The sequence below is a fragment of the Salmo salar genome, chromosome ssa16 (assembly GCF_905237065.1).
Source record: "Salmo salar chromosome ssa16, Ssal_v3.1, whole genome shotgun sequence".
Lineage (NCBI taxonomy): Eukaryota > Metazoa > Chordata > Actinopteri > Salmoniformes > Salmonidae > Salmo > Salmo salar.
This window is the reverse complement of record NC_059457.1, coordinates 44,857,824-44,929,912: the sequence shown is the minus strand read 5'-3', so window position 1 is coordinate 44,929,912 and position 72,089 is coordinate 44,857,824. Positions and strand designations below refer to the sequence as shown.

The 72,089-nt window shown below is 42.2% G+C and overlaps 1 protein-coding gene and 1 long non-coding RNA gene across 2 annotated transcripts; one reads left to right on the top strand and one right to left on the bottom strand.

Annotated features, from left to right (window-relative positions):
- The first annotated feature begins 16,874 nt into the window (after window positions 1-16,874).
- Window positions 16,875-29,061, top strand: LOC123727840 (uncharacterized). The gene is made up of 2 exons (XR_006759770.1): window positions 16,875-17,843; window positions 27,634-29,061. It is a non-coding gene; the product is annotated as an uncharacterized lncRNA (long non-coding RNA).
- Window positions 28,805-68,642, bottom strand: LOC100195443 (zinc transporter 7). Its single transcript, XM_014149426.2, has 11 exons — window positions 68,343-68,642; window positions 67,687-67,788; window positions 67,134-67,247; window positions 63,695-63,782; window positions 63,359-63,491; window positions 58,875-59,072; window positions 57,637-57,684; window positions 55,761-55,896; window positions 30,721-30,811; window positions 30,472-30,621; window positions 28,805-29,851 (listed from the first exon to the last, which is right to left on the bottom strand). Exons 1-11 carry the CDS (start codon window positions 68,420-68,422, stop codon window positions 29,804-29,806), a joined length of 1,188 nt encoding a protein of 395 aa, XP_014004901.1. The 5' UTR covers window positions 68,423-68,642; the 3' UTR covers window positions 28,805-29,803.
- Between the last annotated feature and the right edge of the window lie 3,447 nt (window positions 68,643-72,089).

Sequence of the window (72,089 nt, the reverse complement as noted above, 5' to 3'; positions counted from 1 at the left end):
TGGAGTAGTTTATCTGCAGTACAGCCTGAGAGATGTGGAGTAGTTTATCTGCAGTACAGCCTGAGAGATGTGGAGTAGTTTTTCTGCAGTACAGCCTGAGAGATGTGGAGTAGTTTATCAGCAGTACAGCCTGAGAGATGTGGAGTAGTTTATCAGCAGTACAGCCTGAGAGATGTGGAGTAGTTTATCAGCGGTACAGCCTGAGAGATGTGGAGTAGTTTTTCTGCGGTACAGCCTGAGAGATGTGGAGTAGTTTATCTGCGGTACAGCCTGAGAGATGTGGAGTAGTTTATCTGCAGTACAGCCTGAGAGATGTGGAGTAGTTTATCAGCAGTACAGCCTGAGAGATGTGGAGTAGTTTATCAGCAGTACAGCCTGAGAGATGTGGAGTAGTTTATCAGCAGTACAGCCTGAGAGATGTGGAGTAGTTTAACTGCAGTACAGCCTGAGAGATGTGGAGTAGTTTAACTGCAGTACAGCCTGAGAGATGTGGAGTAGTTTAACTGCAGTACAGCCTGAGAGATGTGGAGTAGTTTAACTGCAGTACAGCCTGAGAGATGTGGAGTAGTTTAACTGCAGTACAGCCTGAGAGATGTGGAGTAGTTTATCTGCAGTTCGAACAGCTGGCCTTGGCTTTCCTGGGAAGCATTGCCCGGTGAGACTAACCTTTCAGACTGAGTCAGATGTCAACGTTGGGAGCCCCTGTGTATATTGTGTACGGGGGTGATTGACGGTAGGGTAATAATAACAGTATGTAACAGCATTTTGCCACCTTTTTGAATTTGTGTATTTTTTTATGCTGGGTTCCATTGTGTGGCATTGTATTTCTTTCCACACGGACTCAAATGTCACATTCTAAGCCAGGGAGATGTTTAAGGTCTTGGAGTTATTTTCCCAGCCTGGGTTAGAACAATGCAATAGCTGTCGACCAGCCGAGGTGACTTCAGGAGGAGAGCAAAAAACAAACCTATTGAACAATAACAATTGCCTTTTCACATGGTGTGTCCACTTTGAGTGGCACAAAGCTCTTGCTGGTTGTAGCATTTCAACTCTTGTTCAGTAGAAACTTGTACGATGACTGGTTTTACAGCTGGCACTTGTGTTTTGTGTGAGAATGAGAAGAGAACGAGAAGAGAACGTCTGTTTCTCAAACTAGACACTCTAATGTACTTGTCCTCTTGTTCAGTTGTGCACCGGGCCTCCCACTCCTCTTTCTATTCTGTTTAGAGCCAGTTTGCGCTGTTCTGTGAAGGGAGTAGTACACAGCGCTGTAAGAGATCTTCAGTTTCTTGGCAATTTCTCACATGGAATAGCCTTCATTTCTCCGAATTTTTATTTTTTATTTAACTAGGCAAGTCAGTTAAGAACAAATTCTTATTTACAATGACGGCCTAGGAACAGTGGGTTAACTGCCTTGTTCAGGGGCAGAACAACAGATCGGGGATTCAATCTAGCAACCTTTTAGTTACTGGCCCAACGCTCTAACCACTAGGCTACCTGCCGCCCCTAGAATAGGCTGACGAGTTTCAGAAGAAAGTTCTTTGTTTCTGGCCATTTTGAGCCTGTAATCGAACCCACAAATTCTGATGCTCCAGATACTCAACTAGTCTAAAGAAGGCCGGATTTATTGCGTCTTTAATCAGCACAACAGTTTTCAGCTGTGCTAACAATTGCAAAAGGTTTTTCTAATGATCAATTAGCCTTTTAAAATGATCAACTTGGATTAGCTAACACAACGTGCCATTGGAACACAGGAGTGATGGTTGCTGATAATGGGCCTCTGTACGCCTATGTAGATATTCCATTCAAAATCAGCCGTTTCCAGCTACAATAGTCATTTACAACATTAACAATTTCTACACTGTATTTCTGATCAAGTTGATGTTATTTTAATAGACAAAAAAGTAGCTTTTCTTTCAAAAACAAGGACATTTCTAAGTGACCCCAATCTTTTGAACGGTAGTGTATATAACATTCTATTGGTTGCAATAATTTTAATTGAAAAACTTGAAGTTTTGAATCCAGCGTTGTTTTGTGTATCAGTTCATAAACCATGTGCCATGGAATCGGTACATCAAAAATCTCTTCCGAACTATTTTGTAATCTATATGACACAGCTGTCGATGAAACTGGTATACTTTTTTATTTATCACAATTTATTTAGACAATTTTGGTCTTTAATGCAGGGCCGACAGACAAGTTCCTTACTTTCTCCCCCTTCCATTTGCCTCTTCCATTTTTGCAGTAATGCTGCAATTAGTTGGTTGTAATTTTGAGTAGAGCAGACATTTACAAAGATTTAAGCCTTTTATTTTATATCCAAAAATATTGGATTTTTAATAATTAGTATGTTTGAGTTTAACCATAATATTTGTTGTAATATTTATTCTGTCTTTTCTGGTGGATTAAACTGAAATCGCAAACAACTTTCTATGGCTTGTTTAAAATATTGATTTTTTGGGGAGATTTTCAAATAACCGAAAGTGAGAGGTTGTAATCTGAATAAAGGGAAAGGGCCATTCTTGAACATGCGGTAAGACATTCTTACTAATCTGCTAGAGAACCAGTTCGGATTTAAATATTACTTTTTGAGTGACTGAAGCATTTAGTGAGAGGTCTATCTTGCATCTTGTTTAACCCAAATATCTAGAATTGCTGAACAGGAAACTGAGTTACTACCTTACTTTAGTTATGACACTGTCTTTTCCATCTACTTTTATGTGTTGATCTCCCATAATCTTCTACTTGTAAAGTGGATTCTGGATTTTCAAGTTCAACCTTCCGGCTCAGACAGGACATGGAAACGATTCCAGCTGAGACAACTATAATTCCTTGCTTCCAGATCCTGTTTGCATAGTGTATGAAGGTGGGAAAAGCACGTGACCAGAAATTGGACAGGAACTTATGGATTCTCTTGATGTTTATTCAGCTGTAGCAGAAGTAGGCTATATACATAGTGCATTCAGAAAGTATTCAGACCCCTTGACTTTTTCCACATTTTCCAGCCTTATTCTAAAATGTATTAAATATATTTTTTTCCTCATCAATCTACACACAATACCCCATAATGACAAAGCAAAAACAGGTTTTCATAAATTTTTGCAAATTTATTAGAAATAGAAAACTTTATCACATTTAGATAAATATTCAGACCCTTTACTCTTTACTTTGTTGAAGCACCTTTGGCAGCTATAACAGCCTCGAGTCTTCTTGGGTATGACGCTACAAGCTTGGCACACCTGTATTTGGGGAGTTTCTCCCATTCTTCAATGCAGGTCCTCTCAAGCTCTGTCAGGTTGGATGGGGAGTGTCGCTGCACAGCTATTTTCAGGTCTCTTCAGAGATGTTCGATCGGGTTCAAGTCCGAGCTCTGGCTGGGCCACTCATGGACATTCAGAGACTTGTCCCAAATTCACTCCTGCGTTGTCTTGGCTGTGTGCTTAGGGTTGTTGTCCTGTTGGAAGGTGAACCGTCGCCCCAGTCTGAGGTCCTGAGTGTTCTGGAGCAGGTTTACATCAATGATGTCTTTGTACTTTGCTACGTTCATCTTTCCCTCGATCCTGACTAGTCTCCCAGTCCCTGCCTCTGAAAAACATCCCCACAGCATGATGCTGCCGCCACCACCATGCTTCATCGTAGGGATGGTGCCAGGTTTTCTCCAGACATGACGCTTGGCATTCAGGCCAATGAGTTCAATCTAGGTTTCATCAGACTAGATAATCTTGTTTCTCATGGTCTGAGTCCTCTAGGTGCCTTTTGGCAAAGTCCAAGTGGGCTGTCATGTGCCTTTTACTGAGGAGTGGCTTTTGTTTGGCCACTCTACCCTAAAGGCCTGATTGGTGGAGTGCTGCAGAGATGGTTGTCCTTCTGGAAGGTTCTCCCATCTCCACGGAGGACCTCTGGAGGTCTGTCAGTGACCATAGTGTTTTTGGTCACCTCCCTGACCAATGCCCTTCTCCCCCGATTGCTCAGTTTGGCTGGACTGCCAGCTCCCGGAAGATTCTTTGTGGTTCCAAATTTCTTCCATTAATGGAGGCCACTATGTTCTTGGGGACCTTCAATGCTGCATACATTTTTTGGTAACCTTCCCCAGATCTGTGCCTCGACCCAATCCTGTCTTGGAGCTCTACGGACAATTCCTTAAACCTCATGGCTTGGTTTCTGCTCTGACATGCACTGTTAACTGTGGGACCTGATATAGACAGGTGTGTGCCTTTCCAAATCATGTCCAATCAATTGAATTTACCACAGGACTCCAACGAAGTTGTAGAAACATTTCAAGGATGATCAATGGAAACAGGATGCACCTGAACTCAATTCAATTTCGAGTCTCATAGCAAAGGGTTTACAAATACTTACGTAAATAAGATATTTCATTTCTTAAAATTTTTAATACATTTGCTTTGTCATTATGGGGTATTGTGTGTAGATTGATGAGTAAAATGTTGTATTTAATCCATTTTAGAATAATGCTGTAACGTAACAAAATGTGGAAAAAGTCAAGGGGTCTGAATAATTTTGAATGCATTGTACCTGCAGTATTTAGCAGCTAGAGAAATAGGTTCACAAGTGCTCAAAGGAAACAATGTCAAGGACTTTGAAAAAAGCATTTTCCCAATAATTGCTCTGTTTGTTTATACGTATTTATACAAAAAGTTACACAACTGTTGGAGCAGAGTGTTTGGAGAGCGTGATGAGAATGCCGGTGGGGAAGAGAAATGAAGGGAAGGAGATGGGGAGGCCAAGCACTTCATTGTTAGCCCCAACAGAACCATCTCCAATTACTGCACAAAGGGGGCTCATTCAGGCCCCATGGACTTGAACACTGTGCTTCAATGAATGCTAAGAGGACCCCAGAGAAGGAGAGGGCCATTCTACAGGGATTCACCCACAGACTGGGGTCTGCTATCAAACACTACTCTACCCTGCTCCATCACAACTATACAGGCTCATTTACCTATAGGGCCAGATTCACTAGACACTTTGTGTCACTGCAAGGTTTGCACAACATTGGCTGGCTACAGCTTTTAAATCAACCTGCATCTTTTTTTATTGGTTTTATACTTGGAAAAAAAATAAAAATGCAACTATTTCAAAGATTTTACTGAGTTACAGTTTAAATGATAAAATCGGTCAATTTAAGTAGTTTAATTAGACCCTAATCTATAGATTTCAAATGACTGGGAATACAGGTGTGCATGTTGGTCACAGATACCTTAAAAGAAATGGGCCTCACGATAGGCCTCAGGATCTTGTCACAGTATTTCTGTGCATTCAAATTGCCATCAATAAAATGCAATTGTGTTTGTTGTCCGTAGCTTATGCCTGCCCATACTATAACCCCACCCCCACCATATGGCACTCTGTTCACAACGTTGACATCAGTAAACCACTTGCCCAAACGATGCCATACACGTGGTCTGTGGTTGCGAGGTCGGTTGGACGTACTGCCAAATTCTCTAAAACGACGCTGGAGGCTGCTTATGGTTGAGAAATTAACATTAAATGATCTGGCAATAGCTCTGGTGGACATTCCTGCAGTCAGCATGCCAATTGCACGCTCCTTCAACTTTAAATATCAGTGCCATTGTGTTCTGTGACAAAACTGCACATTTTAGAGTGGCCTTTTATTGTTCCCATCACAAGGTGCACCTGTGTAATGACCATGCTGTTTAATGAGCTTCTTGATATGCCACACCTGTCAGGTGGATGGATTATCTTGACAGAGGAGAAAGGCTCACTAACAGGGATGTAAACACATTGTGCAAAAAACTGATAGAAATAAGCTTTTTGTACGTATGGAACATTTCTGGGATCTTTATTTCAGTTCATGAAACATGAGACCAACACTTTACATGTTGCATTTATATTTTTGTGTACATTTTCACTGTTAGCATTCATTTACTCCTGAAGTTGGGAAATTTGTGCGGCCTCAAACATTTCTGAAAGCCTTATAATGTAGTGTTAACCTTTTTATTTTCAGGAGATCCAGGTGTAAAAACATCTGGTTATAGCATATTAAAAACCCTACTAAGGAATGTATGGCTGGATGCTATTAGTCAACACCAGCTAAATGGCGTTAGGCTACAGTAAAGCTATGGCCTGAACTACTCACTGCATTGTTCACCTTCCTGATCTTTATTTTCCTCGTCCCCTCATCTTTTTGCCAAATTTCCCAGAGAACATCCCATTGTTACCAGAGCCATATTTTGGTTGTCACATTTTGCAATTGCAAACTCACCTCTCCAACTTTTCCTTTGAACTGAGTCAGTGTGTGTACCCTACAATTTTTGGAGAATGATGTGTGTATCGCTGTGGGTTGCTGAGGACACGCTACTAACAGGAAGCCTGGATGTCACCAGGAAATTAGCCATTCTCGTCTGTACATCCCATTGCATCACATTTCTGGAAATGCATTGAATTCCTCTCGTAGTTTCAGGGATGCAATTGTAAAGGTGTTTTCTCCTGGTAGTCATCCACATAGCGAACAGCTTTGTCACCTCTCACATTGACCTTCCATTGTTTGCATGTTGGGTTTATCCGTCGTTAGGATATGTTTTGTTATGATATGTGTGTGTAAGGACTTTTCTAAGTCCAACGATTTTGTCTCATTGCTGAAACATGGTTATTCTGCCATGAACATTGCTCGTCAGTCCAGTGAAATGCATTTGGTAGAAATAATCGTTGTCATATTTCAATAAGTTGAATTCACAATACATGTCAGGCTCATTAATAAGATGTATGTTTTTTGTAGTTTAAAAAAAGAAAAACATTTAGCAGATGTTCTTATCCAGAACAACTTGCAGGAGCAATTAGGATTAAGTGCCTTGCTCAAGGGCACAGACAGATTTTTCACCTAGCTGGCTCAGGGATTCCAACTAGCGGCCTTTCGGTTACTGGCCCAACGCTCTTAACCACTAGGCTACCTGCCGCCAGGAATGCTTCAACTTGTGAAGTACTCCATCCACTTTCTCTTAGTCTGAGACAAATGTTGTCTACATGGTTCCAGTGAGAAAACGTCATCTATGCTCTTCTTCTACCCTCATTTCCATGTTACAATACCACCTCCACTATTTCAAGAGCAGGTTTCTCTCCAGTGTGAGCCTTGGGGGTTGTTGAGGGCATCGGGGGGGCTATGACAACAGACCAGGTCCAAAGAAACAAATTCTTAACAATTCCCCTGACATACAGTATCTGGTTCACAGTCAGCAACATCTACCTGACAGGGGACTACTTGACACTGTGAGACGTGGGAGAGGTCTGACTGCAGCCAGTGGAGGAAACAAGTAGTTTCATGCCCAGATAAGAGCATAGGAATACAAGGCAGCCTTCCTGCTGTTTATATTAGTTGCTTGTAGTTTGTGCTAAATTTGTTTCTACTAATTCTAATTGTTATACTGCACTGTCATGTTGATATGTGGGCAGTGATGCCTGCTGGCTAGGCCAAGCTTATTGGTTCTATTCCAGTGGGATCGCATAATTGTAAGTGGCTTTGGATAAAAGCATTTGCCAAGTGACATATTATATTAAAATAAGATTGGGAACTTATTTTTAATAAAATGTCCCCAAACAGCTACATTCAAACACCATATTTACGCCCACTCCCTTTTAGTCCACACTGTATCTCACTTTCTCTACACATCTCTCCTCATCCCCTCTCTGACTCCTATCCTTTTTGGGATACAAAACAAGTTGCACCTTTACTCTGAAAGTCCTCCCGATGCTGAGTTATAGTAGATTTAACCAAGGGGCTTAGGACTGGGAAATAGTTCATGTTTGTGTGTGAGGAGGACACTCACCAGAACACAGTCCAACCATATTACCCCTCACTGCAGGGACAATTTGCCACTGGCTGACTGGACTCAAACAAAACGGGAGAGAAAAGGGACCACAGGACAACAGAGTTCCAGTGAAAGCTGGCAGACTGAATCAGCTCAGAGGAGCACAGATTGCCATTACATAATCAGCCACTAAAACCACAACCACAGCCATTAATTGGGCCCCAATTGCAGGTTTTGGGAGGAGCGGTGCCAGGGGAGAACCAGGTTGTTTAACACTTGAAGGGTTAATCAGAGAGTCTTGCAATATTAGGTGAATTAGGTAGAGCTGATAGGTTGATACGCCTAGATACCTAATATTAGACAGAGAAGTGTCACACTTCAAAAGTGTATCATATCATCTACCCATTTTTCCAGTACAAGTATAAGGAGAGACAAAGCAACACATCTATTATACTTCATAAGGAAAAGAGCATCATTGCAGAGTATTTGAGCCGAGAAGCATCAAAACTGCTGCTCTAATAGAAAAAGAACACCTTGACCCAGACATTATTCCTTGACGTACTGTACATAAACAGGCACAGGGCAGTCCATGTTGAGTGTCCGAGGAGCAGAACTCCTTTCCTCTTTCCGTCATCTCTCTCTTTATCCCCCTCTCTTTCACCCCCCCATTTTCCCACACCACTTGTGTGAAGTAAATTCTCATTAAGAACCAAATTGTTTTCAGATGCTGGCCTGGCGAAGTTTCCCAGGAAACGGCTGGGAGGCAGGGAACAGGCTGGGGTGGCAGGCAGTGTTGGAATGGGCATAGGGAGAAAGAGAGAGATCCGGGCATGCCTCAAATCCCATTGCCAGGGTTCAGTGAGCTCATTTTGCCATGTACAATGTCTGCTGACGGGCTCTTTTTGGACCTTTATAAATGGCAAGGAAGAAGCACTGGCAAGCCCTTAAGCAAATCATTTTCTTTCACGTACATTACGAAATATACAGTATTTAATTCCTCACCTTTAGGGAAAACAAATCATTCTGAAGTTATGCTGGAAACAAAGTTTAAAAAGTTGAAGTAGATCAAATCAAATAACATTTTATTTGTCACATACAACAGGTGTAGACCTTACATTGAAATGCTTACCTAACCAACAACGAAGTTTAAAAAATATGAGTAAGAATAAGAAATAAAATGAACAAGTAATTAAAGAGCAGCAGTAAAATAACAATAGCCAGACTATATACAGGGGGTACCGGTACAGAGTCAATGTGCGGAGGCACCGGTTAGTCGAGGTAATTGAGGTAATATGTACATGTAGGTAGAGTTATTTAAAGTGACTATGCATAGATAATAACAGAGTAGCAGTGGCGTAAAAGAGGGGGTGGGCAATGCAAATAGTCTGGGTAGGCATTTGATTAGATGTTCAGGAGTCTTATGGCTTGGGGGTAGAAGCTGTTGAGAAGCCTCTTGGACCTAGACTTGGCGCTCCGGTACCGCTTGCCGTGCAGTAGCAGAGAGAACAGTCTATGACTTTGGGGTCTGGAGTCTTTGATAATTTTTAGGGCCTTCCTCTGGTATGGATGGCAGGAAGCTTGGCCCCGGTGATGTACTGGACCGTACATATTACCTTCTGTAGAGCCTTGCGGTCAGAGGCCGAGCAGTTGCCATACCAGGCAGTGATGCAACCCATCAGGATGCTCTCGATGGTGCAGCTGTAAAACCTTCTGAGGACCCATGCCAAATATTTTCAGTCTCCTGAGGGGGAATATGATTGTCGTGCCCTCTTCACGACTGTCTTGGTGTGCTTGGACCATGTTAGTTTGTTGGTGATGTGGACACCAAGGAACTTGAAGCTCTCAATCTGCTCCACTACGGCCCCGTCGATGAGAATGGGGGCGTGCTCAGTCCTCCTTTTCCTGTAGTCCACAATCATCTCCTTTGTCTTGATCACGCTGAGGGAGAGGTAATTGTCCGACAGGCAATACAATACATTTATTTTTTAAATTAAATGTATTTAAAGGGAATTAAATATTGTCAACCATGTTTCAATTAGTAACTTGAATAATAAAGAAACAGATAATTTGACACGCTATTCAAATAATGACGTTTTACCAGATGGTTAATGCCTTAGAGTTAGGGGATGTGTCCCAATTCTTTCAACTCTCACTTCAACTGTTAGATCTCTAATACCACATTCAATTAAGGGGCCCATTTAATCAAGCCGGGAAATTAGGTTTCTAGAGAAATCCAACCTTGGTCTTCAAAGATGTACGTTTGGATGCATGTCCTCAGCAAGACAATGCTTAGAGTGAAACCAAAATGCACATTGATTGAAAAAAACCTGTGAATGAATATGTGACTGAATGGTATGTTTAACTAACCCCAAAACCCAGTTTGCAGTCTTGATTGAGTAGCTTCTAATAAATAGAAACTGCCTTCCTCACATGAAGTCACCCGTCCTCTTTTTCCTGTTTTTGAGATGGAAGATAAAAATGTCTGATCTTTTTAAATTGGTGTTCATTTAATTTACACCACACAACACTTCCCCAGACAGTTCTGCTAATACCTTCTATTTGTTTTTGCACACAATGGCAGGCTATCAGCTCTAGACAATCTTTACAGGCAGTTGTATGACTGCCCTCTGTCGCTCTTCCTTCAACCAAACCCTTTCTCTAAATCTAGGTTTTCATTACCAAAGTTCTCCATTTGGTGCCAAAATGCTCAACATGTAGGAAGCCATTAGCAATCTCACCAGATCAGGTTTCATATGTCTTGAAATAGATCATAAAATAGTCTTAATTTCCTCTCTTAGTGTCAGGGATATCACACTCTGATCTTGTGAGAGTTAACTCCTGTTTACTGTAATTTTTGTCACTTTCATGGATTATGTGTTGGCTGAAACGCTGGCAAATGAGTCCAAGACTGGAGGTTTAGGAAACACACACTGCTTCCCCATCCCATCCCAGCACAATGGTAGTGCCTCACTCACTCTGTTCATTCAAAGCAAGTCATTGAAAGAGCTGTTGTGTAGAGACAAGATGGGGCCCGCAAACCCCTTCACTGTTGGCCTCTATCCTCCAACCCTTTCTCTAAATCTAGGTTTTCATTACCAAAGTTCTCCATTTGGTGCCAAAATGCTGCATTTTTCTGAACATTATATTGATTTAATGAAACATGGTCAGATAATGTCAAATACTTTATTGAAGGGAAGGAGATTGGATAACAGACATTTTACAGGTCTTTTCCACATCATCACTAGGCATCTTTGTTTACACTGTAGGCTACACTGATGCAAGAGCTTGGGTATAGCCTGAACCAGCCCCATAAAAGTGCTGCTCCCTGGGTATAGTTTTACAATACATGAATGACCTAGAATACAATGAATCAACTAGAATCTAAACTCCAAACACATTCCAGTCAGATTAGAGCAGAGGCCTCAAACTCTTCTTCTTTTTTGGTATAATGGTGTTTGCAACAATTATATGTGCATTCTGCCACCTACTGTACAGGTGGATAATAATGATCCAAAAAGGAACAAATATGGGGTAAAATATTTAAATTCCTTACAAACTATCAGTAATGAAATATTAAACTAAATCAGCCTGCTTTTCTGTTTTAATCAGGTCCCTACACAGGCTCAGAAGGATTCTGTGATGGCGGGACATTTCCTGGCAGTGCTTCTGCCGTTAAGTCTTGGAGGCCCAAAAACTTCTCTGCTGCAGATATAATGATGTCCAGCTTCTTGGACTTCTTGGACACTTGTGCAGGACAATTAATAACTGTGGCTATAAATGCTACAAAAACCACCTTTTCACAATAAGTGTATCCAGATCACTTGATTGAAGTATAACATTTGCTGTGGCCTCTTGCCCTTTCAATGCTCTTCACTGCCTCCACATAGGAGATTTGCTGTACAGCCTTGATCCTTGACACCTCAACCCCTTTCACCCTAACAGGGCACTCAGGGAATTCGGGAAATATGATCCCCACCACAGTTGCAACATTTTACATTCACAGACTCTTCAATAACATATTCCTTCAGTCTGCAAACACTTGACACATGGCCAAACTTTTTACACTTCTTTCATTGCATCAGGTTTTGCACAAACGCTCTTACGGCGATAAATACTCATCAAACATCAATAATACAGATAAACTTAGCTCCCTTTTCCCCCCATACCAGTCAAGCGACGTACATTCTCAACTCTTGGATTTTTTTGCCAAAGATATTGATTATCAATGTCCAATGGACGCCAGAGATGACACCTTTTACTGGTGCCCTGCTCTGAAAATCAAAGCTGTTCACTTCATGTGTCGATAATTTCATGAGGCACAATGCACACTCCTTTTGCTCTTTAGATACACACCATATCAACACCATATCACTCCTGGTTACTTTGACTACATCCACTTTTTCCAACGACGCCTTCACAATCCTTGTGACTTCAAAAGAGTTTCCCAAATAAACATCCTTATCCAAAAACGTATTCCAACAAGCAATGATTCATCAGACTAATTTTCCACAACAATTTTAGCCCTTTTTGTTCCATTCTGGGAGCACTGTTGTCCACTCATCTTTCTCGCTAACTGTACTGGATGTCCTTTCAGCTTCAAACAACACTTCTGCTTCCGCCATCTTACGGTCCTCGCTTTCCGGCCACAAACTGATTCCATGGAGGGCCTAGTGTATGCTGGTTTTTGTTTTTTCCTTTCAAGTAAAACCTAGACAACCAGGTGAGGGGAGATACTTACAAATTAGTGACCTTAATTCATCAATCAAGTACAAGGGAGGAGCTATGGAATGAGTTTGACATGTGGATTAGAGGAACTCTGTGGCACAGGAGGTTGGTGGCACCTTAATTAGGGAGAACGGGCTCGTGGAAATGGCTGGAGTGGAATAAGAGGAATGTTATCAAATAAACTCAGCAAAAAAGAAACGTCCTCTCATTGTCAACTGTGTTCATTTTCAGCAAACTAACATGTGTAAATATTTGTATGAACATAACAAGATTTGACAACTGAGACATAAACTGAACAAGTTCCATAGACATGTGACTAACAGAAATTGAAGAATGTGTCCCTGACCAAAGGGGGGGGTCAAAATCAAAAGTAACTGTCAGTATCTGGTGTGGCCACCAGCTGCATTAAGTACTGCAGTGCATCTCCTCCTCATGGACTGCACCAGATTTGCCAGTTCTTGCTGTGATATGTTACCCCACTCTTCCACCAAGGCACCTGCAAGTTCCCGACCATTTCTGGGGGGAATGGCCCTAGCCCTCACACTTCGATCCAACAGATCCCAGACGTGCTCAATGGGATTGTGCAGGTGTTGTTACACGTGGACTGCCACTGCGAGGACAATCAGCAGTCCGTCCTTTCTCCCTGTAGCGCTGTCTTATGCGTCTCACAGTACGGACATTGCAATTTATTGTCCTGGCCACATGTGCAGTCCTCATGCCTCCTTGCAGCATGCCTAAGGCACGTTCACGCAGATGAGCAGGGACCCTGGGCATCAAATCAAATCAAATGTATTTATATAGCCTTTCTTACATCAGCTGATATCTCAAAGTGCTGTACAGAAACCCAGCCTAAAACCCCAAACAGCAAGCAATGCAGGTGTAGAAGCACGGTGGCTAGGAAAAACTCCCTAGAAAGGCCAAAACCTAGGAAGAAACCTAGAGAGGAACCAGGCTATGTGTGTTTTCCAGAGTCAGTAGAAAGGCCTCGTTAGTGTCCTAAGTTTTCATAACTGTGACCTTAATTGCCTACCGTCTGTAAGCTGTTAGTGTCTTAACGACCGTTCCACAGGTGCATGTTCATTAATTGTATATGGTTCATTGTACAAGCATGGGAAACAGTGTTTAAACCCTTTACAATGAAGATCTGTGAAGTTATTTGGATTATTACGAATTATCTTTGAGACAGGGTCCTGAAAAAGGGCCGTTTCTTTTTTTGCTGAGTTTACATCAAACATGGCTTCCATGTGTTTGATGCCATTCCATTTACTCCGTTCCAGCCATTATTATGAGTCGTCCTCCCGTCAGCATCTTCCTCTGGTACGTGGGGTCCAGTTCCAGAGCTAGGCTTGGGCTGGAACATTGACAACCGTATCCTTTCACTTTCACTATAGTCTCTACAATCAGAGCAAATCACAACCCCGTGATCTCGTCTGACTAAATAAATAGTGATTGGGAATAGAGGCTAGTAAAGGCTTAGAAAGAGTGACTTTAGAAAGTGAAATATGTGTATATTTGGTGAGCAATGACGACATGCCCTCTGCACTGTGGTTGTATGATCTTCATACATGCCGTTAACAATCCCATTACTTTGTGAGTTTATACTTATTATAAACAATCCAAATATGCAACCTGTAGCCTACTGTACCTGACGATCCACCAACAACTGCTGTCTGACTGTACTAATGACAGCTGGAAAGCGGCCACATTGCAGGAAGACATGCAACTCTGTTGTAAAATCAATAATATTTTGAGTCGAGACGTACAGTATCAGTCAAAAGTTTGGACACACCTACTCATTCAAGGGTTTTTCTTAATTGTTTTTATATTTTCTACATTGTAGATTAGTAGTGAAGACATCAAAACTATGAAATAACACATATGGAATCATGTAGTAACCAAAAAAGTGTTAAACAAATATCTATTGTAAATTTGGGATTCTTCCTAGTAGCCACCTGTTGTATTGATGACAGCTTTGCACACTCTTGGCTGTACTTGGTAGTCACCTGGAATGCATTTCAATTAACAGGTGTGCTTTGTTAACCTGTTTAGGATAGGGGGCAGTATTGACACGGCTGGATAAAAAACATACCCGATTTAATCTGGTTACCACTCCTACCCAGTAACTAGAATATGCATATACTTATTACATATGGATAGAAAACACCCTAAATTTTCTAAAACTGTTTGAATGGTGTCTGTGAGTATAACAGAACTCAAATGGCAGGTCAAAACCTGAGAGATTCCTTTACAGGAAGTGGCCTGTCTGACCATTTCTTGAACTTCTTTTCCATCTCTATCATTTACTAAGGATCTCTGCTCTAACGTGACACTTCCCATGTCGTCCATAGGCGCTCAGAGCCCGGGAAAAAACAGAATAATCAAACTTTTATAATAGTAAATATGATTATGGTGAGTGCTAAACTTGCCGGGTGTCTAAATAGCGAGCCCGTGATGCCTGGGCTATGTACTTAGAATATTGCAAAATGTGCTTTCACCAAAAAGCTATTTTAAAATCGGACATATCGAGTGCATAGAGGAGGTCTGTATCTATAATTCTTAAAATAATTGTTATGCTTTTTGTGAACGTTTATCGTGAGTAATTTAGTAAAATGTTAGCGAATTCCCCGGAAGTTTGCGGGGGGTATGCTAGTTCTGAACGTCACATGCTAATGTAAAAAGCTGGTTTTTGATATAAATATGAACTTGATTGAACAAAACATGCATGTATTGTATAACATAATGTCCTAGGGTTGTCATCTGATGAAGATCATCAAAGGTGAGTGCTGCATTTAGCTGTCTTCTGGGTTTTGGTGACATTATATGCTGGCTTGAAAAATGGGTGTCTGATTATTTCTGGCTTGGTACTCTGCTGACATAATCTAATGTTTTGCTTTCGTTGTAAAGCCTTTTTGAAATCGGACAGTGTGGTTAGATTAACGAGAGTCTTGTCTTTAAATGGCTGTAAAATAGTCATATGTTTGAGAAATTGAAGTAATAGGATTTTTAAGGTTTTGAAAATCGCGCCACAGGCTGGCAGTGGCTGTTACGTAGGTGGGACGAATTCGTCCCGCCTAGCCTAGAGAGGTTAAAAGTTAATTTGTGGAATTTCTTTCCTTATTAATGCTTTGTTGCCAATCAGTTGTGTTGTGACAAGGAAAGGGTGGTATACAGAAGATAGTCCTATTTGGTAAAAGACCAAGTCCATGTTATGGCAAGAACAGCTCAAATAAGCAAAGAGAAACGACAGTCCATCATTACTTTAAGACATGAAGGTCAGTTAATCATGAACATTTCAAGAACTTTGAAAGTTTCTTGAAGTGCGATCAAGCTTTATGATGAAACTGGCTCTCATGAGGACCACCACTGGAAAGGAAGACCCAGAGTTACCTTTGCTGCAGTGGATAAGTTCATTAGAGTTACCAACCTCAGAAATTTCAGCCCAAATAAATGCTTCAAGTAACAGACACATCTCATCATCAACTGTTCAGAGGAGACTGTGTGAATCAGGACTCCATGTTCGAATTGCTGCAAAGAAACCACTACTAAAGGACACCAATAAGAAGATACTTGCTGGGGCCAAGAAACATGAGAAATGGACATTTAGACGAGTGGAAATCTATCCTTTGGTCCGATGAGTCCAAATGTAAGATTTTTAGTTCCAACCGCTGTGTCTTTGTGAGACACAGAGTAGGTGAACAGATGATCTCCACATGTATGGTTCCCACCGTGAAGCATGGAGGAGGAGGTGTTATGGTGTGGGGGTGCTTTGCTTGTGACAGTGTCGGGATTTATTTAGAATTCAAGGCACACTTAACCAGCATGGCTACAGTACCACAGCATTCTGCAGCGATACGCCATCCCATCTGGTTTGCGCTTAGTGGGACTATCATTTGTTTTTCAACAGGACAATAACCCAACACACCTCCATGCTGTGTAAGGGCTATTTGACCAAGAAGGAGAGTGATTGCGTGCTGCATCAGATGACCTGGCCTCCACAATCACCCGACCTCAACCTAATTGAGATGGTTTGGGATGAGTTGAACCACAGAGTGAACGAAAAGCAGCCAACAAGTGCTCAGCATATGTGGGAACTCCTTCAAGACTGTTGGAAAAGCATTCCAGGTGAAGCTGGTTGAGAGAATGCCAAGAGTGTGCAAAGCTGTCATCAAGGCAAAGAGTGGCTACTAGGAAAAATCGAAAATATATTTTGATTTGTTTAACACTTTTTTTGGTTACTACATGATTCCATATGTGTTATTTCATAGTTTTGATTCTACAATGTAGAACATAGTAAAAATAAAGAAAACCCCTTGAATGAGTAGGTGTGTTCAGACTTTTGACTGGTACCGTATGTGAAAGCGTATTGTGGCTACACAAGCTTTTAGTGCCAAGTGGCTTCAAACAGTTTTGTAAGAATTGTGCTTTGTATTCTTAAGTGAATTCTTTAATGAATGCAAGCATGTTGTATGTACCAGCTTGTATATTTTCTGTCATAACTAATGCCGGACCATTTTAAAACTGCAGCGGTCTTTTTTCTGCTAGGTTTAGCACTTTAGCTAGCTAGCCTACTCTGTGGTCAAGATACTTGTTAAAATGAGTTACGAAGCTGTACTTTATTGGGCTTGGGTTAGTAGGTGCAAAGGACATCACTGTAAAGGGATTAGAAATTGTAAAGCAATGAATTTGTGTCTACCAGGAAGCCTACACGTCCATTTTGACAGTTGGCAAAGATGCACTGGTATGGTTAATATTATGTACTACTTGTGAATGCGGTGACAGACTGACAGTGATATTGTGAGAATGCTACAATCCCTCGATCACCTGTACATTTTGAAGTCAGCCCTCATGTAGTCCAGAGCAGGTGATAACTGCATCAGGGTACAATCCCTTCTGAAGTGCATGTTATTGACTTTGCTTCTAGTTTCAGATCAAAACAAGAGTATTGGTATAACATTACATTCATGTTTCTTTAGCTGAAATGACCATTGTAGTGAGTGGCTGGAAATCTTACAGACTGCGGCTTCAGTGATAGTTCCTACTCCTAGTGTTTTCTTAAAAATGGAGTAAAGGTCACAAATTGTATAGTTTATAGACACACACTGTATGTTTGCTAAACAACAGCTCAAGCTGGCAGAATGGGGACAAAGGTTGCCATCAGATAAAGTGAATCCATTATTGCATATAACATGACACCACTGTTTTTCAAGCAAATTCAAAGACATTGTGTGTTTTGAGTGTGATGATCTTTGACCTTAGGAGGACTATGGACGGAAGCTGATACTGGCCGACAGGGACATGGTGGAACAGAAGGCTGATGAGCTCCTGAAAGAGTCTGAGGTCAGTGATGTGGAATATCTTGTGGTGGGAGATCCATTTGTGTAAGGGAGGCCATTGATTACTGGACTTGTTTTTTATGCTGGAAAAGTTGTTCATTAACCTATGTCATGACTACTATCATAGGCTAGTTTCAAAAGTTCTTGCAGTGAACAATGGCAGGCCCTGGCCTTAGCCAAACTATCTCACCACTGTTCCAATAGGATCAAGCCGACTTGGGGGAGATCTTAAAGAGCCTAGGATTGTTACACTATCGCCTCTGTCGCAGGAGAGCATGTCCCCACACTTCACTATACCAAGTCCCTCATGTATATGTCTCACAGGCGCCATCCTACTTCAGACACCAATGTAGTGAATAGCATCAGTGTAATGCATCTTGTGGTTCTTGAAATCATGTCTCCCTGGCAGTGGGCAGAACAAATCAGTAACACTTTACTTGAAGTGCTGTTCAAAATCATGACGCATCCTTAACAGTAGCTAAGTTTCCATCCAATTGGCGACAGATTTTCATGTGAATATTCTGTGGATGGAAACGTGCTTAGTGTCATAACCGCATCTTAAAATGTTTCATTTTTATATAAAAAGCTTATGTCAACTGGAATGACATGACTTATTGTATATGTGCCTATCAAACCTTATTATATATGTGCCTGTCATGACCTATATATTTACGCTAAGGAGAGATCTCCATCTGATCATTATAAATTCATGTTTACCTCAGGCTGACGTGGAGAAACACTTACACACGCCCAAACATATCGTCCCTTGTGGCTCAGTGGGTAGAGCATGGTGCTTGAAATGCCAGAGTTGTTGGTTTGATTCCCACTTGCTGTAAGTTGCTCTGGATAAAAGCATCTTCTAAATGACTGAAATGTACTTTTCCTGTTTACACTGCTCTAATGAAATTAATGTACTAACACTTCTTGACACACCGTGATTGACTATTGTGAGATGTTATATCACACATACTGTACACACATCACTCACCATCATAAGTTAGTAAGTATATACAGTAACCTCATTATAAACAGGTTAGAATCTGGTTGAAATAACATCATTACAAACTGGTTGAAATAAGTTGCTTTGATGAACACCACTGTTTTACCTCTAAACTTACAGTTGATGCTTGCCATCATTTAAGCAACATCGCATGCCACAAATATTTTAAATCTCATGACCTTGGTATGTTTCAGTCCGCAATGGCTATCAACTGCAGTTTCCATTTGCTTTCCATACAAATGGAAACGGAACTAATTGAAATTGCTACAAATCACTATCTCACAAAATCGTTTGGTATGACTGCGATGTTCAACGGAGCACCACACAATTAAGCAAAGTGTTTTTGCAGCTATTTTCCTCCAAAGCCAATGGGGAAATGTTCTATGAAAACTAGTAGGACAAAACTGGACCTAACTGCTGTGTAAACACAGCAAAGTCTCTGGAAAGATCCACTGATTCATTGTACTGCACTCCCATCTGCTAGAGCCACTTGAATGGTACTCAACGTCCTGGTGAAGATCAGCAGAATGTTTGTCTCTGCTCTTTTCCCCTCCAAAACCACTGACCAGGAGGAGGGGAGCGAGGGTTCAGTCAAATTCTCCACTTTCCATCATGGTCACGATTTGCTCCAAGGAATGTTGGGGTTTAATAAAGTTAATGACATCTAAAAACCAAGGATTCTGTTTGGGCCAAGTTTGGCTTTTGAAATAAATAAATCAAGCAGTCGAACAATAAGAGTCTCACTGCCCAAAGTACATCCAAAACCAACCTTACTGTAGCAAACAGCCAGTTGGTTTGGAATGGAAATAGAGCAGCAAAGTGAAATGGTAGACTTTTGCTTTGTTGTCAGGTTTCTAAGGCAGCATCAGGCCATGTTTTTAGTAACACTTGATGTTTATTTGGTTCTACCGCCACCACCCACAGCGACATGGTCCTGAGAGAAGTGAATGCTGGAATACAATGCAGGGTCATCCATAATGCCTCCATGAACGCAGCTGAATGCTGTGGCCTCCAGGTACGTCCACTCAAAGACATGTTGTAACCTAAAACTCACTACATCCCCACAAACATTGTCAAAATTTGTCAAAAGAGCCATCATATTACATCTGGTCTACTAAGCCCCTTCATCTTAACCATTCTGTAGCAACGTCCCATGAAAGCAATCAAAGAACATAAATGCCATTGGGAAAGAATATCCTTGCATAGTCTATGAACTGAGACGGCAGAGCAGCACCAATCCCGCTGAATGTCCAGGCCGGCCCAGGACATCCATAATGTAGCCCTGCATTGACCTGTCAGGGGAGCATTGTGAGCATGCGGGCCCAGCTATCCCACCCTGCCTCTGATGTGGGGGCTGCTAGCTTAGCACAGCTGTGTCTCTCTCCAGTACCTCACGGATTAGCGTCGCTAACGTCAGTGCTGGCAATTGCCAGGGTCTTCATTAGCGGGTAGTGGAGCGCATCAGACGCACTAATTGGAAGCGATCTGGCATCTCAAAGCCATTGCCAGTGAGCAATGACCGAATAGAAGGAGGCTTTGCTTTTCTAATGAAGTGCCCAATGCCCGTCGGATGGGTCAAGGTTTGGTGTGTTTTCCCTGCCTGTGGAACACGCACTGTTTCTACTGTGTTTCACCATCTCCCTCAGGGGAGGGTATACTATTCTATACTATATTTGCCTGTAGAATTGACCTTTCTGTTTTAAATGTATTCCCTGTGATACTACTAATAAGACATTTCAAAAATCACCAACTTGAGCTCAGATTACTTGGAATATGTGGGTGGAGAATTAGCATATTTTGTAAAACATTAGTGTAACAATTTGACATTGGTTTCAAATAAGAGGTAAATAGATGGCTAAAATTAGCTATTACAACTGCTCTCTAACTCAGCTTTTTAAATGGTAAGAAATATATGATGAAAATGCCAGTTTAATGTGTCTTATCAGACCGGCCCTATCAAACAGTGTTTTGTTCTTGCACTGCAGTGTTCTTGTGTTAGCTTATTGGGGAAAGGGGTGGGTTTGGTAGTGTCCTAGTGCATGTTTTGGGTCTGCGTGCTTGCATGTCTTTGCCATGTGATTTTTCACACACTGAAAAACAAAGTCAGTTAAAAAAAAACACACACACACACACACACACACACACACACACACACACACACACACACACACACACACACACACACACACACACACACACACACACACACACACACACACACACACACACACACACACACACACACACACACAATCGATAAGCTCACAGGAGCACTAAGACGCATTGATTCTCAGACAAGTGAACCAGAACCACAAACTCTTTATTTGAGAAACTGAACATTCTTGCCCACTGCTGTTGTACCCCATCAGAACGCAAAATATAAGCTTGTTTTACTCCAATGTTTGTAAACAATGTAAATGTAAACAAAAGCAGTATATTCTCAACATGGTTCAAAATATTGTCATGATATGGTCATCCATGGCTCTTTCTATGAATGTGAGTGGTTACCTTTCTCCAGGCCCATCCCTCAGCTTTTTACCAAACCAGAGGCAGGGTGGCTGCTTTGTTATTGTTTCAAATAAGGATTCTAGCTTTAAATCATGTTGTGTACATTTCTTTTGGACAGCTGTACAACTTTGGAGAGACAGTGTCCATTGTGTTCTGGACAGACACCTGGAGAGCGGAAAGATTCTATGATAAAATAAAGAAGAACAGGGACTTAGGGATGCACACACTATGCCTGATTGGTGAGTGCTACAATCTCTTTGAAGTTATCAATACAAACATCTAGATTTCCAAAGTGGAAAATCTGTACAGAGTAGTATGCATACACCACCCCGTTCATAGATCACGCCTACAGACAGTGAGTCAAGTGGCCATGGCTTGCTATATAAAGCAAGCAGACAGGCATCCAGTTACTGTTTGATTGAACGTTAGAATGGGCAGAACAAGTGACCTAAGAGACTTTGAGCATGGTATGATGGTTGGTGCCAGGCGCGCCGGATCCAGTATCGGCCGCCCTCCTGGGCATTTCACGCATGACACTGTCTAGGGTTTACCGAGAATGGTGCGACAAACTAAGAAATCCAGTCAGTGGCAGCCCTGTGGGTAAAAACAACTTGTTGATGAGAGAGGTCGAAGGAGGATGGCAAGAACTGTGCATGCTAACAGGGTGGCCACAAACAGACAAATAATGGCTCAATAAAACAGTGGAATGAAGAACGGCATCTCGGAACGCACAACTTGTCGATCCTTGTCAAGGATGAGCTATTTGCACGGACCCTACACACATTCACTAGACTATATATATACACACCATATGCACACTCAGTCATATATATATATATACATACACACACACACACACACCATTTACAGACTCATTAGACTATATACAGTTGAAGTCGGATGTTTACATACACCTTAGCCAAATACATTTAAACTCAGTTTTTCCACAATTCCTGACATTTAATCCTAGTAAAACTTCCCTGTTTTAGGTCAGTTAGGATCACCACTTTATTTTAATAATATGAAATGTCAGAATAATAGTAGAGAATTATTTCTTTCAGATTTTATTTCTTTCATCACATTCCCAGTGGGTCAGAAGTTTACATACACTCAATTAGTATTAGGTAGCATTGCCAATTTTCTATAGGATTGAGGTAAGGGCTTTGTGATGGCCACTCCAATACCTTGACTTTGTTGTCCTTAAGCCATTTCGCCACAACTTTGGAAGTATGCTTGGGGTCATTGTCCATTTGGAAGACCCATTAGCGACCAAGCTTTAATTTCCTGACTGATGTCTTGAGATGTTGCTTCAATATAGCCACATAATTTTCCTATCTCATGATACCATCTATTTTGTGAAGTGCACCAGTCCCTCCTGCAGCAAAGCACCCCCACAACATGATGCTGCCACCCCCGTGCTTCACGGTTGGGATGGTGTTCTTCGGCTTGCAAGCTTCCCCCTTTTTCCTCCAAACATAACGATGGTCATTATGGCCAAACAGTTATATTTCTGTTTCATCAGACCAGAGGACGTTTCTCCAAAAAGTACGATCTTTGTCCCCATGTGCAGTTGCAAACCATAGTCTGGCTTTTTTATGGTGGTTTTGGAGCAGTGGCTTCTCCTTGCTGAGTGGCCTTTCAGGTTATGTGGATATAGGACTCGTTTTACTGTGGATATAGATACTTTTGTACCTGTTTCCTCCAGCATCTTCACAAGGTCTTTTGCTGCTGTTCTGGGATTGACGGCAGCGTGGTCCCATGGTGTTTATACTTGCATACTATTGTTTGTACAGATGAACGTGGTACCTTCAGGCGTTTGGAAATTGCTCCCAAGGATGAATCAGACTTGTGGAGGTCTACAATTTTTTTTCCTGAGGTCTTGGCTGATTTCTTTTGATTTTCACGTGATGTCAAGCAAAGAGGCACTGAGTTTGAAGGTAGGCCTTGAAGGTAGGCCACCTCCAATTGACTCAAGTGATGTCAATTAGCCTATCAGAAGCTTCTAAAGCCATGACATAATTTCTGGAATTTTCCAAGCTGTTTAAAGGCACAGTCAACTTAGTGTATGTAAACTTCTGACCCACTGGAATTGTGATACAGTGAATTATAAGGGAAATAATCTGTCTGTAATCAAGTGTTGGAAAAATTACTTGTGTCATGCACAAAGTAGATGTCCTAACCGACTTGCCAAAACTATAGTTTGTAAACAAGAAATTTGTGGAGTGGTTGAAAAACGAGTTTTAATGACTCCAACCTAATCATTTCACGTTAAAGTCTACACCTGTTGTTTTCGGCGCAGGTAACAAATAAAGTTTGATTTGATATTTGATATTCTGTTATAATATCCACCCTGCACAGCCAGAAGAGGACTGGCCACCCCTCATAGCCTGGTTCCTCTCTAGGTTTCTTCCTAGGTTTTTGGCCTTTCTAGGGAGTTTTTCCTAGGGAGTTTTTCCTAGCCACCGTGCTTCTTTCACATGCTTTGCTTGCTGTTTGGGGTTTTAGGCTGGGTTTCTGTACAGCACTTTGAGAATATCAGCTGATGTACGAAGGGCTATATAAAAATAAATTTGATTTGATTTGATATTTTTGATTTTGTGTGTGTCATTCATTTCTACACACTTTCAACCTTGGGAGGCTGGGACTGAACAAAGCCCTCATATTATGACTGTATTTGGAACAGAAACAAACAGACCTTCCCCCTGTGTGCCATCCCTGGGTGCATATTAAACAGGCCTCAATCACAGTCACAATGGCGGACTGTTTGTTTCTGTAATGGGGAGGCGGCTATGAGGCAGATGGCCCGAAAGCTCATCATTTATATTTATTTGAGCGAGCGAAGTGCACACGGGAGAGCCCTATAATTTGAGGTAATGGATGCTGGTTGAAGCGGAGTCTGTTAGTTTAGGGTCACTCCCCTAAGTGTCCTATGTGTCCCCAGCTGTAGAAGGGTGTATGTGTGGGTTTGTATATATGCAAGCTCTCTGATGTTAACCACATTGACATTAACCCCATTATTCAATTGTGTAACTGGGGAAGCCTGGCATTAGCAAAGTCACCTACCCACCCCAAAAGGGTGAAGAAGCGCAGATAACAAAAGCAGAGGCATGCATTACTCTGATTGGGTCATCTATCATGATGACTCCCTCAGACAACATGTACTCCATAATTCTACATGACAAAGAGGGAATCTCCATCACTATAATGGAACTAGCAGGACCATTGTTGATGGTCTTTGTGTAAGCGTCAGTGAAATTTGATGTTTCATATTACTCAACAAAATGATATATGACTATTATGCTGGTGTGGTTTTGCATTCTCCAGAAGCATTTTCCTGAAAATGCAATGGTGCGAAGGTGACCAGAGAAGGCTGAAAGAGACAGATAATCAGATTGGCCTTGGGTCATTTGACAAGAGGTTGTTCATGGCCAGTTTAAGGGAAAAAACAAATGGTCCACATCTGTGGAATGGTTCTTCACCCCTTAGAGCCCCCCCCTTCCAGATATCAGAGTCAAAGAGCAGTCCATGGAGAACCTGATGAGGTACGTTTTTCTCCTTATCCCTCTCCTGTGCTGGGCTGTCTGTGAGTGAGTAGTCTGATTTATATCTGGTCAGTGTTTTCACCCAGCATGGCTCAAACGGAGCAGCTTTCAGGTTTATTGCAGACGTTCACTTAACATACGTACTGTATTGGCAGCTGGAGACGGGCCAGGCCAGTGAGTTATGAAACACTAGCTTGTTTGACTTGGACTCACAATCTGTTATTAATCCCCTGCATGTGTTATCAAAAAAGAAGTATGACTGCTCTCTTCACTTTGTAAATCAACTGTTTTGGACAACAGTTAATCTTATGTCACACTAATGCTTTTCATGTATCATATATCGGTTTCGTCAGGAAGGTTGTAAACTCCTTGTTCAGTCTATATTTCTCCCAGATTTACTGGTGCATATATATGTGCATATATACACACACACTACTGTTCAAAAGTTTGGGGTCACTTAGAAATGTAATTGTTTTTGAAAGAAAAGCAAATTTTTTTGTCAATAAATATAACATCAAATTGATCAGAAATACAGTGTAGACATTGTTAATGTTGTAAATGACTATTGCAGCTGGAAACGGCTGATCTTTAATGGAATATCTACATAGGCGTACAGAGGCCCATTATCAGCAACCATCACTCCTGTGTTCCAATGGCACGTTGTGTTAGCTAATCCAAGTTGATCATTTTAAAAGGCTAATTGATCATTAAAAAACCCTTTTGCAATTGTGTTAGCACAGCTGAAAACTTGTGCTGAATAAAGAAGCAATAAAATTGGCATTCTTAAGACTAGTTGAGTAGCGGGAGCATCAGCATTTGTTGGTTCGATAACAGGCTCAAAATGTCCAGAAACAAAGATCTTTCTTCTGAAACTTTTTAGTCTATTCTTGTTCTGAGCAATGAAGGCCATTCCCATGCGAGAAATTGCCAAGAAACAACGCTGTGTACTAATCCCTTCACAGAACAGTGCAAACTGGCTCTAACCCAGAATAGAGTGGGAAGCCCCGGTGCACAACTGAGCAAGAGGACAAGTACATTAGAGTGTCTAGTTTGAGAAACAGACGCCTACCTGCAAAACACCAGTCTCAACTGAAAAAGCGTGTGCAAGCAAGGAGGCCTACAAACCTGACTCAGTTACACCAGCTCTGTCAGGAGCAATGGGCCAAAATTCACCCAACTTATTGTGGGAAGCTTGTGGAAGGCTACCGAAACGTTTGACCCAAGTTAAACAATTTAAAGGCAAGGCTACCAAATACTAATTATGTAAACTTCTGACCCACTGGGAATGTGATGAAAGAAATAAAAGCTGAAAGAAATAATTCTCTCTACTTTTATGACATTTCACATTCTTAAAATAAAGTGGTGATCCTAACTGACCTAAGACAATTTTTACTAAATGTATAAGGTGTATGTAAACTTCCGACTTCAACTGTATATCGCTTTTCTTGTAGGCATTTTCTGACTGTAGGAGATTTACATGAGACTCCACTGTTTATTATAAACTGAACAAAAATATAAACGCAACATGCAACAATTTCTAAGATTTTACTGAGTTACAGTTCATATAACGAAATCAGTCAATTGAAATAAATTCATTAGGCCCTGATCTATGGATTTCACGACTCGGCAGGGGCGCAGCCATGGGTGGGCATAAGCCCACCCACTGGGGAGCCAGGCCCAGCCAATCAGAATTAGTTTTTCCCACATAAGGGCTTTATTACAGACAGAAATAATCCTCAGTTTTATCAGCTGTCTGGGTGACTAGTCTCAGACGATCCGGCAGGTGAAGAAGCCGGATGTGGATGTCCTGGGCTGGATTGGTTACATGTGGTCGACGGTTGTGAGGCCGGTTGGACGCACTGCCAAATTCTCTGAAACGACGGAGGCGGCTTATGGTGGAGAAATGAACATAAACATTTTTTGGCATCAGCTCTGGTGGACATTCCTGCAGTCAGCATGCCAATTGCATGCTCCTTTAAAACTTGCCATTTTTAGAGTGGTCTTTTATTGTCTCCAGCACAAAGTGCAGCTATGTAATTATCATGCGGTTTAATCAACTTCTTGATATGCCACACCTGGTAGGTGGATGGATTATTTTGGCAAAGGAGAAATGTTCCCTAACAGGGATGTAAACAAATTTGTGCACATAATTTGAGAGAAGCTTTTTGTGCTTATGGGAAATTACAGGTATCTTTAATTTCAGCTCATGAAACATGGGACCAACACTTTACATGTTGCGCTTATTTTTGTTCAGTATAGTTCTGATTCAGCACCAGAATGAAGCACTGGCAAAAAAAACCCAGCTAGATTTCAATGTGCTGAAATAAAATAGCGATGTTATGCCAGTATTGGGTGCTTGGCATAAGGCCGTGTCTTTATTGCTTACAAAGGGCTTGTCTTGTCTACACCTGTCAATTAGATGCAGCTTTTAAATTCCGAACAAGATGTCTCCTCCACAGCACTTGTAGCAGTGGAAGCTGCGGAGGGGAGGACGGCTCATAATTACGGCTGGAACAGAGAATGGAATGATAACAATCCGCTCCAGCCATTACCATGAGCCCGTACTCCCCAATTAAAGGTGCCACGACTTCCTGTGACTTGTAGGTCTGGTCAGTATGAACCCATTGGCCTGACATTACTCCAGACCTCCAGGGCTGCCATTTCATTGCTTTTCAAATGAAGATGTGGGCTTTTAATGTACACATAAAAGCAATACCACTGATTGTCCCTCTCCCTCCCTCTAGTCATCACTGAGAAGATATGCGTGGGTCTGGCCAGGGTGGGAGCTGAGGACCAGGTCATCCGCATGGGGACGCTCTGTCAGCTGGTGTCTTGTGACCTGGCGGCCCGCTACATTCCATGATCGTGACGGGTCACCTGCACACGCTGGAGGTAGACATGCTTTGTCTGTCAGACGTCACTGCAGGACCTCATGACAGACAGCTCAACGTACACCTAATGCGCACACCCCATCTCAAGATGGACTCTCAGGATCTCTGAAGGTTCTCCACAAAGACAGTCTGAGACAGTTACACCCAGGGCCATGTGTTGTATAGGCCTACCAACTCTTATCCATACCGTTGTTGACTTGACTCGCCTAACAGATGAATGACACAAATGCAGCAGTAGGGTCTGGGTGATGGGTCAACATCATGCCATAAAAGGAGAGCCAGTGATTACTTTAGGGCTATTGTACTCTGAATACTCCAATGTATCCCGTAGTTTAATCTCACTATGGCCTTGGAACAAGGGTCAACAAATTATCTTGACGCTCACTGGTCGTTGTCTGTAGTGTGTGTCATAAAATGTCATTAACCCGATTGAGGAAATGAAGAAAAAAGTCACGGAGGAACAACTGCTCAGTAACATCAGTGTCTTGGTAAAAAGTGAAGCTGTTCTGTAGTCTAGTATTGGAAAATGACAACACAGACTAAGGCAAATGCAATCAGTTATTTTAGGGCCAGTTACCCAGACCCAGATTAAGCCAATTCCTGGATTTTAAAACCCCTTTTTAATAGAGATTATCCAAAGAGAATGCTTTTAGGTGATCAAATTGTTACGAGTGTTTGCTACTTCCTATTGTTATTTTCTTAGGCAATCGGAGTTGCACAGCGCGACTACAAAAAAGACAACCTGGAATGCTAGCTACCTTTTTCTGGGTCTGTAAAACCAGCCTTAAGAGTGCGAGATTTGGTAAAGTAATTATTTACAGATAGGAAATCATGGATGACAAACAGAGCAATTTCCTTGTTTAAAGACATGCAGCACCTCTGTCAAACATGTAACAATTAACAGTGGAACTAAACAAATATTGAGATAGACAAGCTTAGCCAAACCTTTTCAAGGTGAAGTTTAAACTATTATCCCATGTCAACCTCCATTCCTGCAACACAAATAATGAGAGAATATAAAATGTGCAGTAAAATCATTTATTACATTGCAAAAGAAGATTGGAACTGGCCAACTGCAAACTTAATGAGGACAAAATCCTGGGTTTTAGGCTAACTTCATTTTGATCTGTTTCAACCACCCCCTATGACAAGGTGGTAAGCAGCTGTTCATGGTTCAAATAAAGCTGCTGTGTGCCGTCCAGGGAATTATGTCAAGCGTGGTCAAGAGGAATTCTTACTTTCCCTTAGGAAATATTACCCTGACAAGGATGTTCGATCAAAGATGGAACCAAAGAGTTGGAATAAGACCCATGTCGCCATCTGATTCCCTCCGGGTCTTGAAGGACATGATGATTCCAGTCGCACATACGTAAACGAATGGCTTCTCACATGAGGATATGACTGATTGTCCATTATTTGATTCAAAAGGCACTTAAGAAACCCAGAATGACAGTTGAATGGCTCAAGTGTGCAAAGTGCAACTAAATGGCCAAACGGAATATGCCCCCTAGTTAATTATGTGGGACTGGTATGATAGATGTACAAACGTTGATTATTGATGGATCTTACATGATTGCAGGGCTTAACACAAAACATCCATTGAAGTGTACTTAAACTCCTATCAGACAATAGTTTAATTAAAACCCCATCTCAATGGAAAAAAGGATCTAACCAAGACATACAGTATGGCCCGTGAGTTCTCAGACATTATTAAGACAAAGAAACGTCCTAAACAGTAGAATGGGTTGAAGTGTGTGTGTGGGTGTGCTGTGTCTGAAGCAAAGTTCTTGTTTTCCTCGCAGACGTCGCATAATTGGCAAGTTTTGGTTTCCATCGTTTTTTTGTTTCCCCCCAAAAGTCAGTGTACTTGTCCTATAGCTGCTTCCGTCTTGGTCCTTGGTTTGGGATGTAAACTTTGAGACCCAGAGAGATGTGGGGGGAACATGGTGGGGAGGAACCCCCACAGCAGCACAGAGGGCTTTGGTCCCAGGACTCCCGGGGACATAGAGAGGAACGAGTCCCCCTACATCGCTGCCACTTCAATCTGGACATACAGTTGCCGTATTCCAGCCTGTGGATAAGTACAATTGAGACAAACAGGCAAGCTTTGCATCAACATCCGTCACAGTGAAGATTTTTTCCTTTCATGTCTCTGACATTTGTGGTCCGTCATTACCTAGTACAGGTGTAATGTCATTCTAATGTTAATAACACAGTATAGTGGTCATTTGTGGTCCGTCATTACCTAGTACAGGTGTAATGTCATTCTAATGTTAATAACACAGTATAGTGGTCATTTGTGGTCCGTCATTACCTAGTACAGGTGTAATGTCATTCTAATGTTAATAACACAGTATAGTGGTCATTTGTGGCCCGTCATTACCTAGTACAGGTGTAATGTCATTCTAATGTTAATAACACAGTATAGTGGTCATGGCAGAGCTCTTAATACCCAGCTTGTCGAACTCTGCTGCTACATCTTTGTTTCACACCTTCCACCTGGACTTGAACAGACTGATCTGCCCATAAACCAAGGAGCAACTTCCTTTCGTCTGCTGAACAGTTGGCAGTTGTTTTCAAATGTTACCAGTGATTTTGTGGTTTCCTATCTGCTGCTGGCTAATCAGTGTGTGTACTTGTAGGAGAATGGCCATGTGTGTGAAATTACAAAGGGATGGCTTCCATTACTACCTGTGTGAAAATGTTATGCGTTTGGCTAAGAATCCATTTGCCATCAGCATCGGGTGCGATTAGCAGCTTGAGTGTGCCGATGTAGACATCTGTGCATAGGGTCCAGAAGTGAGGCTCCTGCAGGTTGTACACACCCTGTAACTGCTGCACCTGCAAACAGACACACACACAGATTTAGAGTGCCATTTCCCACCATGTTTTCAGCTTTGATGTGAGGGTATGGTTGAGGCATGGTTGTGCAGCACTTACCCTCTGGTAGCACTCTGGCAGGGCGTTGTCCAGAGAAGGCGGAGTTCGCTGCATCAGAATCCCAATGGACTCCCTGAGCAAGGGCACCACACTGGCAGAGGGAAAGCAAGAAATAAAAGTTCAGCGTGACTTATTTACCCCAACCCTACACTTTCCTGTTAACACTCATTAACCTGGCAGGCCCAGGGCCAAGGCATGTCAAAGTGATATCGTGCCACTGGGGCAGGAGTCAAGCTGAACAACATGAACCCTGGACAATGACAGAGCTTGCTCGGCGAGGCAGGCAGGGACCCATAACACAGGAGTGACAAATGTTATTTTAATTTGTGGAAACATGGGTAATATTTCTGCTCTAGGGCTCTATTCAAGCCCCATCCCGCAAGTTCAGCTTTACATTGTGATTTAAATTTAAACGCCAATGTTCCTGCTCTAGCAGAGACTGCAATAATGGTAAATGCTGCATATGAAGGCTGTCGGAAATTCCCTTCCCATTTCTATCGCGGAATCTGTAACGCTTCAGCTTTCCAGATTGAATAGAGCCCCCAAGTCTCTTCGTTCCAACATAAAACCTCTGAATTATCTGGAATTCCTCACAAATGGCAGGCCTAGGTCAAATAGGAATGTTTTGCCATCAAACCACCTAGCAGAGTTGGAAGTCACAGAAGCTGCTTTCAGAGAGCAGGGGAAGTGCTTTGCAGACCAAGCCGGCTGCAGCCGAAACTACTCGCATAGTTGAACAGTGCCTTCACGAGGCTGGACAGTGCCTTCACGAGGCTGGACAGTGCCTTCACGAGGTTGGACAGTGCCTTCACGAGGCTGGACAGTGCCTTCACGAGGCTGGACAGTGCCTTCACGAGGCTGGACAGTGCCTTCACGAGGCTGGACAGTGCCTTCACGAGGCTGGACAGTGCCTTCACGAGGTTGGACAGTGCCTTCACGAGGCTGGACAGTGCCTTCACGAGGCTGGACAGTGCCATGCCAGCCCCTCTTGCTCCTTTCTTTCATCTTCTCTCAACAATCTTGCGCCCACAGTCTCAAAAAGCCCATCTGTCATGGCACGTTCCGCCAGACCTGTATTCCAAAGCCACAAGGCCAACCACCACAGCATGTGTGAGCCATTACAGGGTTTGGCGTCTTTCCCTGTCCCCAAAACCACACCCCCTCCATCATCCCAGAATCCCCCCCTACAACCCAACCTTGCCAACATGGGCAAAATAAATGTTGCCCTTCCTCCACGTCTACAGTCTTCCTTGCACTACTGTACACCACACATTAGTAACACACTACTATAACCAGCTCATCAGCATAATGTGTTATTTAATCAGGCAAGTCCATTAAGAACAAATTCTTACTTACAATCACGGCCTGGCAAGAGGCGAAAGGCCTGACACTGACAACAGCAAACAAACGGTGTGTGTGAAGTAAAACGTGCTTCCATACATAAGGCAACACAAACTAGTGATATGGGGTGACAACTACATGTCTCAAACTATCAATTTGTCCTTTGAACTCCTCCAGGGACACCAGGTCCTGTAGTTTTAGGTTGGTTTGGAGGGAATTCCAAGACCAGAGTAATGAAAGGACCTTTTTCCATGCTTGGTTCAAATTTTCGGGACTGTTAGCATAAAACAAGATTGAGATCTGACCTTGTATGTGTTTTCATTTCGAGCTAGGAGAGAGGATAGATAAAATGGCCTTATAAATAAGAATGTACCAGTGTTTGAGCCTGCTTGTTGCTAGGCTGCTGTACATTCTTCAGCTTCGCCTTTGATGAGTCATATGGGTCTGGTCCAAATGTAGCAAACATCTCTCTACCCTACAATCCACCATGTAATTATGAAACGGAATATGGGTGATGAGAAAAGAGAACCTTCGAGGAAATTTGAAGTCAGGAACAACTTCAATCTGCAAACAGATTTCTACTGCACTAGTCTGAAGCCAAACAGAATATGTAGAACAATAATTGTAATAACAGCCATGACATTTTTGTTTTCAGTGTCATTTTGTAATAACTTGGAAAAGCCAAACAATAATTGACTAAATGTCCTTGAATTGCAGCTAAATGAATACATTAAAAGTTTGTTTACGTCCGTCTGTACTTGTAGAATAAGAGCTTACTCGGTAATACAGAAGTTACGATTATGAAGATAAGGGCAGCCATTACAGAAGCTTTTATTTGTGCCAGCCTGACATTAACAGTAATGAGGAGCCTTTTAGTGATCCATCCATTTCCTGACTGCTCAGGAAAGCTGGCCAGTAAACTGTGGTACCACACTTAACAAATCAACACACACGAGATTTGTATAATATGTGTGTTGTACTGAACCATGTATGCTACTGGGGAAGAAGCCAATAACCTCAGTGTATTAAGGTCATAATGTATTGCTTGAAAAGTCATTTTCGTAGTCAGGAGCTTGTCTCTTCTTGTTTCGCCTCATGATTTGATTCAAGTAAGTAAGTCACGTAGAAAGATTTATTCTGTTTTCCAGAAGTACCATGCTCTTCAATCATAAATTCATAACTTTTTGTGCTTAATGTCTGCTGAAATACAAATGTTCATGTAATGTGACATTTATGACCTACTCAGCTGCCTCCATGTTTGCCAATACTCTGGACAATCATCTGAAAACAGGAAAGCTCCCAGCACGAGGAGATTGTGCTCTGACATCATACTATTGTTCCAAGCCTTCCTGTGTAGCCGAGTAGAATCACCAGAGGCCCACATAGCGAAGCTTAATCATAATAATTCATATAGCCCTTTTAACAGACTTAAAATCGCCTTACATTGTATTGAGTTATGTTGCACATTCACTACCAATGTATAACAATACCTTGGGGCAATTCACACAGTCAGACCTACATTGCTCAATGCCTCGGACTGAACAGTCTTGGAGTTTAACAATAAAGCAAAACATAGGATGCTCCACCATGAAAAGCTCAGAAGAAAAACAGCCCTCCAAGCAAATAACTGCAGGTCTCACGGTAATTTACCGTTAATTAACATGAACACATTTAGCTTCTCCTGGCTTCCACAGCCTACAAGCCACTGATATCCTGATGTCAGGTCCTGATCTGGCAATGCCACATATGGCTGTGGCCTACACTAGTTCATTAACAGACAAGATTTTCTTAGAATTCCACTGCATATTTTATAGTATAAAGAACACAATTGAACAAAGCTGAATAAAATTGAAAGGATATTCTCTCCAAACGATTTGAGGGAGTGCGCACATACGGCTATTCTGTGTTGAGCGGTTAGAGAAATAGGTTCTCCTATATGCTTAATTGGCTTGAAACGGGGGGGTGGGGGGGGGGGGGTACATGGCATCTAGGCACTTACAGTGCTTTCCGAAAGTATTCAGACCCCTTGACCTTTTCCACATTTTGTTATGTTACAGCCTTATTCCAAAATCGATTAAATCAAAAGAAATCCTAAGCAATCTACACACAATAGCACATAATTGAAAGCGAAAACAGGTTTAGAATTTTTTTCAAATGTATTATAAATAAAACATGTAAAGGTATTTCTAAGTATTCAGACCCTTAGCTATGAGATTCATAATTGAGTTCAGGTACATCCTGTTTCCATTTTTCATCCTTGAGATGTTTCTACAACTTAATTGGAGTCCACCTGTGGTAAATTCAATTGATTGGACATGATTTGGAAAGGTACACACCTGTCTATATAAAGGTCCCACAGGTGACAGTGCACATCAGAGCAAAAACCAAGCCATGAGGTCAAAGGAATTGTCCGAGGCACGTCTGCAGAAGGGTACCAAAACAATTCTGCAGCATTGAAGGTCCTCAAGAACACAGTGGCCTCCATCATTCTTAAATGGAATAAGTTTGGAACCACCAAGACTTTTCCAAGAGCTGGCCAACCGGCCAAACTGAGCAATCGGTGGAGACTGCCTTGGTCAAGGATGTGACCAAGAACCTGATGGTCACTCTGACAGAGCTCCAGAGTTCCTCTGTGGAGAAACTTCCAGAAAGACAACCATCTCCGTAGCACTCCACCAATCAGGCCAGACGGAAGCCACTCCTAAGTATAAGGCACAGCCCGCTTGGAGTTTGCCAAAAGGCATCTAAAGACTCTCAGACCATGAGAAACAAGAGATTCTCAAGATTGAACTCTTTGGCCTGAATGCGAGGCGTCACATCTGGAGGAAACCTGGCACCACCCCTACGGTGAAGCATGGTGGTGGCAGCATCAGCATTTTTCAGCGGCAGGGACTGGGAGACTAGTCAGGATCGAGGCAAAGATGAACGGAGCAAAGTACAGAGAGATTCTTGATGAAAACCTGCTCCCGAGCACTCACCGTCCTCAGAATATAGAAAAGGATCACCTTCCAACAGGACAACGACCCTAAGCACACAGCCAAGACAACGCAGGAGTGGCTTCAAGGACAAGTCTCTGAATGTCCTTGAGTGGCCCAGCCAGACCCCGGACTTGAACATCTCTGGAAAGACCCGAGTTTGGTACATTTACATTTTAGTCATTTAGCTCTTATCCAGAGCGACTTACAGTAGTGAATACATACATTTCATGCATTTTCTTTTTTTTGTACTGGCCCTCCGTGGGAATCGAACCCACAACCCTGGCGTTGCACACACCATGCTGGCGTTGCAAACACCATGCTCTACCAACTAAGCCACAGGGAAGACCAGGCTACTAATGACCATCAGCAGCATCAGAGCTTGGAGAAGCCTAATTACCCTGACTAAATGGTCACATGAATTTGACTGCCTTCATGACTATACAGTCACCGCAACAGCCCTACCTCCATCCACACATTCTGAACGGAAACATATGTTCATCATTACAACACATAAAAAAAGGGACACAGACCCACCATGAATAAAGTGGGCTGAGAAGTTAGCCATTTTGAGAAGGCAAGATGGATACATAAATAATCTCAGATGCAAGGCTTTGAACATGATACTGACCAAGGCTACTGAAAAGAGGAGGATGAGGCGAAATAAGAATTCAAAGGAACTTGGAAACCTGTAATTAACGAAATGGAGAGCCAATGGCAATGCATGACATGCTAGTGAAATCTCTGCCCCACAACCAAGACCAACGCTTCTATCAGAAGTCCCTCTGATTGAAAGGAGCATGTGAAAACCTGTTATTACTGTTGGCTACATTAGGATGGTTACATTAAACAAAACGGGGGAGCGAGGGAGACAGGGGAAGCAGAAGCTCCTCTACATTGTCATCCAACAAAATGTAATTAAAACAAAATAACTGCACATTTATAAGAAACTTCAAAATAAGTGAATACTGGTAGCTTAAGAGCTATTATGCATTAACTCCTTGAGTCAAGAAAACGTGAGGGAACAAAGAGAATGAAAGATTGAACAATGTAAACATAGCGTCCTATGTGACCACCAGAAAGGGCTTTCACACTAGTAATGTGGAAGAAGGGTTCCATTTCTCCCTTGGCCATTACCTGACCTCAGCCTGAAACCTCACATTCATTACCAGCCAAAACGATGTCTACTGCCAGGTCCAGTTCATGAGAGGGAATGATGGAACAGAGGTTAAAACGTAAGAGTAGGCCTTTTTGACTAATTGTGTCATTATAGTGGGTATAGAAGTGACAAATCTTAGAGAACGCTTTCCATTTCTATGAGGGACTTGTTCGTTAAGCCTTCAACAATTGGGTCAATATATACTCACGACCACTCAACCCTGTTAGGCCTTTATGTTATCTAAATGAACCTTTGTATGGCACCTGGGTATGTACTGTACAAACACATCTGTGACAATGAGTTGCCACACTAACACGAATCCCTCTCAGCACACAATCTCTAATCAGCATTACCATACAGGGTCTTCACACTTGGTATTTTTTACAAAAAATCTCCGACTACACATAATGGAATGTAAACTTGTCACGTCTTAACCACTACCTCCAGAGGTACAACACTCTCCCGACAGTTGCCCCCCTCTTAGCAGGGCAGTGTAAACGCAAATGTCTCGTTGAGCCAACAATCTTAAGGTGTTTTCACACTTGGTGTGGATGGGGAGCTGTTCGTGGACTATAGGAGGAAGAGGGGAGAGCATGCCCCCATACACGTCAACGGGGCTGTTGTGGAGCGGGTTGAGAGCTTCAAGTTCCATGGCGTCCATAACACTAAGGACTTAACATGGTCCACAAACCCACAGTCGCGAAACGGGTATGGCAGCACCTCTTCCCTCTCAGGAGGATGAAAACTGCCCCATCGATAGCATCTTGACTGGCTGTATCACTGCTTGATATGGCAATTGCACCACCCTACAAAGGGCGGTGCGGACAGCCCAGTACATCACTGGGGCCGAGCTCCCCATCATCCAGGACCTCTATATCAGGCGGTGTGAGGAAGGCCCGACTGTTCACTCTGCTACTGTCCGGCAAAAGGTACCGGAGCATCGGCTCTCGGACCAACAGGCAGACAGCAGTCTTATGGCTTGGGAGTAGAAACTAAATACCGTAGTTTCCGGACTATTAAGCGCACCTGAATATAAGCCGCACCCACTGAATTAAAAAATATATATTATTTTGAACATAAATAAGCCGCACATGTCGATAAGCCGCAGGTGCCTACCGGTACATTGAAACAAATTAACTTTACACAGGCTTTAACGAAACACGGCTTGTAACAAAAATAAATAGGCTTCAACGAAACACGGCTTGTAACAAAAAATAAAAAATTAGTAGTAAGCTTTAGTTGTCTTTTTGCACTGAGTCAATTCCTCACGCTGCTGTTTCCAACGTCTTATCATCGACTCATTAAGACCAAGCTCCCGTGCAGCAGCTCTATTTCCTTTTCCAACAGCCAGATCAATCGCCTTCAACTTGAAAGCTGCATCATATGCATTTCTCCGTGTCTTTGCCATGATGAGGGTGACAAAATGACTACCGTAATCAGAATGATGGGAAGTTTGAGAGCGCTCGATTTAATCTAAACAGTAAACAAAAAAGTTGTTTGACCTTAACCCGTTCGGCAATTTCATTGGTCTAATGAAAGCTTCATGCCTCCAAAAAAACTGAGCACGTCACAGAATGTTTTTTTTTTTTTTTTAATTGAAAGCCGGAAAAATCCATATATTAGCCGCGTCATTGTTTAAGCCGCGAGGTTCAAAGCGTGGTAAAAAAGTTTTGGCTTATAGTCCGGAATTTACGGTAGTTAGTTTGGGTACCATAATTATCTGCAATGACTATCTTGTACTGACCCTGGGCACACTCACTAGACCTAGATATATATATATACACACACACACACACACACACACACACACACACACACACACACACACACACACACACACACACACACACACACACACACACACAAAACCCTCACACATTCAAACACTACATATGCACACAAACTGACAACACAAACACACATTTGCTGTTGCTACTCTGTTCTTTATTTTACTCATTATTATTCATCCTGATGTCTAGTCACTTTACCCTGCCTTCATGTACATATCTACCTCAAATACCTTATTATTATCTATCCTGATGTCTAGTTACTTTACCCTGCCTTCATGTACATATCTACCTCAAATACCTTATTATCTATCCTGATGCCTAGTTACTTTACCCTGCCTTCATCTATACATCTAAGTACCTCATACAGTTGAAGTCGGAAGTTTACATACACTTAGGTTGGAGTCATTAAAACTCGTTTTTCAACCACTCCACACATTTCTTGTTAACAAACTGTTTTGGCAAGTCGGTTAGGACATCTACTTTGTGCATGACAAGTAATTTTTCCAACAATTGTTTACACAGATTATTTCACTTAATCACAATTCCAGTGGGTCAGAAGTTTACATACACTAAGTTGACTGTGCCTTTAAACAGCTTGGAAAATTCCAGAAAATGTTGTCATGGCTTTAGAAGCTTCTGATAGGCTAATTGACATCATTTGAGTCAATTGGAAGTGTACCTGTGGATGTATTTCAAGGTCGACCTTCAAACTCAGTGCCTCTTTGCTTGACATCAAGGGAAAATGTTAAAAAAATCTGCCAAGACCTCAGAAAAAAATGGTAGACCTCCACAAGTCTGATTCATCCTTGGGAGCAATTTCCAAACGCCTGAAGGTACCACGTTCATCTGTACAAACAATAGTACGCAAGTATAAACACCATGGGACCACGCAGCCGTCATACCGCTCAGGAAGGAGACGTGTTCTGTCTCCTAGAGATGAACGCACTGTGGTGCGAAAAGTGCAAATCAATCCCAGAACAGCAAAGGACCTTGTGAAGATGCTGGAGGAAACAGATACAAAATAATCTACATCCACAGTAAAATAAGTCCTATATATCGACATAACCTGAAAGGCCGCTCAGCAAGGAAGAAGCCACTGCTCCAAAACTGCCATAAAAAACCCAGCCTACGATTTGCAACTGCACATGGGGACAAAGATCGTATTTTTTGGAGAAATGTCCTCTGGTCTGATGAAACAAAAATAGAACTGTTTGGCAATAATGACCATGGTTATGTTTGGAGGAAAAGGGGGAGGCTTGCAAGCCAAAGAACACCATCCCAACCGTGAAGCACGGGGGTGGCAGCGTCATGTTGACGGGGTGCTTTGCTGCAGGAGGGGCTGGTGCACTTCACAAAATAGATGGCATCATGAGGGAGGAAAATTATGTGGATATATTGAAGCAACAAGATTGGTCGCAAATGGGTCTTCCAAATGGACAATGACCCCAAGCATACTTCCAAAGTTGTGGCAAAATGGCTTAAGGACATCAAAGTCAAGGTATTGGAGTGGCCATCACAAATCCTGACCTCAATCTGATAGAACATTTGTGGCAGAATTGAAAAAGCGTGTGCGAGCAAGGAGGCCTACAAACCTGACTCAGTTACACCAGCTCGGTCAGGAGGAATCGCCCAAGATTCATCCAACTTATTGTGGGAAGCTTGTGGAAGGCTACTCGAAATGTTTGACCCAAATTAAACAATTTAAAAGCAATGCTACCAAATACTAATTGAGTGTATGTAAACTTCTGACCCACTGGGAATGTGATGAAATAAATCACTCTATTATTCTGACATTTCACATTCTTAAAATAAAGTGGTGATCCTAACTGACCTAAGACAGGGAATTTTTACTAGGATTAAATGTCAGGAATTGTGATAAACTGAGTTTAAATATCTTTGGCTAAGGTGTATGTAAACTTCCGACTTCAACTGTACCTCTCTCTGCACATTGATCTGGTACTGGTGCTCCCTGTACCTAGCTAGCTCAGTCAGTCAGTTGTCCAAATGAATGTGCACTGTCATAGGACACGGTGCACTGGGTGGGTTTCACGGAAGAATACTGTACCAAGTTATCTAGCTGAATAAACTAAGTTTAATCCTATTTCTGGTAACATTGAACCACTGTAATTTACATCAATTATATTTCTAAAGTGGAATTTGGAAAAGTTATGAGTGTTTCAGTGAATGGTTAGTGAGGGAGGCCCTGCGCTCTCGCTTCCCCAGTTGTTTAGTTCATTTTCATTCCAATCTCCTTTGTATTAGCGTAGCCTGTCAACTATGTGTCTGTCTATCCCTGTTCTCTCCTCTCTGCACAGGCCACACAAACGCCTCACACTGCGTGGCCGCTGCCACTCTAACGTGGTGGTCCCAGCGCGCACGTCCCACGTGGAGTTCCAGGTCTCCGGCAGCCTCTGGAACTGCCGGTCTGCAGCCAACAAGGCAGAGTTCATCTCAGCCTATGCTACCCTCCAGTCCCTCGACTTCTTGGCGCTGACAGAAACATGGATTACCACAGAAAACACTGCTACTCCTACTGCTCTCTCCTCGTCTGACCATGTGTTCTCGCATACCCCGAGAGCATCTGGTCAGCAGGGTTGGTGGCACTGGAATCCTCATCTCTCCCAAGTGGACATTCTCTCTTTCTCCCCTGACCCATCTGTCTATCTCCTCATTTGAATTCCATGCTGTCACAGTCACTAGCCCATTCAAGCTTAACCTCTCTAGGGTCGGTGGGACGAATCGTCCCACCTACGTAACAGCCAGAGGAATCCTGTGGCGCGTAATTCAAATACCTTAGAAATGCTATTACTTCAATTTCTCAAACATATGACTATTTTACATCATTTTAAAGACAAGACTCTCGTTAATCTAACCACACTGTCCGATTTCAAAAAGGCTTTACAACGAAAGCAAAACATTAGATTATGTCAGCAGAGTACCCTGCCAGAAATAATCAGACACCCATTTTTCAAGCTAGCATATAATGTCACATAAACCCAAACCACAGCTAAATGCAGCACTAACCTTTGATGATCTTCATCAGATGACACAACTAGGACATTATGTTATACAATACATGCATGTTTTGTTCAATCAAGTTCATATTTATATAAAAAACCAGCTTTTTACATTAGCATGTGACGTTCAGAACTAGCATACCCCCCGCAAACTTCCGGTGAATTAACTAAATTACTCACGATAAACGTTCACAAAAAACATAACAATTATTTTAAGAATTATAGATACAGAACTCCTCTATGCACTCGCTATGTCCGATTTTAAAATAGCTTTTCGGTGAAAGCACATTTTGCAATATTCTAAGTAGATAGCCCGGCATCACAGGGCTGGCTATTTAGAAACCCAGCAAGTTTAGCCCTCACCAAAGTCAGATTTACTATAAGAAAAATGTTATTACCTTTGCTGTTCTTCGTCAGAATGCACTCCCAGGACTTCTACTTCAATAACAAATGTTGGTTTGGTTCAAAATAATCCATAGTTATGTTCAAATATCCTCTGTTTTGTTCGTGCGTTCAAGACACTATCCGAAGTGTAAAGAAGGGTGATGCGCACGACGCGTTTCGTGACAAAAAAATTCTAAATATTCCATTACAGTACTTCGAAGCATGTCAACCGCTGTTTAAAATCAATTTTTATGCCATTTTTCTCGTAAAAAAGCGATAATATTCCGACCGGGAAAGCGTGTTTACGTTCAAAGAGAGAGAAAATAAAAACATGAGATCCCCTCGTGCACGAGCCTCAGTCTGATGGTCCTCTGATAGACCACTTAGCAAAGGCGCTAAGGTTTTTCAGCCTGGGGCTGGAATTACATCATTCAGCTTTTTCCCAGGTTCTGAGAGCCTATGGGAGCCGTAGGAAGTGTCACGTTACAGCAAAGATCCTCTGTTTTCAATAAAGAGAGCCAAGAAGCCCAAGGAATGGTCAGAGAGGGCACTTCCTGTACAGAATCTTCTCAGGTTTTGCCTGTCATATGAGTTCTGTTATACTCACAGACACCATTCAAACAGTTTTAGAAACTTTAGGGTGTTTTCTATCCAAAGCCAATAATTATATGCATATTCTAGTGACTGGGCAGGAGTAGTAACCAGATTAAATCGGGTATGTTTTTTATCCGGCCGTGCAAATACTGCCCCCTATCCCCAACAGGTTAACATCCATATCATTTATCGCCCTCCAGGTTCCCTTGGAGAGTTCATCAATGAGCTTGACGCCTTGATAAGTTCCTTTCCTGAGGATGGCTCACCCCTCACAGTTCTGGGTGACTAACATCCCTACGTCTACCTTTGACTCATTTCTCTCTGCCTACTTCTTTCCACTCCTCTCCTCTTTTGACCTCACCCTCTCACCATCCCCCCTACTCACAAGGCAGGCAATACGCTTGACCCCATCTTTACTAGATGCTGTTCTTCTACTAATCTCACTGCAACTCCCCTCCAAGTCTCCGACCACTTCCTTGTATCCTTTTCCCTCTCCTCCAACACTACTCACTCTGCCCCTACTCAGATGGTATTGCGCCGTCGCAACCTTCGCTCTCTCTCTCCTGCTACTCTCTCCTCTTCCATCCTATCATCTCTTCCCTCTGCTCAATCCTTCTCCAACCAATCTCCTGATTCTGCTTCCTCAACCCTCCTCTCCTCTCTTTCTGCATCCTTTGACTCTCTATGTCCCCTATCCTCCCGGCTGGCTCGGTCCTCCCCTCCTGCTCCGTGGCTTGACGACTCATTGCGAGCTCACAGAACAGGGCTCCGGGCAGCCGAGCGGAAATGGAGGAAAACTATGCCAGGCCTCCCTGTGGACCTGGCATCTTTTCACTCCCTCCTCTCTACATTTTCTTCCACTGTTTCTGCAGCTAAAGCCACTTTCTACCACTCTAAATTCCAAGCATCTGCCTCTAACCCTAGGAAGCTCTTTGCCACCTTCTCCTCCTCCCCCTCCCCGCGGATGACTTTGTCAACCATTTTGAAAAGAAGGTTGACGACATTCGATCCTCGTTTGTTAAGTCAAACAACACTGCTCCTGCTCACGTTGCCCTACCCTATGCTTTGACCTCTTTCTCCCCTCTCTCTCCAGATGAAATCTTGCAACTTGTGACGGCCGGCCGCCCAACAACCTGCCCGCTTGACCCTATCCCCTCCTCTCTTCTCCAGACCATTTCCGGAGACCTTCTCCCCTACCTCACCTCGCTCATCAACTCATCCTTGACCGCTGGCTATGTCCCTTCCGTCTTCAAGAGAGCGAGAGTTGCACCCCTTCTCAAAAAACCTACACTCGATCCCTCTGATGTCAACAACTACAGACCAGTATCCCTTCTTTCTTTTCCCTCCAAAACTCTTGAGCGTGCCGTCCTTGGCCAGCTCTCTTGCTATCTCTCTCAGAACGAACTTCTTGATCCAAATCAGTCAGGTTTCAAGACTGGTCATTCAACTGAGACTGCTCTTCTCTGTGTCACTGAGGCTCTCCACACTGCTAAAGCTAACTCTCTCTCCTCTGCTCTCATCCTTCTAGACCCATCTGCTGCCTTTGATACTGTGAACCATCAGATCCTCCTCTCCACCCTCTCCGGCGCGGCTCACTCTTGGATTGCGTCCTACCTGACAGGTCGCTCCTACCAGGTGGCGTGGCGAGAATCCGTCTCCGCACCACGTCCCCCCACCACTGGTGTCCCCCAAGGCTCAGTTCTAGGCCCTCTCCTATTCTCGCTATACACCAAGTCACTTGGCTCTGTCATATCCTCACATGGTCTCTCCTATCATTGCTACGCAGATGACACACAATTAATCTTCTCCTTTCCCCATTCTGATAACCAGGTGGCGAATCGCATCTCTGCATGTCTGGCAGACATATCAGTGTGGATGACGGATCACCACCTCAAGCTGAACCTCGGCAAGACGGCGCTGCTCTTCCTCCCGGGAAGGACTGCCCGTTCCATGATCTCGCCATCACGGTTGACAACTCCATTGTGTCCTCCTCCCAGAGTGCTAAGAGCCTTGGCGTGACCCTGGACAACACCCTGTCGTTCTCCGCTAACATCAAGGCGGTGACCCGATCCTGTAGGTTCATGCTCTACAACATTCGCAGAGGAAGCGGCGCAGGTCCTAATCCAGGCACTTGTCATCTCCCGTCTGGATTACTGCAACTCGCTGCTGGCGGGGCTCCCTGCCTGTGCCATTAAACCCCTACAACTCATCCAGAACGCCGCAGCCCGTCTGGTGTTCAACCTTCCCAAGTTCTCTCACGTCACCCCGCTCCTCCGCACACTCCACTGGCTTCCAGTTGAAGCTCGCATCTGCTACAAGACCATGGTGCTTGCCTACGGAGCTGTGAGGGGAACGGCACCTCCGTACCTTCAGGCTCTGATCAGTCCCTACACCCAAAGAAGGTCACTGCGTTCATCCACCTCTGGCCTGCTCGCCTCCCTACCTCTGCGGAAGCACAGTTCCCGCTCAGCCCAGTCAAAACTGTTCGCTGCTCTGGCACCCCAATGGTGGAACAAGCTCCCTCACGACGCCAGGACAGCGGAGTCAATCACCACCTTCCGGAGACACCTGAAACCCCACCTCTTTAAGGAATACCTGGGATAGGATAAAGTAATCCTTCTAACCCCCCCGAAAAAAATATATAGGATGTACTATTGTAAAGTGGTTGTTCCACTGGATATCATAAGGTGAATGCACCAGTTTGTAAGTCGTTCTGGATAAGAGCGTCTGCTAAATTACGTAACTGTAAATGTATTCAACTGAAATGCGTCTTCCGCAATTAACCCAACCCCTCTGAATCAAAGAGGTGCGCCGGGGATTCAATCTAGCAATCTTTCTGTTACTGGCCCAACGCTCTAACCACTAGGCTTCCTGCCGCCCCAAAGATTGCCACTTTAAGTCTACCAAAAGGTGTTTGAATTTGAGCATGTTTCCATTAGACCTATGGATAAAAAAAAATCAACATGAATTAGATTGAGTAATAAAAGCCCTACTTTTATTCCATAGGCTGGGATCCACCCTTCGCAGCTGTTGCAATAGTGCTTTTTCACTGGCTGTCCACTAGTTTTAAAAACAATGATTGATAGGCAGCTTAAAACTTATTGAATTCTCAACCGTTACTGGGTTCAAATACAGATTTAGATTTGTGAACAGCCATCCACAACAACAATTTGTAAGGCGCAAATAGCTAAATGAGAAAGCAGCAGTGTTATGCCTTCCCTGTGGCTCAGTTGGTAGAGCATGGTGTTTGCAACGCCAGGGTTATGGGTTTTTCTTCCCACGGGGGGCCAGTACAAAATAAAATATGCATGAAATGAAATGGGTGCATTCACTACTGTAAGTCGCTCTGGATAAGAGCGTCTACTAAATGACTAAAATGTAAAATGTGTTATTCACATCAATGCGCTACGTAGATGTCAATAATAAGTGATATCCGTATCACCGTAGACTACATCACTGCTGTCATCCTTACCTCCAAGTGTTTTTTTCAAGTTGGAAAATCTTTGGGTGCCGACAGCAGTCGCACCATTGGAAGACATAGCCTACAAAAGCCTCTTCCTGCAATCCATCTAAAACATTTGGTGTGCCATCATAGTGGTCTCTGATTTATGGTTAGACTCGCTCACGTTGTACAAATTTAAACTTGCGCTTTTTTCAGATTTGAACGTCATTTGGAAAACTGAAAAGGGTCAATGATCCTTTGAATTTAAATGTAATCCTGAAAGTATCATCAAGTTTTTCAAAAGTATCTGTAATCTGATTACAATATTTTTTGCTGGTAACGGATTACAGGTAGTTTTTTTGTTGTAATCCCTTACATGTAATCCGTTACTCCCCAACCCTGGTTTTGGAAGACAATTTGCTTGGATTGTGAAATAGTTTACTGGCCACTAGCCAGTAAACACAAACCTGTGATATTCACGGTCAATTTGAGCTGCAGACCAAGAACGTCACATTGCCAGTCACAACACAAGGCAAGGATGTAATGCGAATTGAAAAGTAGAAATCTCTTTCGCCACTCCGCTCCTCAGAATGTCCATCTCTTGTAGTGGGAATAGGGCCATAGTCATCCATATAATTTCAGAGCCAAATCACCATGCCCAAAGGCCTTGATTAGTGCTTGTATTTACATAGCCCGTGCTAATTTATTCACACCTACCATATCTGGTTTCCAGGCTTTCACCTGGAGTCATTACCTAGCCTTTGGCTGCTTTTCCTCCCACAGGAAGAGAGGATTCTCACCCTGGCTCTTGGTCCCACATGGGGTCCCAGCAAACACACAACGCCATAGAGAGCCAAGGGGGCTGGAGGGGCCTCTAACCACTGCTCTCCACTCACTAATCACAGGCTGCGCAGACTGTTCCATCTGTCCTCAGCCAGCCCAGATACCCCTCCCTGGTGTGAGGCCAGCAGCCACCAGGCCTTACATTTTAGTCATTTAGCATACACTCTTATCCAGAGCAATTTACAATTAGTGCATTCATCTTAAAATGGCTAGGTGAGACATCCTTCAAGGAGGAGGGAGAAGCTGCCCCCCTCCCCTTAATTGTCCTCCAGCCTCAAATGTGGTCAACGTCAGTAAAAGATACAGCGCAAAATGACATCCATTTCTCCAAACAACCCACTGTCCCTCTGCCGGTCCAATAACAAAAACTCATGAATTCGCACTAGAAGAACTACGCTCCATTTCACTGGGTAATCAAATAGTAAATTATATCTGTGGGCCAATATTGTATGAATCTTGAATCCCACAATCGATGATGGCCATTCAATTCCTTGGCGCAAAGAACTGTAGCGAATATAGGCTACTTCAAGTAATTACATGTTCTCTTTCCAAATCTCTCACTTTTGACTTCTGGAATTAATTCAACACTGTTTCCAGTGCCGACATTTTTAATCAAGATATCACAACACAAGGCCCCAAAGCAACTTTACACGGAACTTTAACCTGTTGGGGCTAGGGGGCAGTATTTGCACGGCCGGATAAAAAACATACCCGATTTAAACTGGTTACTACTCTTGCCCAGAAACAAGAATATGCATATAATTAGTAGATTTGGATAGAAAACACCCTAAAGTTTCTAAAACTGTTTGAATGGTGTCTGTGAGTATAACAGAACTCATATGGCAGGCCAAAACCTGAGAAGATTCCATACAGGAAGTGCCCTGTCTGACAATTTGTTCTCCTTCTGCGGCATCTCTATCGAAAATATAGCATTCCATTGGCTTCCATTGGCTCTCAGAAGGCGCCAGAAAGTGGAATGACGTCTCTCCAGTCTATGGGCGAAAAACAGCAGGAGATTTTGTGAGTGGTCAGGCTGAGAACAGTGACACTGGAGATGCGCGTTCATGTGAATTCTCCATGTTTTTCTTTCTCTCTTTGAATGAATACAACGTCGCCCGGTTGGAATACTATCGCTATTTTACGAGAAAAATGGCATAAAAATTGATTTTAAACAGAGGTTGACATGCTTCGAAGTACGGTAATGGAATATTTTGACATTTGTCACGAAATGCGCTCGCGCATCACCCTTCGGATACTGATCTGAACGCACGAACAAAACGGAGGTATTTAGATAACTATGGATTATTTCGAACCAAAACAACATTTGTTGTTGAAGTAGAAGTCCTGGGAGTGCATTCTGACGAAGAACAGCAAAGGTAATCAAATTTTTCTTATAGTAAATCTGAGTTTGGTGAGTGCCAAATTAGCTAGCCGTGATGGCCGGGCAATCTACTCAGAATATTGCAAAATGTGCTTTCGCCGAAAAGCTATTTTAAAATCAGACACCGCGATTGCATAAAGGAGTTCTTTATCTATAATTCTTAAAATAATTGTTATGTATTTTGTGAACGTTAATCGTGATTAATTAAGTAAATTCACCGGAAGTTTACGGTGGATATGCTAGTTCTGAACATCACATGCTAATGTAAAAAGCTGGTTTTTGATATAAATATGAACTTGATTGAACAAAACATGCATGTATTGTATAACATAATGTCCTAGGAGTGTCATCTGATGAAGATCAAAGGTTAGTGCTGCATTTAGCTGTGTGATTATTTTTGGCAGGGTACTCTCCTGACAATCTAATGTTTTGCTTTCGCTGTAAAGTCTTTTTGAAATCGGACAGTGTGGTTAGATTAACGAGAGTCTTGTCTTTAAAATGGTGTAAAATAGTCATATATTGGAGAAATTGAAGTTATAGCATTTGAGGTATTTGTATTTCGCGCCACGCGATTCCACTGGCTGTTGACTAGGTGGGACGCTTGCCCAGGGAGGTTAACAGGAAGGTGATTAATCTCAAAACAAAAACAAATATTCACGGCAAAACATGACATATACCAAGGCCTGTGGAAAATGCATCTCTGAACCCGCACAACATTCTGAGTGGGGGACAAAATGGCCACAAAGGGGACATTTTTTCAAATCCCTGGTTGACAGCCTCCCTCTCTCTCCCATCCAGCCAATTAACAAACACAAGCTCAAAAATTCTGAAATAATACGCCAAGAACTGTTGCAGATGAGGTGCTTTTACAAAGTTAAGGTTAATTGTATGTTTTTAAATTTGTCTTAGATTGGGGCTTACATCTGCTTCTCATTGTTTTATGGACTATTTAATTGCTCCTCCCCCCTTTTCCTTCTTCCCTCACTTGTCCCATATCGCACCTGTATTAAAATGAGTCCTTCATGAGACTCGCTCTGTTCCAAGAAGGAACGCAACATGCTGTAAAATAGGCCTAGGCGGGTTCCCTTGTCCTTACTGTCTAACATGTGAACTGTAAAAAAATAAATAAATAGCCTTTCATGGATGGCTAACGACAAAAACTCTTTGGCTTAAGTCTCAATGACAAAACCCCACTCAGGCAGAGAAAGATGGAGAAATTCACACTCAAGGATGGCTTTGTTCACAGATATGAACAGAACAGTCACATTCCAGATAGGAAGAAAGAGTTGACTCAAACGCTATGAAATGGAGAACAAGTCTACCAGAGAGGCTGTACTCACTGAGTTTATCATTTGCATAAAGGGGACCACTCCCTGAACGCTTTGTCTTTACTGTACAACTTCAGAGGACAGTGGCACACCAAGGAAAATCACCCTAAAACATGAGCGGCAGAGCCACTATGGAGACTACTCATGCCTCTTTCCTGCTCTGGGTCTCGAGACCCATTCCTCACCAAATAAAGCCTCTGGATCACAGTAGTTCCATCAATCACTGGGTAACAAAATATGAAAAGCAAGATATATTGTTAAGATGCCAAAATGTCACCTCTGACTTCTCGTAGGGCCACACGCTGACTACTATTTGGGCTACAGCACCTACCACTGTCTCTGTTGGGAATGGCGAGGTGATCAAGGAAAAGTTATGTTGGGCTGAAACCTGATGTAATCACAAGTCATGTTGACTTCAGCTCCCTAAGTCAGATACAGACTACACAGAGCATCCCAATTAATGCTGGGCATTCTTTAGGGCTGGGTTCAATCTGTATCACTGAAGATCTGCGTTAAAATGTAAAAAGGTCATTTCCGATTGAGCCGACATATGCAGCATTTACCGTGAATGCAGTCTCCGCGAAAGAGGGAATATTGCATTTAAATCGAGCTATAACGCGGATCTTCCGCAATACTTCGGTGATTCAGATTAAATCCAACCCTTTGTGTATAGAGCATGAATCTTACACAGCATAAAAAAGTCTACTTGGCAGCATCATGGCAGTAAATGTTTGAAGAATGCTACAAAGCGGGACAGAGAATGATTTCTGGGATGCCATATGTTCTGGGAGACACAAAGACCCCTTACAGTGGTGGTGGCAGCAGCGTTTGAGAAAGATTAACAGCGGACAGTTTGAAGCAGCGAAACATGACTGAATGCATGCAGGCCTTCTCTGTCATTCCATCTTGTTCTGCAGCACCAGGAGCAGTGTGTCTACGGTGAAGACTGATCCACCACTAAAGACTAGGGCCGGGACAATACCAGTATCGCGATACTCGTTAGTGTCGTGGCAAAGAAATAAAAAGATTTTAGTTCTTTAGGAAAACTAATGTTGGAAACAAAACTTCATTAGGTTGTCATCCAGAGTCAAAATTATTTATTTTGCAAGCTAAAGCACACAATATTTTACATACAGGTTTTTAAAGGACTGTTGAAATATACTTACTCATGTTTCCATACTAGAACTTATTGATTACTTTACATGTATAAGGAATGTATAGGTTGGGGTCAATGAAAGGTGGATAGGAATTTGAGCTATGGAAAGTTACTGAGTGAGACAAGGGGAAATGCAGAAAGTTCATATTCTGGTCCTATGGAGGAAGGCAAAAGGGCAACAGTCTAGTTTTAATTCCTGATAAGGCAGGTTGTCTGGAACTATGGAGGGAGGGAGGAATTTGGCTCGAGGTCAAGTCAACAGATGATTTGAGAATTAATTAATTAGTTGAGAAACCTCTGGGAGGGGGGCCCCCCACAATGACTCACCTACTACAGTCCTCTATCACAAACATACAGTACCAGTGAAAAGTTGGACACCTACTCATTCAAGGGTTTTTCTTTATTTTTTACTATTTTCTACATTGAATAATAATGAAATTATGAAATAACACATATGGAATCATGTAGTAACCCCAAAAAGTGTTAAATTGATAAACATGCACCTGTTAAGAAACTGACTGTTAGAACTGTTAAGGCTCCATTGATTGATGAGGAATTGAAAAACTATTGTTGAAAGAGGGGAAAACGGAGTGGCTAATAAGTCTGGCTGTACATCTGACTGGCTTACTGCAAATTATGTGACTAAACTCAACAAAACAAAGAAACGTTATTATGAAGCCAAGATCAATGATATAAAGAATGATGGAACAAACTTGAAATTATGGGAAGAAAGCCAAATTCAACATCTTTCATCGAATCAGATGGCTTATTCATCACAAAACCATTTGATGTTGCCAATTATTTGAATGATTATTTAATTGGCATAGTGGGCAGACTTAGGCAGGAAATGCCCACAACAAAGTGAGCAATTATATTCATGTATAAAAAATAAATAATGGAAGAAAAGCAGTGCAAGTTTGAATTTTGTAAAGTTAGTGTGGGAGAGGTGGAAAAATTATTGTTAACGATCAATAATGACAAACCTCCTGGCATTGACAACTAAGATGGAAAGCTACTTAGGAGTGGCTATAGAGTCAGCTACCATCCTCTGTGTCATATTTTTAATCTTAGCCTAGAGGAAAGTCTTTGTCCTCAGGCCTGGAGGGAAGCCAAAGTAATTCCGCTACCCAAGAGTGGTAAAGCGGCCTTTACTGGTTCTAACTGTTGGAAAAAATGTGTTTGACCAAATACAATGCTATTTCTCTGTAAAGAAATTAGCAACAGACTTTCAGCATGCTTATAGAGAAGGGCACTCAACATGTACTGCACTGACAAATGACTGATGATTGGTTGAAAGAAATTGATAATAAGAAGATTGTGGGAGCTGTACTGTTAGATTTCAGTGCAGCCTTTGATATTATTGACCACAACCAGTTGTTGAAAAAACTTAAGTGCTATGGCTTTTCAACCTCAGCTCTGAATCCACGATATGGCAATCTAATAGAACTAAAAGGGTTTTCTTTAATGGAAGCGTCTAATGTCAAACATGTAAAGTGTGGTGTACCGCAGGACAGCTCTCTAGGCTCTCTACTCTTTTCTATTTTTACCAATGACCTTCCACTAGCATTAAACAAAGCACGTGTCCATGTATGCGGATGTTTCAACCATATATGCATCGGCAACGACAGCTAATGAAGTCACTGAAACACTTAGAGTTGCAGTGTGTTTTGAAATGGGTGGCCAGTAATAAACTTGTCCTGAACATCTCTAAAACTAAGAGCATTGTATTTGGTACAAATCATTCCTTAAGTGCTAGACCTCAGCTGAATCTGGTAATGAATGGTGTGGCTGTTGAGCAAGTTGAGGAGACTAAATATCTTGGCGTTACCTTAGATTGTAAACTGTCATGGTCAAAATATATAGATTCAATGACTGCAAAGATGGGAAGAGGTCTAGCCGTAATAAAGAGATGCTCTGCTTTTGACACCACACTCCAAAAAGCAAGTTCTGCAGGCTCTAGTTTTGTCTAATCTTGATTATTGTCCAGTCGTGTGGTCCAGTGCTGCAAGGAAAGACCTAGTTAAGCTGCAGCTGGCCCAGAACAGAGCGGTACGTTTTGCTCTTAATTGTAATCAGAGAGCTAATACTATGAATGCCAGTCTCTCTTGGCTAAGAGTTGAGGAGAGACTGACTGCATCACTTCTTTTTATAAGAAACATTGTGTTGAAAATCCCAAATTGTTTGCATAGTCAACTTACACAGCTCTGACACACACACTTATCCCATCAGACATGCCACAAGGGGTCTTTTCATAGTCCCCAAATCCTGAACAAATTCAAGAAAACATACAGTATAATATAGAGCCCTTATTGCATGGAACTTCCATTTCATATTGCTCAAATAAACAGCAAACCTGGTTTCAAAAAACAGATAAAGCAACACCCCGCGGCACAACACCTCTCTCTTATTTGACCTAGTTTGTGTGTTTGCATTGATATGTAGACTACGTGTGCCTTTTTAAAAATGTATGTAGTTCTGTCCTTGAGCTGTTCTTGTCTAATGATGTTCTGTATTATGTTTCGTGTGGACCCCAGGAAGAATAGCTGCTGCTTTTGCAATATCTAAATGGGGATCCTAATAAAATACCAAAAACCAAACAAATCAAAATACATTTTATATTTGAGATTCTTCAAAGTAGCCACCCTTCGCCTTGATGACATCTTTGCATTCTCTAACCAGCTTCATGAGGTAGTCACCTGGAATGCATTTCAATCAACAGGTGTGCCTTCTTAAAAGTTAATTTGTGGAATTTCTTTCTTAATGCGTTTTAGCCAATCAGTTGTGTTGTGACAAGGTTGGGGTGGTATACAGATGATAACCCTATTTGGTAAAAGACCAAGTCCATATTATGGCAAGAACAGCTCAAACAAGCAAAGAGAAACGATAGTCCATCATTACTTTAAGACATGAAGGTCAGTCAATGCGTACATTTCAAGAACTTTGAACGTTTCTTCAAGTGCAGTGGCAAAAACCATCAAGCGCTATGATGAAACTAGCTCTCATGAAGACCGCCACAGGAATGGAAGACCGAGTTACCGCTGCTGCAGAGGCTAAGTTCAATAGAGAGTTAACAGCCTCAGAAATTGCAGCTCAAATAAATGCTTCACAGTTCAAGTAAGACACATCAACTGTTCAGAGGAGATTGCGTGCATCAGGCCTTCATGGTTGAATGGCTGCAAAGAAACCACTACTAAAGGAAACCAATAAGAAGAAAAGACTTGCTTGGGTCAAGAAACACGAGCAATGGACATTAGACCGGTGAAAATCTGTCCTTTGGTCTGATGAGTCCAAATCTGAGATTTTTAGTTCCAACCGCCGTGTCTTTGTGAGACGCAGAGTCGGTGAATGGATGATCTCCGCATGTGTGGTTTCCATCGTGAAGCATGGAGGTGTGATGGTGTTGAGGTGTTTTGCTGATGCTGCCACCACCATGCTTCACTGTGGGGATGTTGTTCTCAGGTTGATAGTTTACGCCAGACATAGCGTTTTTCTTGATGGGCAAAAAGCTACATTTTAGTCTCATCTGACCAGAGTACCTTCTTGCATATGTTTGGGGAGTATCCCACATGCCTTTTGGCAAACACCAAACATGTTTGCTTATTTTTTTCTGGACACTCTTCTGTAAAGCCCAGCTCTGTGAGAGTACAGCTTAAAGTGGTCCTATGGACAGATAATACAAATCTCCGCTGTCGAGCTTTGCAGCTCCTTCAGGGTTATCTTTGGTCTCTTTGTTGCCTCTCTGATTAATGCCCTCCTTGCCTGGTCCGTGAGTTTTGGCGGGCGGCCCTCTCTTGGCAGGTTTGTTGTTGTGCCATATTCTTGGATTGGATTTAAATGGTGCTCCATGGGATGTTCAAAGTTTGATATTTTTTTTAGAACCAAACCCTGATCTGTACTTCTCCACAACTTTGTCCCTGACCTGTTTGGAGAGCTCCTTGGTCTTCATAGCACCACTTGTTGGTTGTGCCCCTTGCTTAGTGGTGTTGCAGACTCCGGGGCCTTTCAGAACAGGTGTATATATACTGAGATCATGTGACACTTAGTTAAAGTCCACCTGTGTGCAATCTAATTGTGACTTCTGAAGTTAACTGGTTGTCCCAGATCTTATTTAGGGGCTTCATAGCAAAGGGGTGAATACATATGCATGCACCACTAACTTCTAGAATTTTTTGAAACAAGTTATTTTTTTCATTTCACTTCCCCAATTTGGACTATTTTGTGTATGTCCATTACATGAAATCCAAATAAAAATCCATTTAAATACAGGTTGTAATGCAACAAAATATGGAAAACGCCAAGGGGGGTGAATACTTTTCCAAGGCACTGTAGTGGGACTAGCATTTGTTTTTCAACAGGACAATGACCCAACATACACCTGCAGGCTGGGTAAGGGCTATTTGACCAAGAAGGAGAGTGATGGAGTGCTGCATCAGATGACCTGGCTTCCACAATCACCCGACCTCAAACCAATAGAGATGGTTTGGGATGAGTTGGACTGCAGAGTGAAGAAAAGCAGCCAACAAGTGCTCAGCATAGGTGGGAACTCCTTCAAGACTGTTGGAAAAGTATTCCTCATGAAGCTGGTTGAGAGAATGCCTGGTGTTCAAAGCTGTCATCAAGGCAAAGGGTGGCTATTTGAAGAACCTCAAATATAAACATTTATTTTGATTTGTTTAACACTTTTTTGGTTACCACATGTTATTTCATAGTTTTGATGTCTTCACTATTATTCTACAATGTAGAAAATAGAAAAATAAAGAAAAACCCTTGAATGAGTAGGTGTGTCCAAACTTTTGACTGATACTGTGCATTTCACCCCCACGAAGGTTCTAGCATCAGGCAGGGCCATGACTACACCAGTGAGAGGAACCAATTAAGTTCCTGACTAGCTACAGAGATGTATTATTGGCTGTCTAGATGTGTAAGGATTGACCCCACTTAGGAGGGTATAAATATATGTGATTGTGTAATCATGCTTTGTCTTTGCAGCTGTATGACCCAGTGGGTGAATAAACTTGGTTTGAGCTTTTTCTAGTTGTCAGTTTGAGTTGTTACGCTGTTTGTTCAGAACCTAAAAGGATCAGAGTTCATTTTTGCCATTGAAAAAATATTGTAATACTGGCATCATCACAGCCCTACTAAAGACATTAAGCTGGATACGAATACATATATTCAGTGTCATGGGAGAAGCCAGTGTGCAATATTCCTTGGGTGTGGCCCTACTTGTGGAGCATTCAATGGATGGGGATTGTGAAATTTCTCTGGAGTTCTCTGCTACCATGGCAAGTCAAAAACAATCAAAGTAAACTACACTAATGAGTCCAAAATCACAACTTATGGGTCGTGTTTTAAGAAGTGTTTGCACTAGTGCAAAAATCAAACAAAGAAAGGTTATATAACTTAAAAGGTATGTCCTGGTTTGAGCTGTACTTAAGGTATTTTGTTCCATCCTGAAGATAATGCTTCCAAACTGTACTGGTGAAAAACCTTTCTAAACCTAGCCCTGAGTGTATGTGCTACTTTCCTGCAGGAGTTTGACGATGGCCTTTAAGTTTCTCTTTTATGGGAATATCTGTAAAATGAGTGTGTGTGACCTGTTGAGAATGTACTGTTGTGTACGGTCATCTCACCTGACTCCGATCAGAATGGAGATGCACATGGAGCAGATGGGGTCAGCGATCATCAGGTCATACTTCTGCATCAGGATGGCTGAGATGATCACTCCAACGCTGCCCAGAGTGTCGGCTACAATATGTAAAAACACTCCTGCAAAACAACATTGGTCGTCATAAGTATTTCATATCATCCTTATCTACAAATAAGTCCCGCAAGCAATACTGGGCAGAAGTAAATAAATAAAAATACATCCTTTTTAACATTCATGCTCAACGCATAAGTATTCTGACTTTGGAAATCAAGCTACTGTGTCAGTTACAACTGAAGTTTTTTTTAACCCAGTTGAGCAGGAGGTTGGTTTGGACTGTATGTAAGGCGCAGCTCTGACACTGGACTCACTTCCACTGACATTATCATGTATGTCACAGTGTTCCCATGGGCTTATGCATTGCTCCGCTCTCCTTGAGAGCAAGCTACAACTTCCCTCCACAGCCCCAAGGTCAAAAGGTTATACAACTCTAATTTCCCCACAACACAGCCTTTTGTTTAGTCCTTTCATATTCACGTCGATTGAAACATTACATGAATGGCATTACTGTTGGAGATCGGCTGGGGTTAGCCTTCAGAAGTTGAGATATAGGCGGCAGGTAGCCTAGCGGTTAGAGCGTTGGGCATGGAACCGAAAGGTTGCTGGTTTGAATACCTGAGCCGACAAGGTAAAGAAATCTGTCGATGTGCCCTTGAGCAAGGCACTTAACCCTAATTTGCTCCAGGGTCGCTGTACTACTATTACTACACATTTCACTGCACCTATTCGGTGTGGAGAATAAAAACAATTATGTTTAAAGGCTAAGACAGTGAAATTATATTAATTGATGCACAAGAAAAGTTTTAGCCTCAAAACCTTTTCCAGGTGTTTTAAAGGGGCACTTCAACCACAAACTATAAATTGCTACTGTGCCTATAACTTTGATTTGGGGCATTTTCTGAAGCCCAATCTAGCACTGCAATTGTACAGGAGCCATAATATTACAGTGACATAGGACCTGTGATGTGGCAAGGTTTTTGATGAAAACTGAAGTTGAAAAGGAATGTTGAGGAGGAAGTCATTCTATGCCAAAAGTACCGTGCACTTTGAATATAGAAAACACAACGGCTGACAAAGAAAATATCAACCAACCTCCTGGGATAGACTAGCTTCATAACAATTCAATCCGTAGCAGAGGAAAGGTCCTCAACCAATGGCTAAACAGGGACAGGGGTTAAGTCACCTATCGCACTGTCACCCCCCTTTCTTTCTCCCATCTCCCTCCATTCTCCAGAGCTCCCTCTGCCACCCCAACTTCTGTGTGGGTCCAGTGTTTCCCCTGAGTAGGCCTCCAAAGGCCCCATTCTTTTGCTCTCTCTTAATTTCTCTCTATGCGCTGGGTGAAAGGGACAAACTGCTTTCTCTTCTCAGCCCTTTCCCATAAAAGCCTGGACAAAGCAGTTTAAAGTGACAGTGCTCCTGGACTCCTCCTCAGATGTACTTGGTGCCTTGAGTGTTCCCCACCAACGACCAGTCCCATATAATCTCACACCATTTCAAATGTTTTGGCTGCGATGTCAGAAACACAATCAAACAGATAGACATAAGGTTTTAAGTAGGCCTATGTATAAAAAGGAAGACTTCAAATCGAGACAATACATTTTTTCTCTTGAACTGGATGACAATTCATGACTACAATCTCAACACTAAATCGGCCATTACGGAGGTGACGGATGGTGGTGTAAGCAAATATTTAAAGAAAAATAAAAAAAATAAATGTGCGCAGTATACATACAGTAGGTGAACAAATTAGTCAATAGCTGGATTAGGCAAATTAGCCAAGTCATTTAAATATTCAGTACCTTGCAAAATCTGTTTGCTGGAGCCCTTGCCTGGTGTGTGCAGTTCATCTGGAATAAATAAATACAGCAGACAATTAGTATTAACTATAGAAAACAGGGCAAACAACAAATTAGATTCACAACAGCATTTCAACTGCCTGCATAGGTTCACCGAGACTTCTGTTGGGACACAATATATAATAACAACAACAAGCCATTTGGCAGACGCTTTTATCCAAAGCGACTTACAGTAATTACGTATGGGTAGCCCCGGGAATCGAACCCATAACCCTGGCAGTGCAAGCGCCATGCTCTACCAACTGAACCATACAGGACCATGACTGAAAAGGTGAGCGAAGTGCTGCCACATACACAAAGTGCCAGCTCACATGTCAAATCATGTAGTGCGAGCAAAGACTGAATTGTGGTAAAAGTGATAGACAACGGTGAGTGCACAGTCATTAATTGCACACACTGAACAGTCAGGCCTTATAAACAGCTCCCTCTTCCCAACAGTACATCTTTGAGTCCCGCTTGTAGAGCTGACAAGATTTGGAAGGTATCAGCAATGTGGTAATAGCGCCACCTAGCGCTGTAGGCAAAAAGTAATTTTCAGCTGGAGGGACACTAATTCAGTGTGTAGAGATTTAAAGTGGAAATATGCTATTCAAACAAAGCGGCCACCCCGCCACTGATTTGCTAAATAGCTGAGGTATGGGGCTGGAAAAATGTGACCACTTAAATTCATAGACAGCTATGGATGCAAGGACTGACCATCCATGGTATCAAAATTATAGCTTTAACAATATTTTGAGGCTATACAGTGTTTACAATGGGGTAAAACAAGCATATATTTGGGGTTCTGATGGGGTACGACAGTTGAACTAAGCTCATAGGCATTTATAAGTTACCCAATGATTCTTGAAGAGTGTATCATGAATTTAGCAACCCTGATTGCAAATTTAACAAGGAATGAGTAGGAATTGATTTGGGATTGGACCCCTAAATAATGCCAACACATTGAGAAGCAGAAAACCTATCTTCAATATGAATCTACATTTTTGGGAAAATGTTGCTGGTGTTTACATTTTCATTCACTGCATATTCACTCTCCTCAAACGTTTTATGCATTTACCTAAATGGAGATATAAAACATTGCAACCCACTGAAATAACTACCTATTCTGGAACAAGAGACAGTGTGAGAATTCTCACACTGCATTACAGCCATTTTGTTTTCTGTGCCAGGTGTGGTCTCACCATGGCAGTGGGGGTCATCGTGGGAGTGCCCGTGCCCATCTCCGTGGCTGTGCCCGTGCCCATCTCCGTGGCTGTGCCCGTGCCCATCTCCGTGGCTGTGCCCGTGCCCATCTCCGTGTTTGGACTCATGCCCATGCCCCCCATGGCTGTGTCCGTGACCCGTACTGCCATTGAACAAAGAGTGGCTGTGGCCATGACCTGCAGAGATAGAAGACACAGATTATTATCATTATTACTGAAAAAATATTCTTGTGCTCAAACACCTACAGCTAAATCTGTGTCAAGAGGAAAACATGTAAATCAGTTGACATTCTATTGAACATAAAGGTGAAAGAAAACACTTGGCCTTGGTGCTCTTCTATTCAGGGTGCTCCCTGCTTGAGGAACGCATTCAGCTAATTAACCTGAAAAAAGTCATACTAGAGTAAATGTCAAATCAAATTGTATGTCACATGCGCAGAAAACAACAACAGGTTGTTTTCTACTTACAAGTCCTTAACATTTATTTTTCTTAACTGCATTGTTGGTTAAGTAAAACATTTTTTAAAAACAAGGGGGTCCCGGTACAGAGTCAATGTGCGGGGGCACCGGTTAGTCGAGGTAATATGTACATGTTGGGGGGGGGGGGGGGGGGTCAATGCAAATACTCTGGGTAGCCATTTGATTAACTATTCAGCAGTCTTATGGCTTGGGAGTAGAAGCTGTTAAGAAGTCTGGCGCTCCGGTACCGCTTGTGCGTTAGCAGAAAGAACAGTCTATGACTAGGGTGGCTGGAGTCTGACAATTTTTTAGGACCTTCCTCTGACACCGCCTGGTATAGGGGTCCTGCTACCGAAGCTTGGCCCCAGTGATGTACTGGACTGCACGCACTTCCCTCTGTAGTGCCCTGTGGTCGGAGGCCGAGCAGTTGCCATACGAGGCAGTGATGCAACCTGTCAGGATGCTCTCGATGGTGCAACTGTAGAACTTTGAAGATCTGAGGACGCATGCCAAATCTTTTCCCATCTCCTGAGGGGGAATAGGGTTTGTCGTGCCCTCTTCACAACTGTCTTAGTGTGTTTGGACCATGATAGTTTGTTGGGGATGTGGACACCAAGGAACTTGAAGCTCTCAACCTGCTCCACTAGAGCATGCTCGGTCCTCCTTTTCCTGTAGTCCACAGTCATCTCCTTTGTCCTCGGAGAGACAGAAGAACGGAACCAAAGAAGGTGGAGTGAAGGTGAGCACAAGCAGGAGCTATGTTGTTTGCTAAACGGTGAATTGCAGGACATTTACATTTACGTCATTTAGCAGACGCTCTTATCCAGAGCGACTTACAGTAGTGAATGCATAAATTTCAATTCATTTCATACCAGGACGTAGGCAGGGCAAACCCATTTTGGTGACTTCTGGTATATCATCAAAATAAATCAGAAATCGCAGCACGTTTTTGGACAGCTGTTTTAACCTGATTAAGTACAATACCATTGGAAAGTAATGTTGAAAGTTACATTTATGTTCCTAAAACTTAAGTGGAAAATGATGCTGTCGCTGCTTCCTGTCGACAAGACATTTGGATAAATATCAGGTTAACGTGTCCAAATCAATAACCAATATGCAGAAACAGTGTGATGTATTGAAAATATAAACTGTACTATCTACACAGAGTTGAAGTCGGAAGTTTACATACACTTATGTTGGAGTCATTTAAACTTGTTTTTCAACCACAAATTTCTTGATAACAAACTATAGTTTTGGCAAGTCGTTTAGGACATCTACCTTGTGCATGACAAGTAATTTTTCCAACAATTGTTTACAGAACTTCAAACTCGGTGCGTCTTTCCTTGACATCATGGGAAAAATCAAAAGAAATCAGACAAGACCTCGAAAAGAATTGCAGACCTCCACAAGTCTGGTTCATCCTTGGGAGCAATTTCTAAACGCCTGAAGGTACCACGTTCATCTGTACAAACAATAGTACACAAGTGTAAACACCATGGGACCACGCTGCCGTTATACCGCTCAGGAAGGAGACGCGTTCTGTCTCCTAAAAATGAACGTACTTTGGTGCGAAAAGAGCAAATCAATCCCAGAACAGCAGCAAAGGACCTTGTGAAGATGCTGGAGGAAACAGGTACAAAAGTAACTATATCCACAGTAAAACGAGTCCTAAATCGACATAACCTGAAAGGTTGCTGAGCAAGGAAGAAGCCACTGCTCCAAAACCGCCATAAAAAAAGCCATACTACGGTTTGCAACTGCACATGGGGACAAAGATCGTATTTTTTGGAGAAATGTCCTCTGGGCTGATGAAACAAAAATAGAACTGTTTAGCCATAATGACCATCGTATGTTTGGAGGGAAAAGGAGGAGGCTTGCAAGCCAAAGAACACCATCCCAACCGTGAAGCACGGGGGTGGCAGCATCATGTTGTGGGGGTGATTTGCTGCAGGAGGGACTGGTGCACTTCACAAAATAGATGGCATCATGAGGTAGAAATATTATGTGGATATATTGAAGCAACATCTCAAGACAGCAGTCAGGAAGTTAAAGCTTGGTTGCAAATGGGTCTTCCAAATGGACAATGACCCCAAGCATACTTCCAAAGTTGTGGCAAAATGGCTTAAGGACAACAAAGTCAAGGTATTGGAGAGGCCATCACAAAATCCTATAGAAAATGTGTGGGCAGAACTGAAAAAGCATGTGCGAGCAAGGATGCCTCCAAACCTGACTCAGTTACACCAGCTCTGTCAGGAGGAATGGCCCAAGATTCATCCAACTTATTGTGGGAAGCTTGTGGAAGGCTACCCGAAACATTTGACCCAAGTTAAACCATTTAAAGGCAATGCTACCAAATACTAATTGAGTGTATGTAAACTTCCGACTTCAACTGTACATGTGCAACAATAGCAATCATATTACTTGTATTTTTTTAAACAAGCACCTTAAAACTGCACACGCACCAAATACCTGTTGTTTTGACAAGTGGCAACAAATCCCCGATATCGAAATTAGATTCCATGCTGTTCAAAATAACTAAAAAAACTAAATGGAAACTGGAGATATTTTTTTAATCACTGGGTAGAGAACAACCTGCAGAAGAGTGATGCATTTGGATTTGGGGGTCACCAAAACGGAAAGAGAAACGCAACACTTATTTGTCAATCACTCATATCGTGCAACACAGCTCAAAAACCACACGGATTGTATAAGACATTTTGAAGTGTTGCATTTTGTTTCATGTGGGTCGTAACACGGTAAGTTTGCGATTTCTTTTGTTAATCACTTCCATTAATATCACACTGAAATCAATAGAACGTGGGAAAACGTTTGTGGTGTAGCGCTGTTTGAACTAACACTGTTCAAAGGCCACAGGGAAACTTGGAATAACCTATACATGGCTGGTTAGATGACAACTTGTAAAAGGCTTATGTATATTTTGGAATGTCGGATGTTTATTTCGGGAGGCTGCCATCATGGAAAACGGAACATACAATTTTTTTCTGTTAGTTAACTTAAACGAATCACAACGCGGCATAGAATACCAACACTGACAACGGTTGACTGCTATTTAAGTGAAGGATTTGACAGTCAAATCTGTGTATTGTTGTGTGGCTAGAGACTTAACTTTTCGTGCGATTTCATTAACAAGTTTTAAGTCCTGCGCATCCCAGTGCGAGTGACAAAAATCAAATGGCACAAACCCAAAGATATTGATCTGTTTTAAGCAATCAATCTTATGTCATCGTGATGACTAAACTTTTATTCTAACATCACCAATCTGAGATAAAACGGGTAATTCCAGTAAATTTTATGGGGTGAAAATGCAACCTTGTGTAAAGTAGTAACAAACTGTCCACATTAGCAAAATTCACACAATAATTTAATATGGAAAAATAATTTAACATGTAAACTCAAACTTTTACAACAACGACATCTATTTCTCACTCATTTAGATTAAAAGAATGCTCTCGAACACAGCTGACTGTTAGCTGCATATCATGTGCTGCAGCTTCAAGTCATGTGCATGTGGTCTGACTAGTTTCCCACCAAAACTAGTTTTCCATCATACAGTATATGAGACAAGCTAATATTAGGGTGTTTGAAAAGGGTACAGGGACTGGTGACTTCAGAGTGGACAGGGGTTAGGCGGAGAGCAGAGGGTCTTGGGAAAGAGAGAGAGAGATACTTGGGAAAGAAAGAGTAGAGAGAAAGCCTAAAACATGAGCCTGGGGAGGATTTGAGTGAACAACTTGGGGGACCACCAAGTAAAGGAACCTTAGGAGAAAAATTGATGGGTGCATAAGGCAAATCACCACATGGCTCCACCCCAATACTATATGCTTTTAGACCTAGCATAGAAGCACAAGGAGGAAGGGCAGGAACTTTGAATAGAGAAATTATCAGGAAAGGCCTGACCACTTGGGAGAGTGTGATGATTAGGGGATCATGTAGTGATATGGAGGTGCAAAGTGACACTGGAGAGAGAGAGAGAGATGTTGAACCTTCATCCCCGCCGTGAGAGTGGCCGTGGCCCCCGTGCTGGAACACAAAGATGCCAACCAGGTTAACCAGCAGTCCAGCGACGGACACTGGTAGCAGGCGATCGTGATTCACGTGTGGCGGCTCCAAAGCCCTCTGTCAGAAGCAGCAGGAGACAAGACCAGTCAAACAACATCACAAGAACGTTATTCAGAATGGATCATCTTAAATAAAAAAGGTAGATACAATTGTCAATTTCAGTAAAAAAAAAAAAAAAAACATTGTCCAAACACTAGGCCCATCAAAATCAACCTGGTTTCATTATGTGATATGATGAAAATGATTGTTCTGTGACATACCTCTACACCTTCTGAGAAAATGAAGAAGGCAGTAAAGATGAGGAACAGGCCATTCACAAACCCTGCCAATACCTCTGCCCTCACATACCTGGAAAAACATAAGAATGAGAAAGACAATACACAAAGGTAAACAATAAAGTCTAATCACCTATCCAAATACCAATAGGATTTAAAACAACTGCACCACATTTGTTACATGAGTAGCAATACACACATCCAAATGTGTACTGAAGGTAGGGCTGTGACAGTCATGGAATTTTAGATGTCTTATTTGTCAGTCAAATGACCACCGTTATAGTCGTTCATGAAGCACATTTTCTCCTCTCCTCCTAACTGTCACAGAGTGTGCCCTGTTTTTGGTAAGCCATTGGGTGCATGCATTTCATGATACTAGTTTGCAACAAAACCTTGCTGAAACAAGGAGCAATGAAGTTATATCACGTTGTAGAGAGTCCATGTGCCCATGGAAATGGAAACTTCCGACTTCAGCAGTCTTCCATCAGCCGTTTGCTCCACAACACAAAATTCTAAAACTTTGTCTCCACTCCTCTCGCTTTATATCAGCTGTTATGTGAAGCAGGCTTACTTTTACTTGACTACTTTCGGGTAGAGTTTGTCGACTTAAAAATTAAGTTCACAAAAAATAAATGGTTATGACCTATTTTATTTTCATCACAGTCTTCATCCATAATCGTCGGTTACACGATTATACAATTACCGCGCCAGCCCTAAGTGAAGGTGCACATTCTGTCACAGAAAGTTTTAGTGCTCACCAGGAGGATTGGCAACCCTGGATATCAATAAAGCCATAAGATCAGAAATAATGCAGGTATGCGTATACGCTTTGAGAATGGAGACGTCACAAACGTCAATGTAAACATTAGCAGACACCTTATTAGTTTCAGACGACGTAACCTTTGTAGCTTCACTCTTCGCTAGCACTCTACATCAGGGGAGTAAAACTCCATTTGCCCCACCGACCGCATATAGTCTTAGTTGAGGTCTGGAGGGCCGCTCTTAAAAATGTGGTATATTTGTTTGTAATGGGAATATTTAAGATGAATTAAGTTAACTGAATATTAAGAGTAATTAACACAATACTTAGCATATTTATAGGTTTTCCCTTTCTGCAACACACATGATTTTCCAGTGTTCTGTTTGTGACACTGATTTGATGGTCACTAGATACTGAATGTTATGGGTTGTTCTCGTATCATTTGATAGTGATTGACGTCAGAGCTACTGAAGGAACAAGCACTGATTATTATAAACTCAGCAACAACAAAAATAAACATCCTCTCACTGTCAACTGCGTTTATTTTCAGCAAACTAACATGTGTAAATATTTGTATGAACATGACAAGATTCAACAACTGAGACATAAACTGAACAAGTTCCACAGACATGTGACTAACATAAATGGAATAATGTGTCAAAGAACAAAGGGAAGTCAAAATCAAAAGTCAGTCAGTATCTGGTGTGGCCACCAGCTGCATTAAGTACTGCAGTGCATCTCCTCCTCATGGACTGCACCAGATTTGCCAGTTCTTGCTGTGAGATGTTACCCCACTCTTCCACCAAGGCACCTGCAAGTTCCCGGACATTCCTGGAGCGAATGGCCCTAGCCCTCACCCTCCGATCCAACAGATCTCAGACGTGGTCAATGGGATTGAGATCCGGGCTCTTGGCTGGCCATGGCAGAACATTGACATTCCTGTCTTGCAGGAAATCACGCACAGAACAAGCAGTATGGCTGTTGGCATTGTCATGCTGGAGGGTCATGTCAGGTTGAGCCAGCAGGAAGGGTACCATATGAGGGAGGAGGACAGCGTTCAGATTGCCTGCAATGACAACAAGCTCAGGCCGACACACTGCCCCAGACCATGACGGACCCTCTACCGCCAAAACGATCCTGCTCCAGAGTACAGGCCTCGGTGTAAAGCTCATTCCTTCGACGATAAACACGAATCCGACCATCACCCCTGGTGAGACAAAACCGTGACTCATCAGTGAAGAGCACTTTTTGCCAGTCCTGTCTGGTCCAGCGACGGTGGGTTTGTGCCCATAGGCGACGTTGTTGCCGGTGATGTCTGGTGAGAACCTGCTTTACAACAGGCCTACAAGCCCTCAGTCCAGCCTCTCTCAGCCTATTGCCGACAGTCTGAGCACTGATGGAGGGATTGTGCGTTCCTGGTGTAACTCAGGCAGTTGTTGTTGCCATCCTGTACCTGTCCCGCAGGTGTGCTGTTCGGATGTACCGATCTTATGCAGGTGTTGTTACACATGGTCTGGCACTGCAAGGACGATCAGCTGTCCGTCTTGTCTCCCTGTAGCGCTGTCTTAGGCGTCTCACAGTACGGACATTGCAATTTATTGCCCTGGCCACATCTGCAGTCTTCATGCCTCCTTGCAGCATGCCTAAGGCAAGTTCACGCAGATGAGCAGGGACCCTGGGCATCTTTCTTTTGGTGTTTTTCAGTGTCAGTAGAAAGGCCTCTTTAGTGTCCTAAGTTTTCATAACTGTGACCGTAATTGCCTACCGTCTGTAAGCTGTTAGTGTCTTAACGACCGTTCCACAGGTGCAAGTTCATTAATTGTTTATGGTTCATTGAACCAGCATGGGAAACAGTGTTTAAACCCTTTACAATGAAGATCTGTGAAGTTATTTGGATTTTTACAAATTATCTTTGAAAGACAAGGTCCTGAAAAAGGGACGTTTCTTTTTGTACTGAGTTTAGTATTGATGACATTATAAACACTGATTCTGTAGCAGGTGGCATAGTCACAGCCTTTTGTTTTGTCTTCATACAAGCCTCTCGGGCTGATGTTTAGAGAACATTTGGTACTGTCCGATTAGAATATAAAGGCCGTTGCCAAGAGGCCTGTTAGACATTTTCTCTACTTCTGTTCTGGAGATGTCTTCCTGCTGCAACTGATCAACGACTCCGCTTCTTTTTTATTCACCAAAATGTCCTTTACATAATAGCGACGAGGATGGGATGCTAAGGTTTTTAGCCGTGTTGGTTGAAAGAAGCTTCAGAATCAGCTCTCTGGAGGGGAGTCAAACGTGAGTACTCCTCTTTTGTGGAACCTTCTGTTGTTTCTCTTACTGAGGGGTTTTCTTCCCTTGGCATCTAAAGAGTACCACGCAAGAGCCTTGTGTTGTCAATAAATAATCTTGGTTTCATTAAAGCCAACTTGGTTAATATGATACCGGTATAAAGACACTTCTGGAGCCGTACGACAGTGTAGTCTGTTGGTACGTGGTGGAAAAGCCTCTAGGAGCAACACTGAAAACATGGGAGACGGGTACGTGAGTGCTCGGTGTATCTCAATTAAAATAACTTGCAAACTCCTTTCGATACTGCTATAACAAAAGATCAAACCACCCACGGACCGTATGTTTGAAACCCCTGGTCTACATTGATTGCATACGTACCCATATGAGAAGGAGTCATTCGACCTCCACCTGGAGATCACGGAGGCTGCAAGTCCGGCTAAAAGTGCAGTGCAGTCGAAGAACATGTGAAAGGAATCTGATATCAAGCCTAAACTGAGAGCAAAAAAAAAAAATACAGTACTTAAATGAATGACTAAGTAATGGCTGATAAAACAATAATTTATTCTTGCACATATTAGTTCTAGCTAGCTATTTACTTGTCTATGGGAAGACATTAACTTTATGATAGTGACATTTGAATACTAGCCTGGGAGACCAGACAGATAATCAGCTGGTTCCAGTTAATTTGAACACATGTTGCAGAGAGGATGTCCTGGCAGAAATGAATGCACAGACGTCAAGCTAAATAGACATTTTAATACAGATTGGGGAATAACAATTAGCAAAGTAGCTCAAATATATATAGTATGTGGTGCATTCCCACTGATAGGGGCAGTGCAAGCAACGGTTTATGGCACAATGCTTAGACATACGTGGCACATCCTGAAATAAGAGTTGCGTGTTTTTCGATTTATATACGGTCAGAACTCACCTGTTACTCCATATGCCGTACGATAATTCCACAAAAGCAAAGGACAGATTCAGACAGAGAAAGAAAAACAAATTGCGTGATGTTGTATCAGATAGGATTGATCTGGAAAATAAGAAATTGCACTGAGTTAGAATCCCAGTTGATGAAAGCCGCAAGTTAGCGCGAGTTATCAACCAAGCTAGCCTTGCGCTAATCACAACAGTCGAGCGTATTGCTTTTGTATGGCAGTTTATGAATGAGAAGTAACGTTAGCTATGTCAAATATTGCATCCATTTTGCTGTAAAGCATGTTGACCGCATACAAATATTATACAACCGCCCTAGGTTAGATAACTACAACTAGATAGCTAAGTAAGTCGGAAGTAACGTTAACGTTAGCTAACTTCCAGCTGTGTTGGCTAGTTAAGACATCCATTCCGGCATCTGAAGCTAAGTTAGCTAGCCAGCTACTGTCCCCTATAAATATTTGTCTATGTAACGTTAGCTGACAACAATATCTCTCTGGTCAACCAATATAGATTGTAAAGTAGCTAGCTAATAAATCCATTATGTTTCAGGAAGCATCATTTTTTGGCATGATTTTCAGATATCTGAATTAGCATAGATTCAAAATAGCTAAATAAACATAAAAAGACAGTACAAATACAACAACTTACCTGAACCATCCTGAAATTTTGGCAAGGAGGTTGAATTTGGCTGGCTTGTACTCGTCGTCTTTTATAGATAATGGTAACATTTTAGCAGTCCCAGATTGTGGCTAGCTAGCGACTGTTGGTTTGTGCTGCAACCACCAACTCAGTTCCTTCAAGCAGGAGATGAGACATGCATCCGGTCAACAGAGGCCACTCGCGCTGCCAAACATGTTTTACTAGAAACCATACTGCCTGCCTAAAGCAAGTATGGCACAGGTCAAATACAATAATAAGGTGGATAGGTTTTGAGACATATCTAAAATAAAGCCAATGATATGTTGGTGTATGGATACAGTTGGCTATCCTACATTCAGGGGTTCTGTTCCCCATCAGATTATACTGCTACCCAGAATCCTTAATTGTAATAGAATGCTATGCTGCTCCCCATCATATAGTTATCGTTCATTTGCAGTGATGGGATAAGACTGTAACTATCAATTGGATATCACGAAATTGGGGAGAAAAAGGGGTAAACACTTTAAAATAAATGTATTATTTTGTTGAATAAATCAGAAATTACTGTGCAACACAGGGTAAACACATTTGTAATTACTTTTTGTAATGATATTGCATTTGTAAGCACTATTGTGCAATCAGGGTAATGTAGCCTACTCAGGGTGAAGAACTGTAGGCTGAATTGATCTGAGACAGTATCTGATGTGATGGTTAATATGAATGAAAAACAACATGCTCATGGAAGCTTATAATTCACATTTCCCAAATAAAGTCTAAAATGGAACAAAGTTTACTTGAGTTCCTCATTTAACAACCTAGTATTAAGGTTGACAAAATTCAGTTTTCCATTATAGGAAAAACATAGGCTACCCTATGTAATTTTTTTTCATATAATAGAAAACTTGTGTTTGTCAACTTTTATGATCAGAAATGTATTGAAATTAAGCCCTCAATAATGTAATGCAATTTTGTTCAACTTTAGGCCGAGTTTGCTAAAAGAAAGGTACAACATGCAATATGAAGAATGTACCAATGTATTTATCTTTTTGACCACTAGATACCCCCCAAGCTCTGGATAAGCAAGCTAGACCCCATTGCTGGTGATGGCATGAAATCTATATTGCTGTTTAGGCTGTTGAATAAAAGAGACTGACAAAAAGTAGAGCCAATATATTTAGAAAACATAAGACTGGCTATACATTGGACCGCAAACACTACAAAACATTGATTCTTCCACTGTGAGAATAGTGCTGCAAGTGCATCCATATAGGCACTCATTTCCTGCTCTTCTTGATTTCATTATAAAAGAATAATGCATGAATCCCAGTGAGGATACTACATTAGGGCAACCAGGGAGTGCTGGGAAATAACCTTCATCTATCAGGAATCAAGGTAAGACCCAAGTGCCGACTGTGTGAAGTAACAATGTTTATTGTAACCACAGGGGCAGGCAAATGACAGGTCAAGGCAGGCAGGGATCGATAATCCAGAGCAGAGGCCAAGGTACAGGACGACAGGCATAGGTCGGTAATCCAGAGGTGGAGGAAAGGTACAGGACGGCAGGCAGGCGGGTACAGGGTCAGAACTGGCAAAAGTCAAAAACCAGGAGAACGAGAACCGCGCGACTAGGGAAAACCAGGCGCTGAGACAAACCACTGGTAGGCTTGAACAAAGAAGATGAACTGGCAACAGACAGACAGAAAACACAGGTAAAAATACACAGGTGATAATGGGGAAGATGGGCGACACCTGGAGGGGGATGGAGACAAGCACAAGGACAGGTGAAACAGATCAGGGCGTGACATCATCTCAAATTTGGCAACTTCCTGTGCTTATAAAAAGATCCAAGGAAGGTCCTCTCCTCCCCTGTGTTTCCCACCAACACTATTTCCCTCCTTTGCTTAGAGAAGGATCATGTCTGTGCTACATGTTTGTTGTTATACGTTATTCAATGTAGGTATGCTGGCCAATGCAGTAACTGTATCTGTCTGCTGAAATAAAATAGGAAAGTGGAAGCATACAGTAGGTGACAAAGAGACACTTCACAAACATGAGAGCTGTTGGATTCTGCGATAATCAAGCAACAAGCGAAGGTAATGATGAGAAACTGGGCATAAGGGCTGAATATTAAACAGTTGAAAAAAAAGCAATGTTTGTGAACATTAAAACTGTGCTTCCAGAGGGGAAATGTTCCCATGGTAACTGTGTCTGTTGATCCAAAGGGAAGAACCAGACACGCACAATACATGTCTGCTTTGATAAAATCCCAGAACTGATGAAAATACAAAAAAGTTTGGGTGCCTAAAAAGTTAAACGACACCCATACCCATCTCATAAATTGCCACTAGGACAATGTTGGCTAGGTTTGATTTAGTTGAACAGTTGTTCATCTGTGAAAAAAGTTATTTTTTTGCACAATTTGCAAAAGTATGGGAACTGGCATCCAAACTGGTTGTCACGTTGCAGTGCCATAAATTTGCTACCCAAAATTGGGTAACATCCTTCACCTAATGCCAAGCCTTCATTTAGCCTCTGAAATTGTAATCCTTATTAAACTGTTCATACACTTTGAATAATCTTAGGATTATTCAACAATCTGAAATGAAGAAAGAGAAGTATGGTACCAAAACTTTATTGTATAATGACTCATATTCTTTTGCCATTTTTAATCACAGTACAGTACTGATCCAAAAGACAAAGAGACTGGTGATAAGGCAGAGTATAAAATAAGTGCCAACATCTTCAAAGTCTTACTTCTTTCATTCAATAACTTCATGAATATGCATTACAACAGTATAATAACAAGTGCTTTGTTTGGTAGTATAACACATAAATCGTGACTGTCAATTAATGGCTAACCCATTCTGGTCTCATTAACATGAAGTGGTCTGCAAAACAACAAGTCACATGATGTTGTCTAATAAATGAAGCAGGAACAAGTTCCTATTTTATGTCTATAGAATAACAGATGCTCCTCAGATGGAAAAATGTACACAAGGTTATTTTGTAAAGGATCCTGTTCCACACATCCCCTGATTCTGTATGTCACCTATGATCTGTCTTGCCTGTTTATTGCTAAAGTTGTTTCATCTGAATAGAAATGAGCCTTTGTCAAAACAACCGTACACAAGACATCCAAACCTTGCCAGGATTATTTTCAGCCCTTGTGTCCATGGTACAAGCTATGTGTTTTTGAACATCTTGCATAATGCATTATTGAAATAATACTTAGTAAATTTAGAGTATAGTACAGTATAGATTTGGATGGAGAATTGGAGCGTCCTCCTGTTAAGAAATGGCCCAGATTGTATGTTTTCATCTCCAGACCACCATCGCACAGTTCATCTCTCCAAAGGCAAGTCTGACTAAAATAATTGTGTTTACCTTGGCACTTCTCCAGCAACCAGACACTGGGTCAGAGTGTAAGCCAGCCTGGTTTCAGTTTGCACACCCATTTCTAATCAAAGTCCTGAAGAATGTGAGTCTCTTCCTTTACAAGACTGGGAAATCACTATATACAGTAAACCATCACTTATAAACCACCACTTTTGTGCTGAAATCTTTTATTATGCTTATGATAAATTGGCATACTAATGCATGCATGTCAAATTTGTACTTGGTCCTTGGTGAACTTGTGAGATATAGTTGCCAGTCCAATGGTGCCCTTTAAAAGGGCTGCATTGATGTCGATTCAACCAAATGTTTGGTTTTCTTGTTTACAGGGAGATGCGTGCACAAGGCATTCTAAGGTCATCA

What these genes read in the sequence shown, in the direction of transcription:
- LOC100195443 (XM_014149426.2), bottom strand. Translation starts at nt 68,422, where the DNA reads ATGTTACCATTATCTATAAAAGACGACGAGTACAAGCCAGCCAAATTC. An exon ending in AATGACTCCTTCTCATATGG is followed by an intron (nt 63,783 to 67,133) that starts GTACGTATGCAA and finishes ATGTTTTTCCAG; the next exon opens with GTATGTGAGGGCAGAGGTAT. An exon ending in TCCATTCTGATCGGAGTCAG is followed by an intron (nt 30,812 to 55,760) that starts GTGAGATGACCG and finishes TCCCTCTGCCAG; the next exon opens with TGTGGTGCCCTTGCTCAGGG.